This window comes from Mirounga leonina, unplaced genomic scaffold (genome assembly GCF_011800145.1).
Source record: "Mirounga leonina isolate KUSES-001 unplaced genomic scaffold, KU_Mleo_1.0 Mir_447, whole genome shotgun sequence".
Classification (NCBI taxonomy): domain Eukaryota; kingdom Metazoa; phylum Chordata; class Mammalia; order Carnivora; family Phocidae; genus Mirounga; species Mirounga leonina.
In genome coordinates, this window is record NW_023270757.1 from 5,050,370 (window position 1) to 5,108,847 (window position 58,478).

Here is a 58,478-nt window from a genome sequence, read left to right on the forward strand (position 1 = left end):
GTGTTGTCTCTCTCTCTGTCAGATAAATAAATAAAATCTTAAAAAAAAAAGAGCAAATATCAGAAGCAAGCTGCAAGAGCACTTAGAAGGAGCAGACATAGGTAGTTCTGCAAAAGGGTGGAGATTTGGGCAAAGTTTTAAGGTTCTTTACAGGCTCCAGAACAGCCAAACCTTTCTTTCACCTTCTACAGGTAGTTTATTTTGTCTCTGGTTTTATTTTATTTTTATTTTATCTTATTTTATTTTATTTGTCTCTGGTTTTAGAAATCATCCTAAGTTTGTACTTACTTCCATTTTTCAAAGCAGACTTACTGAGATTTATTTTACATGCCATCAAATTGGCCCATTGGAGGTACAATTCAATTGGCTTCTCTGTTTGTTTGTAAATTTATAGAGTTGGGCAACCAAAATCACAATCTGATCTGCTCCTTATTTCTGTAGATTTAACATTTATTGACATTTCACATAAATGGAATCATACCATATCCACTTTTAAAAGAAAAAGGATCTGTATTTGTTTTTACATAAATAATATATGCTTGTTCTTAAAACTTCAAAAAAGAAAAAGAAAAAAATATTTAAAAAAAACCCCTCTAACCCCACTACCAGGAGCTAATGACAGTTAACATATGGGTATACATAAAAAAGAGACAGTAAAGTTGAAACCTTTAATTGTGGCCTACAGGCCCTGCATGATCTGGAGTCTTTCAACATCAGCTAATGCCTTGTTCCCACCCATCTCTGTACACTCCAGCCAAACAGGTTTTATTTCAGTTTCAAGAATACACTAAGCTCTTTGCACATGCTATTTATCTTGCCTGGAACGCTTCCTTCACCCTTGGAATTGAGTAGCTCTTTCGCCTCCTTTGAGGAACTATTTAGACCTTATCTCTATAGAAAGGTCATCCCTGATTACCTTGCCTAAATTAGTCCCAAACTCAACTTCCTTTTCATATGTTCTCTTCATACCACCTGATTCGATCTGAAATTTATTCATTTGCCTGCTTTTATTTTTGTTTATTTATCTCCTCCATTTGATTGTAAATTTCATGAGGGCAGAATGGCCAATATCAAATATGTTTAGTGCTATATCCCGAACACCTCTCACCAAACAGATTAAATATTAGTGGAATGAATGAATTAAATAAAACCCATTATCCTCTCTGTGCCTCAGTTTCCTCATCAAAAATGGGAAAAAAAATTGTACATTCCTCATAGGATTTTTGTGAGCACATAGTAAGCACTCAGTAATTTTTAAAATTATTATTATCATCATCATTTTGAAATCTTTTGGGAAGATTTTTTTTTTAATGTTTTATTTATTTATTTGACAGAGAGAGAGACCACAAGCAGGGGGAGCTGCAGGCAGAGGGAGAGGGAGAAGCAGGCTCCCCGCTGAGCAGGGAGCCAGACGTGGGGCTCAATTCCAGGACCCTGAGATCATGACCTGAGCCGAAGGCAGACGCTTAACTGATTGAGCCACCCAGGTGTCCCTGGGAGGACTTTTTTGATTGCTTTATTCCCTCTGGAATTTTCGGTTTTTATTTTGGTTTTTCAGTTTTCTTCTCTTCAAATGTCCTATTTCTTTGGGTTGTTTAATCCTAACCTCTTTTTTGTAGCTGGTGTAGGAAGAAGGCCTTGAGTCTTATCCTCCCATCCTCTACACTGTCTAAAAGACCAAGGAGAATACAGAGTGGGGCCCAAGATAAAGAAGATAGGGAGGGTGTAGATGTCCGGAACTGTTGCTCTATGCCTTCAAGAGAAATGCTTGTTTTTCCTTATCACTCTTTTTCTTGGCTTTATCTTTCTGAGCCTATTCTCAACTGTAGAGAAAGGTTTTCATGGCCCTTAGGAATGGCCAAGTTTAGGCTGTTTGTAGTGAGGTTTGAGGCCATAGGGATTTAAAAAAATAATATAAGATCCCTTGAGATTCAACCCAGCACAATAAATCCAAGAGTTACACCTTAGAGAGTAAAGACATGATTCCTTAGCAAAGAACAATGTGCATTATCTGAGCTGTTCTCTATACGTATCTCTTCAAGACTTCCGAAAGTAGACCACTAACCAAGGTCACAATGCTACTGCTCACTCTCTCTTTCCATCAAGGACATGACTAACACATAGAGTTGTGATGTGTCTCTCTATCCCAATGACCCTACTCTCCTACAAGTAAATTAGGACAAGAAGTGTTTATATTAGGATCAGGAAAGTGTTCTGGAAATGGTGGTGATGGTTGCATCACAATGTAAATGTAAAAGTACTGAATGTCACTAAAGTGCACACTTAAAAATGGTTAAAATTGTAAATGTTATGTTATATTTTACCACAATAAAAAAAGTGTTCTTTTTAATGCAGCTACCCTAGTTTTCGTAAAGTATCTTGAAATAGAAAAAAAAAAAATCCTTTGAAAGATTTACAGTTCCATATCAAGAGTAAACTAGAACAGGATCTAAAGATAAAATTTCACTGTATCTTTTTCCTCCTTTTTGTTCTACCTTAACCAGGAGGCATGAAGTAGCAGTGGGTAAAAGATACTACATTGAATTTTAGAGGCTGGACCAAATCTAAGCTGGATTGATGAGATTAGACTGAATGAGAAGTTGAGTTTTCATCCTCCAGAACAAATTCTCTGTCTTAACGTTCCCCTTACCTAAAATGTTAGCAAAGAAAACACATGACAGTTTGTCAGCATTGCTCCTGCAGAACATTTATAACCATTTCCTCAGTCCTGCAGCTATTTGGACAATTGTACCTTATTATGTGTAAATCCACACCTGAACTTCATAATGAGCGGGGTCATATTTCCCTTACCTATTCATATACACTAATGTGAAATTATAAGTACAGTCTAGCTTATGGCATTTAATTTTTATACAAAGAAGAAATGTATAACTTCATTAAAAAAACAAAATTTTCTACATCTGCATTGTCTTCAAAAACCCTTTCTGGCATTCACTGGTGATGATGTTGCATGTGGATAAAATGTCCTAAAACCACTACCAGTGTTATTGTTTACTCATGCCATCAAGTGACAAATTTTATGATGTGAAAACTAAGCTTGAGTGAATGTATGCAACACTAAATAATTCTGAACCCCAGAAGTTTATGTCACCAAAACAGTGCAAAAAAGAAAAATAATTTCCAAATAGTCAGTGGAATAAAATTACAGCCTAGTTTTCCTAGTTCTGTATTTATATTTTCACAATCAGTGCTTCTTCAGTTTTTATGTGGTTTAAAATTATTATTACATCTTCCTTTACAAACCTTTGTACATAGCTTTTTTCAATACTGTTTTATTTGATATTGCTTAAATTCTGTGTATTTAATTTGATTCTACTATTTGTAGCTAACTTATAATAGAAATACTGCAATATTATGAGGATTTAGAAATTTTATAAGAAGTTCCTTGATTGGAAAAGGTAAATAAAGGGCCCATAGGCAGGCAGAATTCAATTCCCTTCTCTGAACTCTGAAAGCTATTTATTTGTTGCTTTATGTTGGTATATTTTACTCCTTCTCTTGTTTATATAGATATTTTTGTTCCTTGAACTCCTATGGAGGGTTAGATAGTATCTGAGATGTTCAATAAATATCTGCAGTTGAATATGTTTGTTAGTTAAAACAAAAATGGGAGAACTACATCACCCAAAGATAAATTACTACCTAGAAGAAACATGCTTAGGCAGGAGAGAAGAAGCTAAATATACTAGAGAACACAGAAGGATTGTAGCCAGAACAGAGGAACAGGAGAGGAAGCCGACAGAAATATAAGAACCAAAACAAAGTCAAAAGACAAGACTGCCTGGGCAGCATGTTATAGTCTAAATCAAAGAAGGGACTCTTTTTTCCTCGTAGGACATAGGTACCAGGGCAGCGGACAACCTAGCTTGTGCAGTAAGATCAATGAGGACAACACATGATTTAAGAATTGGCTAAGACAAAAGGGAAGAAATAGCCTAAGACATAGTCCTACCCCTCCAGGAATTTCAATCATTTTGAGTCCCTAAGTGATGAGATTCAACTTCCATTTGTATAGTTTACTTAGTGTGATGGTTTGTTCTGTGCCAACTTGAATAAGCTGGATCACATTTCCCAAAATCCTCTTCCCTGAAAGATTCCAAATTAGAGTTGGTCAGAAGAATTTCAGAGAGATTTGGAAGGTGGAACTGAAGTGGCAGCCATTACTCTGCAGGTCCTTGTGGTTAGATGCTGGAAGAGACAGATGTAGAGGACCAGCAGGTTTCAGCTTGTCTTCATCGTCCTCCAATCCATACCTGGCTCTTCTTCCCAACTTTTGACGCTGTTGACCAACAGTGGCCCCAGGCCCTCCAGCAGATGCTCGGCAGCTGATCCACAGGGGTGCTAGCTGAATGGAGGCACAACTTCCCAGAGATCTCCCCATAAACCTTCCCTAGTCAGTCCTATTTTGGCAGTTGGACATGTTTGGTTGCTTAGATTGACTCCTTAGTTCCTACCTCTCTCATCTTCTAATGTGTTTCTTGGACCTTCACTTCTCCGGTTCCTGCCACGATTGTGAAAGAAAAAGAAAAAAGAAACTCTCCTCCCATAACTCATAGCGGTTCTGCCTCCCTGACTAAAAAAGTTATTAATTTCAGAAGAAACTGAGCTGACTAAATAATTCTCAAATAATTGTTTTAGGTTTAAAGTCCCCATTTAAGAGTTTTCCTTGTTGTTTATAGTAGAAATACATGAAATTAGGGGGACCTTACATTCATCTAGTGTGAAGTATGAAATGACTAACTCTGACTGGATCTCTGATCTCAAAAATCTTCAAACTAATTAGGGAGTGATATTTACCTAAATGTATTATATAGATATATATGGATACATATGGCAGGTATCATTGTTTGGCTAACTAAATTCCTATTGACAACCCTTTCCTCACTTGCACTTTCCATCAAGGAGTGGCTATGCAACAGAATATTGTCCCACGAGATAAAACGAGAAGTCTGCTCAATGTGACTTTTGGAAGAATTTTTTGTTTCCTTTTTCTTTTTTTAAGATTTTATTTATTTATTTGAGAGAGAGTACAAGTGGGGCAGGGAGGTGCTGAGGGAGAGGGAGAAGCAGGCTCCCCCCTGAGCAGGGAGCCTGCCTCGGGCTTGATCCCAGGACCCTGGGACCATGACTGAGCTGAAGGCAAAAGCTTAACTTAACCAACTGAGCCACCCAGGTACCCCAGAACTTTTGTTTTCTAAATAAAAAGAGATGGACCTGCATAGTTTATCCTTTCATTCTATGCCCTTTTTTCCTACCTAAAGTTCAGATGTGGTTCCCAGAAGAGCAGTCATCTGCTTACAAATAGACAAGCCAGCATGAGGAAAAGGTCAAGTAAATTGAAGAGACACTGACCCCAAAGTAATCAAGCTGCAATGCCAGCATCTCTCTCTTAATTTCTTTTGCATAAGCCACTACAGCAGAGTTTTCTGTTAATTAGAGCTGAAAACATTTTCAATTGAGACAATATGTTAATTTAAAAAATGAGTACTACAGAAAGTAGTGTATATAGGATTTTAGAATAGGATGATGAGGCCAGGAAGAGACCTAAGAGGAGTAACTAGATCTGGACTTTAAAGAAAAGAAAAAAAATTAATAAGCAGAGAATGATTGAAGGGCATTTCTGAGGAAGATAATGGTATAAAGAAAGGCACAGGGAGAAAACATGAAACATAAACCAATATTTTAACTCATGCATGAGCTAACGAAGTTTCTATACTGGAGTGGTGCATTGAGAAAATAAAGAAGGAAAAGTTACTAGGATAATGTAGTGACAAGAAATATTTACTAAAGGCCTGCTTTGTATCAGGCACTGTATCCTTAGGACACAGTCATGAATAAAACCAAGCCCCTGCTCTCTTGGAGTTCGATTCCACTGGAGATGAAGGTTAAGTTGTGAGTGATGAAGTAGAGGCAAACTATTTTTAATAAACGATTTTCTACCCACGAACTTGGTAATAAAGGAAAAGAGAAAAATAGGTCCACTGGACATTGTAAATATAACAAACATAAGAAGTCTCTGGAGACATCTGGGTGGCTCAGTCGTTGGGTGTCTGTCTTTGGCTCAGGTTATCATCCCAGGGTCCTGGGATCGAGCCCCGCGTCAGGCTCCCTGCTCTGCGGGAAGCCTGCTTCTCGGTCTCCCACTCCCCCTGCTTGTGTTCCCTCTCTTGCTGTCTCTCTCTCTGTCAAATAAATAAGTAAGATCTTAAAAAAAAACAAAAACAAAAACAAGTCTCTGAAAGGTGAAAAGATTACAGACTGGCTAGAGACTTTGGGACCCAAGGAATGACACAATGGTGAATTGTCTGCTAGGTTTTCTTTTTGCCTCATACATCTTGAAATAGGTGCTGGAAAAGCCAGCAACTAGAAATTTCAACAGACACAAACAAAAGCCTGCTCTCTACAGCCAATGAACAAGGAAAGGGGCAGCCTAGCAAGACAGAAAAGCTTAGATAATTATTACCCTTCTCTAACCAAACACCAAGGACAAAACTGTGGTCCTACCTTCATGACAAAAGAGGGAAACTTGAAACATCAGGAAGGAAGAAAGAACAATGGAAAGAGTAAAACTATAGGTAAATACAACAGACTTTACTTCTCCTCTTGAAAATTTCTAAATTATGTTTGATGGTTGAAGCAAAGTTATACTTTCTGATGGAGTTCTTGGTGTGTGTAAGGGAAATATTTAAGACAACCATCTTATATATAGTGGAGAGTAAAAGGACTAAAAGAGAGTTAAGGTTTCTATACTTCACTTAAACTAGTAAAATGTCAACAAAAGCAGGCTATGGTAAATTATGTATGTATAATGTAATGCCTACAGCAACAACTGAAAAATTTATACAAAGAAATATACTAAAAAACACTATGGATAAATCAAAATGGAATTTTAACACAGGTTCAAATAACTACAGGAAGGTAGGAAAAAGGAAACAAAAAAATATGAGAATTAAGCTCTAACATATTGATGATTACATTAAATGTAAGTGGTCTAAATACACCAATTAAAAGACAGAGATTGGCACCATGGATTGTAAATATGACCCAAATGTGGCACCTGGCTGGCTCAGTTGGTAGAGCATATGACTCTTGATTTTGAGATCATGAGTTCAAGTTCTACATTGGGTGTAGAGATTACTTAAAAATAAGAAATTAAAAAAAATCTTAAAAAAACCCACCATTTTAATCTTTAAAAAATCTTTAATCTTAAAAAAAAAGAAAACCCAACTGGGGCACCTGGGTGGTTCATTCATTAAGCATCTGCCTTTGGCTCAGGTCATGATCCTAGGGTCCTGGGATAAAGCTCTGCACCCAGCTCCCTGCTCAGCAGGAGTCTGCTTCCTCTCCCACTCCCCCTGCTTGTTCTCTTGCTCTCTGTCTCTCTCTCTGTCAAATAAATAAATAAAATCTTAATAAACAAACAAACAAACAAATAAATAAATCAAACCCCACTATCTGCTGTCTGCAAGAAATCCACCTCAGATATAAAACATGTTAGTAAAAGACTAGAAAAAGTCATACTGTGAAAACATTTATCAGAATAAAAGTAGGAATAGCTATATTAATATTAGATAAAGTAGACTTCTGAGCAAAAAAAAATTACCAGAAATAAAGAGGAACAATAGATAATTATAAAAGTCGATAAAGAAGGGGTGCCTGGGTGGCTCAGTCTTTAAGCGTCTGCCTTTGGCTCAGGTCATGATCCCAGGGTCCTGGGATCGAGCCCCACATCAGGCTCCCTGCTCCGCGGGAAGCCTGCTTCTCCCTCTCCCACTCCCCTTACTTGTGTTCCCTCTCTTGCTGTGTCTCTCTCTGTCAAATAAATAAATAAAATCTTAAAAAAAAAAGTTGATAAAGAAAATACAGCAAAAACATAACAATTATCAAAGTATATATACCAAACAACAGAGCTATAAAATACATAAAGCAGAAATTGATATAACTGAAAGGAGAAATAGATAAATCTACAACTATAGTTGGAGACTTCAGTATCTTTCTGTCAACAATTGATAGGACAAATAAACAGAAAATAATGAAGAATATACAAGAACTCAATGACATCAACCAACAGGATAGGATATAAATTGACATTTATTGAATTCTACTCAACAAAGCAGAATAAAGGCACCTGGCCGGCTCAGTTGGTGGAGCATGTGACTCCTGATCTTGGGGTTGTAAATTCGAGCCCCACATGGGGTATAGAGATTATTTAAAAACAAGAAAATCTTGAAAAAAGAAATAGCAGAATACACAGTCATTACAAACATATGAATAGACCATATCCTGGGCCATAAAACAATCCTCAAAAAATTTAAAAGAACTATCGGGCACCTGCGTGGCTCAGTAGGTTAAGTGTCTGCCTTTGGCTCTGGTTATAATCTCGGGGTCCCGCATCTGGTTCCCTTTTCAGTGAGGAGTCTCCTTCTCCCTCTTCCTCTGCCTCTGTCCCCACTCATGCCCTCTCTCTCTCTCTCTCAAATAAATAAAAAAAATAAAATCTTTAAAAAAATTTTAAAGAACTAAAATTATATAAACTGTTTCTGTCCCCATTTGCAAATAACATGATTATGTAGAAAATCCCAAGAAATTACCAAAAAACCGAGAGACAAAAACAAAAACAAAATACCCTCCTAAAATTAATAAATTAGTTCAGCCAGGTTTCAAAATACAACTTAAACATACAAAAATCAATTCTATACAAAAAATTAAATACTTAGTTATAAATCTAACAAACCACATATGGGGCTTGTAGGCTAAAAACTACAAAATGCTAATGAAAGAAATTAAAGGTTATTTAAATTAGTGAACAGACAAATTGTGTTCATGGATTAGAAGACTCAAACTAGTAAAGATATCAATTCTCCTCAAACTGATATATAGGTTTAACATAATTCCTATCTGGGGTGCCTGGGTGGCTTAGTTGGTTAAGCATCCAGCTCTCGATTTTGGCTCAGGTCATGATCTCAGGGTTGTGAGATCAGGCTCCACATGGGCTCTGCACTGGGCATGGAGCCTGCTTAAGATTTCTTTCTCCCAGGGCGCCTGGGTGGCTCAGTTGGTTAAGTGTTTGCCTTTGGCTCAAGTCATGATCCCAGAGTCCTGGGATTGAGCCCCACATCTGATTCTCCCTCTCCCTCTGTCTGCTGCTTCCCCCTGCTTGTGCTCTCTCCCTCTCTTTCTCTGTCAAATAAATGAATAAAATCTTTTAAATAAATAAATAAATAATAAAATAACGAAGTTAAAAAAAATTCTCTCTCTCTCCCTCTGTCCCTCCCCCACCCTCTCTCTCTTTCTCTCTCTCTCAAAAAAATAATAATTCCTATTAAAATCTCAGGAAGATTTTTCTTTTAAGATTTTATTTATTTTTGACCGAGAGAGACACAGCGAGAGAGGGAACACAAGCAGGGGGAGTGGGAGAGGGAGAAGCAGGCTTCCCGCGGAGCAGGGAGCCTGATGCAGGGTTTGATCCCAGGACGCTGGGCCCATGACTCGACAGAAACACACAATGATCAATTGGACAAAATAGACAAGTAAGCTCACACAAGTATGTTAAAATGATTTTTGACAAAGGTAAAAAAGCAATTCAATGAAACAAGGATAGTTTTTCAATAAAAATGCTGAAGCATTTGGATATCCATAGACAAAAAATATGAACCTCCATCTAAACATCATCTTACCCAAAAATTAACTCAAAATTGATCATAGATTTAAATATGAGATATTAAACTGTAAAACTTTCAGAAGAAAACATAGGAGAAAAGTCTTCGTGACCCAGGGCTTGGTGAAGAGTTCTTAGACATGACAACAAAAACATAATGTATAAAAGAAGAAAGTTGCTAAATTGGATTTCATCAATATCAACAACTTTTAGTCTATGAAAGATCCTGTAAAGGAGATGAAAGGACAAGGTATAGACTGGGAGAAAATATTTGCAAATCACATCTGACAAAGAATTCTTACCTAAAATATAGAAAGAGTGCTCAAAACTCAGCGGTAAAAAACTAATCTAATTAGAAAATTGGCAAAGAACATGAAGAGACATTTCACCAAAGAGGATATACAGATGGTAAATAAGCACATGAAAAGATGTTTACTATCACGAATCATTAGGGAAATGAAAATTAAGACCATGCCTGTTAGAGCAGTAAAAAGAAAAACTAGTGACAATTCCAAATGGTGGTGGAGGTGTGGAAAAACTAGATGTCTCATACATTGTTGGTGGGAATGTAAAATGCACAGCCATTCTGGAAAATAGTTTCGCGATTTCTTAAAATCCTAAGTATGCAACTGCAATATGACCCAGTAATTGTACTCCTGGGCATGCATCCCAGAGGAATAAAAACTTTTATCTACCCAAAACATGTACAGGAATGTTTATAGCAGTTTCAATTGTAATAGCAAAAATCTGGAAACAAGCAAAATGTCCTTCAATAGGTAAATGGTTAAACAAACTATGTCAATCTATACCATGGAATCTACTCCGATATAAAAAGTAATGAACTTTTGATATACAGAAAAATTTAAATGGGGGCGCCTGGGTGGCTCAACCACTTCAGCGTCTGACTTTGGCTCAGTCATGATTTCAGGGTCCTGGGATTGAGCCCCATGTGGGAAGTGTGCTTCTCCCTCTCCCTCTGCCCCTCCCTCCGCTCATGATCACTCACTCTCTCAAATAAATGAGTAAAATATTAAAAAAAACTTAAATGGATTTTAAAAGCATTAAGGTGAATGGAAAAAGCCCATCTGCAAAGGTCATATACTACGTGATTCCATATATATATAATGAAACGAAATGACAAAATTATAGGGATAGAGAAAGATTAGTGATTGCCAACAGTTAGGAATTGCAAGCGGTTGGGATGACTCTCAAGTGCTCGTAGCAGTAGGGAGATATTCATGGTCATGCAGAAGTGAAAAAGAAAGCATTGTAGAGACATGGGTTATACACACATACACACACAGATGAGAAGACACTACAAATATTGTATTTCTATCCTTCTCCTGGCCCCATTCCTAACTTCCTAATACCTATAAACACAAGCAGAGTTTCCTTGCCTTAAACAAAAAACTTCTCTTGAACCTTTAGTATATATACCTGGCTTTTTTACTTTTATTTTGAAATAATTATAGATTCACAGGAAATTGCAAAAGTACTATAGAAAGGTCCTGTATAACCCTTCACCCATTTCCTCTCGTGGTTACATCTTAACCAACTATAATACAATGACAAAACCAGGAAACTGACACTGGTACAATGTCTAGTTCTATGCTATTTTTGTCACATGCATAGATTTCTGCAGCCACTACCACAATCAAGATACAGAACTCTTCCATCACCATGAATATTTCCCTAGTGTTACCACTTTAGAGTCATCCCGTCCTCTTCCTCTTACAATTCCTAACTTTTGGCAATCACCACTCATTTCTCCACCCCTAGAAGAACCAAAGGCACAAAGATAATAAAAGATATCACATTGGTAGGCCTATTGACCAGAACAAGTGATCATTCCACTTTCAAAGCTATACTTCTCAGTTACCCAAATCAGAAGGTGAGAGTGTGCAGGAAAATGAGGCAGAATGGATGAGAAAGAAGAGGATGAAAAAGGAAAAAAGGCACAAGACACAGGCAGAAAAATAAAGAGGAGCACGGTTCATGGACATGTGGGATGAGAGAAGCCTTAGCCAAGACTGGATGTGGCCTAGCACTCAGACTCATTAAGGCTTCTCTTAGCCCATGTGTCTGAGAATGACTCTCATCTACCCATTGTTAAACCAGCTCAGTGGTATCTCTAGCCGCTGTCTTACAAACCAGCACGTGTTGGTTTCTCCCATCTAAAGGGCCCAAATTCTAAATGCTTATTGAAGCTAAGGGAAGCCAAGGGAAGATGAGCCTAGGCCAGATTTATGGCATCTCTGACTGCGCAAGCTCTTTGATTAATGCCCTTCATCTTCCTCTTATTCTTGCTAACTTCCCCATCACGAGGCTTGAAGGATCACACATAAGAAAAGTTCAGGAATTGGGGTTCCTACTCAGGAGCTTAAGGTATGTTATAAATACTGCATATTGAGGTAGGGAATTATGTATATTCTATGTAAAAGATATGAAGGAAGGGATTATCATTACTTAATTTTGGGGATATGTACCAAATCTCATTTAGAAAGATTTCCATTAAAACTGTGGAATGTATTTTAGTCAATGAAAACATGTCAGTGCTTTTAAATGTTAACCTTTAAGTACATTAAGAATTCACAAAGTCAAAACAAAAACAAATGTCTTTTAAAGTGTCTTTTTATCTGTTTTCTCAGACTAAGGGACTAGGGAGTTTTCTACTTGCCCCTTCCTCTTATTCAACAAGTATTTATTGAGAAAAAAAAATTTATTTTTTTATTTTATTTTTTTTTTTTTAAAGATTTTATTTATTTATTTGAGACAGAGAGAATGAGAGAGAGAGAGCACATGAGAGGGAGGAGGGTCAGAGGGAGAAGCAGGCTCCCTGCCGAGCAGGGAGCCCGATGCGGGACTCGATCCTGGGACTCCAGGATCAGGACCTGAGCCGAAAGCAGTCGCTTAACCAACTGAGCCACCCAGGCGCCCGAGAAAAAAAAATTTATTTAGTGCCCGCTAAATGCTGGGCACTGATGACTAAGATTGTGCCTATTTCTTTCTTTCTTTCTTTTTTTAGTTTTATTTATTTATTTGAGAGAGAGGGAGAGAGAGCACACTAGCAGGGGGAGAGGCAGAGGGAGAGGGAGAAGCTGACTCCCCGCTGAGCCAGCCTTGGGGCTCCATCCCAGGACCTGGAGATCATGACCTGAGCCGAAGGCAGACGCTCAACCATCTGAGCCACCCAGGCGCCCACGGTGCCTATTTCTAAGCAGCTTAAATATTAGTCTGAGGGACCGTAAAGGAGAAATTATGCCACAGTAAGATGAGGTTGGAAACCTTTCCAGGGGTGATTTGGGGGTTGAGTCTCTTAAAACCGGGAGTTAAATAGAATGGGCTGATGGTAGGGACAGCTGGGGAACGGGGTGGGGTAGAGGAAGGTCGTTAGGAAATTTGAAGCTGGAAATACTTTCGAGTCGAAAGACAGAAGGTGGAAGAGGGAGTTCTGGCTGCTTTTCCTTCCAGCATCTTTTTCTAATTATGAGCTCCTTGGTCCCTGGCACTGCTGGCCCCCTGCTCCACCTAGAGGTGGTGTGGGACCACACCAAGGCACAAGAGAATTGAGAACTGACCGGCTGGCACCTTGTCTTGGCCGCTTGACTAGATGTGTGATTTGGGTCAGGTTGCTGAACTTCTGTGAGCTTGTTTTCTCATCTGTAAAATGGGGATAGGAGCACCCTGATAAAATGAGAGACTGTGAATCAAGTTCCTTCCTGAATTCATTTAGATCTCCTTCCCCGCCTCACCTCCCCGCTACCCCGCCCCCTTGCTTCAGTTGTTTTGGAAATTGTACTCTTTCTCCTTACAGCTTTCTCATTGCCCTTTAATCTCTATCTTGCTGTACTTTTCCTGGCATCACCTCCCTAAGAAGACAGAGTACGGGGGCCGGGTGCATCAAGCCCGCCTGGAGAGGGGAACAGGCTCTCCATAGTTCCGAAAAGCTCTCCAAGTGGCTCTGCTGAGTGCAACCCTCCCTCCTCCCTCACCACTCCCCCTTTTCCTCCCATTCCGAACTGCTGCTCCCAGGGATCCTGGGCTTTTGTTCTCTGGAGGCTTAAACTACCACCTGTTTTGCCCTGACTTACTGTTTTCAAGGGTTTTGCTTGTTGTCTATAGACTAACACAAATTGAAATTGCCAAACTTAAAGACACCAAGAGCTAAGTTTGTACTTTCTATTTTTGACATTAACACGGAAACATCAATGCTTTTCCATTTTCCCTCTATTTTCATCTTTTCTGAGGCCCACCCCCCACTCACAGTAATCCTTTTTTATTTGTTCTATCATTTAGCACTAATATAATGTTATCTTTTAATATTAATTATAATTTATCTATCGTATGTGTTTTCCCTACTTGGTTTAATGTTCCTGTAGCATCCTCCATAGCAAAAGTCTCTCAAAATTGAATATGCATAAGAATCACCTGGGGGTCTTGTTAAAATGCAGATTATGATTTAGCAAGTCTGGGGAGATACAGCCCATGCTGCTGGGCCCTGGACCATACTTGGAATTGCAAAGCCTTTAAAGGCTTAGAACAAAGGAGGTGTGCAAGAAATGGTAGCTGGATGATGCCTTGGTCTGTCCTACTCAGTGTCTTGGAATTTTCTTCAGTACATCGTTCTCCACTTTTCCTGTGCACGATTTATGGCTAACGCCTGGTCATCATGCTTTTGTGTTGTTCACTTTCTTGTCTTTTTCAGTCACCAGTCTCATCTAGAAATGGGTCACTTTGGGAGTACAACAGTAACCTCCAACCTCTTTCTACTGTCATCTACTTTGTAGCAAGCAAGAATAACTTTTTAAAGAATCATCTTTACTTTCTTGCTCAGCAACATTTAGTAGCTCCCTAGCATACATCATATCAAACTCATTTGGGATGAGAGGCTTCAGGACCTCTCTCTAACCTTTCCCTCTTCATTGCTAGTCAATTTCTCTTTTTGCAACACTTGGAACCCTCAGCCTGTTGCTGAGGTATGATTTAGTCTCTTGAAATTCCCTGCGGGACAATTTGCATTGGGGATGTCTTCATCCCTTTTAAGGAAGTATCTCTTTCAAAGTATTCTTCTCAATTTTTACCTACTTTAATAAAGCTTTCCCTGATTTATTCCCAGTTGTGAGTTCTTCATTTAAAGGAGTATGCACTACATACCATTCTTTATCTATTTTAATATTTTTAAGCTTTTTCATATTTTCATTCTGTTTTAGACAGGAAGTATTTATGCTTTTTGTTCATGGTTGTATCCCCAGCACTTAAAAATGTTTGACACACAGTAGGTACTTTTGGGGGGGGGTTCAGTGAAGCATGAAACAAAACTTAAGATTAATTTTTATTAATTTTCAAAATGCCTTTTTATTTACTACATGTATTGGGAACCTGGGTGAATGTTAATGGTTAAGTAAAATTAGATAATTCTAGTAACATAGTTCTGGTGCAGTAAAAATATTAAAGTATCAATTCATATTAGAAAGCTGGGCATGTTACTACCAACGTCTTAAAAAATGTATTAGCTGAAGGATCAAAAAATAAAATAATTTTAGAAATCCCTTGAAGAGTATTTTAAGAGACAAAACATGTGAGGTTTAGCAACACTTCTACACTTGACCACCACCCAGCTACAATTCTACCAAAGAAATACGATTTAGATGCAGCTAAAATTTAGTCTGGGCCCAAACCCACATCCTATCTGAAAGACTTACGCTTTCCTGTTACTGTTTTTTTCCCTTCACATTTTGCATTCGTTAGGATTGCAGTTTTAATAGTCCTTGGTACTTCAAATTTAAAAGAAAAGAAATAGGGCTTTCTCGTATTACAATGTCAAGGAAAAGGCCCATTCAGCGAGGTGTAAGAGGCCTACAAGCTGCACACCCTGCAACAGCCTCATGCTCCGATTGCATCTGTGGGTTTTTGTACAGTTCTTTTTTGGATGGATGGTGCAAACCGCGCAAGTGCAGCATTAAAGCCTCCCCACCCTGGGAAACGATGCAAGAACATGCAGCTCAGGCTGCCAGGTTCTCCCCAACACACAGCCAAGGGCTGGAGGCCCGGATACCCGCCCCCAAACCCGGTCCACAACAATCGTTTCCTCCCTCCCCGCCTTTTACATACAGTACACATACAAATACACACACGCAGAGTAGCCAGCAGGGGCGGGCCGGGCCCGACCACTCTGCAAACCGCAGGGGGGAGCCGCCGCAGGCCGGGCTGTTTTCGCCCACTCCTGTGTTCCTTCGCCCCAGTATCTCTCTGCACTTGGCTGCAACTGCTGGGCAAAAGCCAACTTGGAGATCTAGCGGCTTCTGAAGTTCCGCTTCCGAGCCACGCACCTCAGGCCGGTGCTGCGTTGCCCCCCCTCCCTCGGCCAGCAGTTGGTCCCGCCCCAGTGCTAGCGGGCGCCGAGCGGGAGCCGCGCGGGAGCAGCGCAGCGACGGCGGCGGCGGCGGCGGCGGCGGTTGCGATTCGGTGCCGTTGAGACGCCTCTGCGGCAGCTGGTGGCGCAGGTGGCTTGCGTGGACGCGGGCAGAGGCGGCCGGCCCGCCACCGCAGCCTCAGCGCCCGCGGCCCCGGCAGGTGAGCGGGCGGCGGGGACTCGCCCCGCCCCCCCCCCAGTGGCCTCGCTCCCGGCTGTAGCGGGGAAGTGGCCGCGGCCCGCCCGGGAGAGCCGAGGGGCGGCCCGGGGCTGCGACCGTCGGGAAGCAGGTTGGGGGAGATGTCGGGTGTGGGCGGGAGGGGGACGTTCCCCTTTCCTGTGCCATCTTTTTCCCCCTCCCCAGACCCCCTCCCTCTTGGGGCTTAAGCCCGGAGAAAACAGCCAGAGGAAGGATGGGGCGGGAGAAAGGGGAATTGGGGGCTGAGAAGCATCTCAGCCTCAGGTGGTGGCGTCTTTTCGGTCGTCGAGCGGTGGAGCTGCCGAAGCCTGGAGGGGTAGCTACCGGGCTGCGGAGGCCGCGCACTCGCGGGGGAGGAGCGGGAGGCGGCTCTCCCCTCACTCTCCCACCCCCTCCCCTCCCCTCCGCGGGCCTCCCCTCCCCCTCCCCCGGGCCTCCCCGTGCGGCCCCTCCCTTCGGGTTTCTGAGCATTAACCGCCCTCGGTGCTGTCCCTCGCAGGCGCGTCGGGACGCCCGGAGGCATCTTCCCCCTCCCGCCGCCCCGGGAGCCTCGGCCCCCGTCCGCCCCCCGGCATCCCCTCGCCGTGCGCACCGCCGCGCCTCCTCCCTGGGCTTCAGACCCCCGGCCTCGCCCCCGAAACATGACTCGCGATTTCAAACCCGGAGACCTCATCTTCGCCAAGATGAAAGGTTACCCTCATTGGCCAGCTCGAGTAAGTGATTGTAGCCTTCGCACTTAGCGGTGCTACCTTCCTCAGGGGCCTACTTCTTACCCTTTCTCTTAATTCTGTTCTCGAGTCCTTGTCCCCCCTTGCTTTCCTTTGGTCGCATTTGTAACCTTTCGTTTTAGCTTTTTGCCCAGGAATCTCCCGTGGAATTGTAAAGATCCAGGTGTTTTCTACTTAAGCGTTTCCCTGTGGGTTTGTTTTTGACAGACTTGGGCAGGTTTTCTTAATAGGAAATATTTAAACGTGATGCCAGTTAATAATGTTCCATTGTAGGTGAAAATAATCAAGGTTGGATTTTATGTTTACCGTTTAATGGAACATTGACTTCTTAAAAATTTTAAGTAAAAGGCAGAGTATCAGTGGAGTTTATGCAGGCTCTTGGGTGTCAAAGATGTGATTAAATTGGTTTCATAGGGATTTTTTATGTTTTGTAGTTGATGAGGCCTTGTGGATTTGCTTGTTTAATACAGAGATTCAGGACTGGATATTTTTGAAAATTTTACAATAAGTTTTTTGTAAATTTATTTTCACGTTTGTATTCGTGAAGTTTGCCTTATGACCTTGAAGAAGTTGTTTTACCTCTTTGTTTCCCATAGGCAAAAGAGCAGTAGACCCAGATTCCTAGGTTCACATCTAGTGGTACAGAGAGGTAATTAAAGCCCAGGATTTTTGTGACATTTAACAGTTGAGACTAATACCTAAATGCCATTTTCAGAAGAAGAGGTCTTTTTGTTAGCTTATGGTAGGACTCGGGTTCTAGGATCATGATAGAACCAAAAAACTGTTGAGATCCATTAGATTAGAATGCTCAAGATCTTTTTTAAATACAAATTCTAAAGTTGTAATTTCCACCAATTTATTCTCCTTTGAGGAGTGTGTTTCTTAAAGACAATTAAATACTGTATTTTTAATTATGTCAGCTGGGAGAAAACATAGCCATTGGTTACAGAGACTCATGTAGTGTGTTTGCTGACTGCTGTGCAAGTATAAAATGTTTACTGTTCTCTTGATTTTTCCCATCCAGTTCTTGCTTACAGGTTTCCTTCCTAAACCTGGAAAGAATTTTACTCCCCAGTCTATTAAGTCTACCTTTTTACTGAAGTCTTATCTTGAACAATCTTTACTCCTAATTCTTATCTATATATTTGACACTCTAATCTATTTCCTTTGTGGTAACATTTTAACTCTTAGGTTCATGCTTTGATTTCCAAATAGATTATAAGGGTTTTTTGTTTTTTTAGATTGTAAGCTTCTTGAGGGCAATAGACATAAACTGAATTTCTTCATGTCCCCCACAGTCCTTAGTATGTAATCATGTACATACAACACGATTTCTTTTTTTTTTTTAAGATTTTATTTATTTATTTATTTGAGAGAGAGAGAAAGAGAGAGAGCAGGAGAGGGAGGAGGGTCAGAGGGAGAAGCAGACTCCCTGCCGAGCAGGGAGCCCAATGTGGGACTCGATCCCGGGACTCCAGGATCATGACCTGAGCCGAAGGCAGTCGCTCAACCAACTGAGCCACCCAGGCGCCCCACAACACGATTTCTTGTTTGAATAGAGGAGAGGGAAACTGGGCAGGTTTAAGGCTTCTCCAGGATACTTTTTTTCATGGTTTTAACATCCTTATTTATTTTGAGTTGTTACAAAATCTGAGGTTATAGGGTATATCTGTATTCACATTTTGGTGCTACACTACAGTTGAAAGCCAAATGAAAACGTTTAAAAAGTTATCTGCTTTTCTTACAAATTGTCCTCTTCACATGCTTCATTGTGTTAGATGATTAAGAGTTGATACTGCAAGCAGAATAAGTAGCCTTAGGAGGGCCAGAGTATTTTCCTTCTCTAATAAGTTCTGTGTTCAACAAGTTCACTTGGAATGGGAAATTTTTGTCTCTTCTTTTTTTTCTTTAGAAGCAGCTGAATTTGGTTTGATATTCTGTGTCCCGAGAATTACATTCCTTTTTCTATCTTCTCTAATTTTAACAAGTTATGTCTTTGCTTTAGAGAGATTAGGGTATTTATTATCATCTGTGAAGATGACAGTTGTCCGTATTTTGATTTTAATGTTTTGTCTCTATATTTCAAACTTCCTTAATTTTAAGTTTTGCATGTTCTTGTAGTCCTCTCTCCATAATAATTGTTTTTACAGTCAACTTTTTAAAAATTGCCTAACATTTATTAAACTCCGTAGGTGCTCCACATTTAAAACTGTTTGCTAGCAGAAAGAAGCAAATGAACTGGGTTGACAGAAAATATCCCTTAAGGGCCCTAAGGATTTTCACAGTTCTTGGGGCCTTCTCATGGTTGAAATGACCAGTATAATGATGGTATGGGTGAGGAAATTAAAGTCCCTAAGAGTGTTAGGCAATAATGATTCTGTTGATGTCTGAAACCTTCAGACTGAGAAACAGTCAAATCACTTTCACTGTCTTTTCTTCAACATGGTAATGCATACAGAGCCTAGTAGGTCCTCAGATGGTCTGCTCCCTTCTTAACAAAGCTAATTGATTTTTTAAAATATCTTTGAAATTAGGAAGGTTATGACACAAATGTTATTATGAAGTTAAGTAATGAAAAAATGGAAATGTTAAATTCTGGCTTGATATTACTGCCTGATGGCTTTACCTTTTTGTCTGCTTTTCCTTTATTGTTAAGAGAAAGTAACAAGTATTACAGATATGTTAGACATGAATGAAAAAGGAATAGAACTTCATCTGATTCTGCCATGTAGGTACAAGATCTTTCTAGAACATGTGTTCCAAACTTTGAGAAATACTGCTTGAAACTTTCATTAATGTCTGCTTTTACATTTCTCTGGCATTTGTGTAGCCTCCCTGCAGAAATATCATTTAGGATTTTTGAACGGGTTCGGGCTCCCTTATCTGAAATGCTCGGGATTAGATATGTTTAAAAAATCAAAATTCGAGGTAACCATGGTACATACAGTATATATTTTGCTCCCTCTAGGCTTCTAGAATGGCACATGGTAATCTAACAGAGTATTTTTGCAGAGAAGCATCAGTAGAAACATTGGTGGATAAAAGAAATGACAAAATAGCTTTAGTGTCAGTCCAGGTTTTGTCATCAAATGAATTTTGAGAAATATTTTGGGTTTCAGAACTTCTTGGGTTTCAGAACTAGGATAGGGATTAGGACCTATAGAACTGGTCTACTTTTATAAGACCCTTTTTGGATGTCTTGTTCTCACTTTATTCTGGTGTGTTGAGGTGTGTGTGATTTAAAAGATTTTAATTTTTCTGATCTTTCTTTTAGGTAGATGAAGTTCCTGATGGAGCTGTAAAACCACCCACAAACAAACTACCCATTTTCTTTTTTGGAACTCATGAGACGTAAGTCCTTTTTAGCTCTAAAGGCAAGTCAGAGTTAATTTCATAGGGTCATTGAGCATAAAATGAAAAGTAGAGACTACTTCAAAGAGAAAATAGTAGAGTAATAATAGGAAACTTTTAAGATCATCTCTGAATTTTGGAAAAAGTCTTCCAAGTTTCCCTTTTAAAATTTATTTTTAGGGCAGAAAAATTAGACGCTGCAGGTTTAACTTTCATTGGAATAGATGTTTCCTTAATTATAAAAGGGGGATGTATATGGATCCCCTCAGCTACCCGAAGAATGACTCATAGATAAAAGTGTGTAACGAAAGTTCTTAACAGGGCATTTGGTATTGATATTTAGTATAATAAATGCTTTTCATAAGGACAGCCTAGCACCTTGTTTTCGGCTTTGGCGATATTAGCCACACAAATGGTATATTATGGGAAGAGTGAGAAGAAGTCTGGATGGTTCTCTCTCGTGTGTATTTATGTGGTCCTGAGAGCCACTGGGACTACCCTGCTGCCCCTGGTGGATATGTGGGCAGAGGACCAATTTGGTGTAGAGCAAATTAATCTTTCAAAAATTGCAACCCAATATTGTTGAACTGGTACTTCTAGGTGCATAGGACTACTCCAAGGCCTATTTCATTGATTTGGTGTATGACATCCTACATACCTATAATTTAATAGTCTTAGAAGTACTGTTTATATAATTTTGCTGATTTTGGACTTGAAGTTTAAAATTTGCAATAATTTTGGTAGAGTGGGCTTGTTTACCTTGGGCCAGGAGAAACAAAGTTGTTGATATAGCTAATTAGAATTATGTGTTCCTAACCATGTCTACAAAGGCAACAGTTGGTTTGATGTTAGATAACGTATGAACTTTTACATAATTTCTTTGGACAGCTTTATTGAGATGAAGTTTACATCATAAAGTTTTACTTGTTTAAAGTATGTAATTCAGTGGGTTTTAGTACATTTATTTTCATATCCATTAGCAGTTATTCTCCATTCCCTCCTCCCAAGAATTGGACAACCGCTCTGTAGATTTGCCAATTCTGGATGTGTCATATTAATGGTATTATACAATGTTGCATAATTATTATTTTTTTGAATGCAGTTTTGAGTCTAGAATTGGATCGGCCTTCATAATTACTTTGAGTCGGGTTTAGGTATATCCTGAACGTCAAAACTTAAGTTTTGTAAGAAATGATGCATTTCTGACTCAGTAGGGTAATCTACCATGTAAAAAATTCCCATAAAATTAATAGGAAAAGCTATCTTTTGATGAAAAATTTGTGTACTCGCTATTTGAGTAGCGGTTTACAAAGTGTGGTCCTAGGTCAAGCTGCACCAGCATCACATGGGAATTTTAGACATGCAAAGTCTTGGACTCCACCTCACAACTACTGAATCAGAAACTGGGGTGTGGGGCCCAGCGATCTGTTTTAACAAGGCTTCCAGATGATTCTGATGCATGTGAAGTTTGGAAACACTGTAGTAATGTGAGTAGATGTTCCTTAGATTTTTTTCAGTTTTGTAAGTTTAGGATTCTTTAAATGTGATTTTTCTGAAATGGGACAGATTTTCTATACTTTCATATGTGGCCTTATAGCTTCATAGAACACATAGTTTATGTTATGTTTAGAGGAATGACTATACCTCCCCTAGCATTTGAAAATGAAGATTTTTATGTTGTAAATATCTGTAAATTTTAAAACAACAAATAACCAAACTTTCATTAAGCGTTGTTTGGTTAATAACAAAATAACAAAATACTGAATGATTAGGGAAGACAATGAATTAATATTTAAGAAATTGGAATATGTTCAAGGATTTAGAATGTAAAATTAAACTGATATTAAATTTTCATTTCAACGTCTGATGGTTTGTGCTTTAGTGTTGTCATAAGTCTACCATTTATCTTCAGAAAGGCAGCGCTGCTGTGTCTCCACTGGTCTGGTGACTTGATTTTTTTTGTATTTAAGGTTAATTTTTAGAAACTAGGTCTCTGATGATTTGCCTTGGTACCCCCTTCCCCCCACCAAATTGGGATGCTGTTTATTGGGAGCCTTTCAGTGTGGATTTTGCATATATGAGAGTTTATTCTAACAGCCTATAGTTAGGGATATGGGAAAGGAAGAACATGGGAGAAGAAATGGCCATTTGGAAAACTATACTTATTCATAACTGATTTATAGAGTAAGTTTTTTTTAAAGATATTTTTTAAATGTGAATTTAGTGCAGAACCTTTTTGGAGCTTCATTCATTCTTGCTCTGACCTGGAAACTTTGGTTTTTCTTAGCATTTTAACAACATTCACAGTAAATTCATCTAGCAGTCAAATTTTGAATATTAGACAACAATGAGCCCTTACGTATACCAACTGTGACCATCTGCTAGGTATCCTAACACTAACATTCAAGACAGATTCTTAGTAAAGGAGACTGACAAGGACCCAGTGCTTTGCTGGAGCCAATTTGTGGTGTTATCTTTGATTACATATTATAGTCTTTTCCCTTCCTCCCCACTAGCAGTCAGCCAGCAAGTTTTATTCTTTTCTTTTAGAGTACGTTATGATCTGTCCACCCTTCTCTGTCTCCTCTACTACAGCTTCAGCCCATAGAGTGTCCTAACCTGGGCGCCTGGGTGGCTCAGTTGGTTAAGCGTCTGCCTTCATCTCAGGTCGTGATCCCAGAGTCCTAGGATGAGTCCCCCCTCCTCGTGCCCTGCTCTCTAACAAATAAATAAATAAATAAAATCTTTTTTAAAAAAGTGTCCTAACCCTATCTTGGTTTCAGTTTGCACTCTTCATATATAGTCAAAGTGATCTTCATATCCTAGTCAGATCATGTCATTTCCCTGTCCAGAAATCTTCAGTGGCTTCCTAATTAACATTACCAACAAACAGGACCCCCAAAATTTATCTATAAATGCTGTTTATTAAGAACTGTATGAATTAGCCTATGCTTACCTCTCCAACCTCATCACATTTTTTTCACTGTTACGTAAATCTACTTTTCTTGTCTTACGTCCTTATTTTTTTCTTTGTTGGGAAACGCCCTCAGATTTTCAGTCATTTAGATCTTAGCTCACGTCCTCTTTTTCATACTTAATTTCTTCATTGCTATGATGAGTGAAATTGTTTTTTTCCTTCACCCCCAAGTGAAGAGCTTGGAGAGCAGGGACCTTTATCTATCTTGTTTGTCATCATTTACATAAGTGCCTGGTGCATAGTAGCTGTTAAATAAATATTTGGTGATAGACTGAAAGTGTACGCTCTAGATAAAATCATTTGTTGATTATGAATTTGCTGTCCATTAACCAGCATTTATATAGTGTTTTAAGACAACTAGATCAGAAGACCGTTTATGAATTCTGACTGCCATTTACCTGCTACATGACCTTGGGTAGGTTACTTAGCCTTGTGTCCTTATTTGTAAAATGGGAATAATTTACCTCAGAATTTTGGGGTATAAACAACATACTACATGAAAAATGCTTAGAACAGTGCTTCGCATGTATTAATAAATGTCAGCTACTAAAGATAACATTAGCATATTTTTTTCAAAGACAAATTAATACTTAGAAGTGTTAAATTGTTTGAAATGCAGTTTGAGTTTTGCTGATTGCTATTGCTTACTTAAGAAATACTCTCACAGGTTTGTCTCTAAAGTCTAGAAAATTTAAATGAAGATGTTACTTTGTTGAATTTATCTCCTTACTGATTTTTGTCTTAATACAAAGAGGTTGGAGGCTCAGTTCTAGGAACTTCAAAAATATCCATCACAGGCTGTTTTAAAACCAGCCTGATACATAGTTTTAGGAGTGAGGATGAATGGGGAGGTGGCAGTTTTTTGTGTAACCTGTCCACAAGAAAGGAATAAAGAAATGAAATCATAGGCTGGGATTTTACCATCTTCGCTTGTTCTTCTATACAACTTCTGTACTCTAGCCATAATTAACTGCAGGTGTTGGTGTGGAACTTTATACAGTATAGTTTCTCATAAGCCTTATACTGTTTATTCATCTCTATACCAGCGGGCTCATGGCACATAGTAGATATATAGTGAGTTGTCTCTTGAATCGTTTGCTGTTACAAAGAATGCATGCTGGGACGGTTGGGTGGCTCAGTCAGTTGAGCGTCTGCCTTCAGCTCAGGTCATGATCCCGGGGTCCTGGGATCGAGCCCTGCATCAGGCTCCCTGCTTCTCCTGCCTGCTCTGCTTGCTCTGCCTACCGCTCCCCCTGCTTGTGCTTGCTCTCTCTCTCTTTCTGACAAATAATAAAATCTTAAAAAAAAAAAAAAGAATGCATGCTGTTACAAAACCTAGTTATAGGGGCGCCTGGATGGCTCAGTGGGTAAGCGTCTGCCTTTTGCTCACGTCATGGTCCCAGGACCTTGGGACCGAACCCAGTGTCAGGCTCCCTGCTCAGTGGGGAGCCTGCTTCTGCCTGCCGCTCTGCCTGCTTGTGCTCACTTGGCGTGCTCGCTCTCTGCCAAATAGATAAAATCTTAAAAAAAAAAATAAAATAAAACCTAGTTATGAAACAGTATATTTCATATTTTGTGATTTAATAATAATGGAGAAATGAAGCAGCAAGTAAGAATCAGTGTTTTCGGAAATAGGGCTGTTTAGTAGTACTACTTGGCAGCGGTTAAGTAAGTTTTGAGCTTTGTATCTTCAGCTCTGATAAGCTTTCCCACTTTTTACATATGACTTCTGCTTTGCTTTAAAGGGAGAGAGCCCCAGGTGTGTGATAATTGAGCTTTGGTGAGGGATACATCTGGTGACCCTTGAACAACATGGGTTTGAACTGCGCAAGTCTGCTTATGCAGACTTTTTACAGTACTGTAAATACATTTTTTCTTCTTTATGATTTTTTAAATAATGTTTCATTTTTCCTAACTTTATTGTACACATAACATATAAAATGTGTGTTTCTGGTCTACAGTAGGCTATTAGTAGTTAAGTTTAGGGGGAGACGAAGTTAGGGATTTTTGACCGTATGGGGGGTCAGCATCCCAAACCCCCACCTTGTTCAAGGGCCAACTGTTAATGATTTGCTATTTTTTTTTAAAGATTTTATTTATTTATTTGACAGAGAGACACAGCGAGTGAGGGAACACAAGCAGGGAGAGTGGGAGAGGGAGAAGCAGGCCTCCCGCTGAGCAGGGAGCCCGATGTGGGGCTCGATCCCAGGACCCTGGGATCATGACCTGAGCTGAAGGCAGACGCTTAACAACTGAGCCACCCAGGCGCCCCGATTTGCTATTTTCTTAGGACATTTTACATTAGCCTTGATTCTTAAGGGCGAGGACATTGGTATTTAAAGTCAGAGTTGATATATACAGGGATATGGTATCAGTATTTTAGTAGGTGTTTCAGAGACTGTATTACAGTGAATAAAGGAAACCCTGAAACCCTCTTAACGAATACTGTACAAAGTTGAGGCTCTGCTGTTTAATAGTTAGATGACCTTGCTTCAATGAGTTAATCCTTCTGGTCTTCAGTTTTCTAATCTTTGAAATGAGGATTTTGGTGATACCTAAGTTCCTTTTCACCTCTGGAATTTGATGGGTAACTCTGAATTAACGTGTATCTTTTCATTGTTAAAATTAAAAAGTTTTCTATAAAGGAAACAAGTCATTTTTATTTCTGTTTTTAAGAAATGACCCCAAAACCTGTTAAGGTTTTGATGTATTTTCTTTGAGATTTGTAGGTCATTTTATTTATTTTTTAAATCTTAATTTTAAAACTTTTTATTAATTTATTTTTGGTATGTCATTTTAAAATGGGCTGCTTTGAAGAATGAGTCAGAGCCATAGCCACATCAGGTTGTGCCCTTGGGGACTAGTGATGGCTGTCTAAACAATAATCAAGACCCTCTTCATTAAACCTGTGGGATTGCATCCCCAGGGAGGATTCTCTGTATGTGTGTGTGGGCACGTGGAAATGTGCTTGTAGTTTTTCTTTTTTTTTTTTTTAATGTAGTAGGCATATATACTATTGTATAAGTTTGGGGCACCTGGGTGGCTCAGTTGGTTGAGTGTCTGACTCTTGATTTTGGCTCAGATCATCAGGGTCCTGAGATAGAGCTGCATGTTAGGCTCTGGAGCTCAGCACGGAGTTTGCTTGTCCCTCTCCCTCTGCTGCTCCCCCCCCCCCCACTAGCACCTGCTCTCTCCCTCTCTGTCTCTCTCAATAAATAAATAACAATCTTTAAAAAATGTAGAAGGTTTAAGGTGTATTGATTATATATTGCAATACGATTACCACTATAGCAATAGCGGTAATGTTCCATAGTTATCATTTCTTTTTTACAATGAGAATGTGGGAGGAATCTTCTTTCTTCCTCCGTAGTTTGAGTCTCATTAAGGGGTTCCTTAGTCTTGAGCATACTGCTTGACCCAGCAATTCTACTGAGAATATGTTATGAAGATAGGTGCAAAGACTGAGCAATATTATATTTATTATGGCTGCATTATTTGTAATGGAAAATATGTTACAGAAGGTAGTCCAACAATAGGCAAGTCAGTTTTGAGATAGCCATTCAGTGAAATAATATGTAGCTGTTAGTAATTATTGCCATGAAGAGATGTTCATTTTAATTTGAAAAAGGATGGCTGAATATGTAGCATATACATCTAAATTACGTATTAATATGTATACATACAGCTAAAAAGTGGGCTGAAACCGTGGCTATCTATAGTTGGTAAAATTATGGATTGTTTTTGTTGGTAGGATGTGTACTTACTAAATATTTTCAACAGCTTTATTGAGATATAATGCATATCTTATGCAATTCATCCATTTAAAGTGTACAATTCAATACATAGTATATACAAGAGAGGAGTGCAGCCATTAGCACAGTTTTAAAACATTTTCATCATGCCAAGAAGAAACCCGGTGCCCTTTAGCAGATACTTCCCATTTCTCCCCAATTCTGTCTCCTGTCTTACCATAGCAGTCACTAATCTATTTCCTTGTTCTGAGTGTTTCATATAAATGGAACTGTATAACATGTGGTCGGTCTTTAATGATTGGCTTTTTTCATTTATCATGTTTTCAAGGTTAATCTGTATTGTATCATGTGATAGTTCTTCATTACTTTTTCTTGCCAAATACTCCATTGTATTAATCTAGCATATTTTATTTATCCATTCATCAATGTATAGACATTTGGATTGTTTTTACTTTTGGCTATTATGAATACAAGTTTTGTGTGTACCAGTTTTTGCATGGACGTGTTTTTACTTCTGTAGGAGTGGAATTCCTGGGTCAAATGATAACTTTATGTTTAATCCTTTCGGGAATTGCCAGACCGTTGTCAAATCAGCCATGCATCATTTTAACATTCCTACGAGCAATGTATGAGGATTTTAATTTATCAGTATCTTTGCCAAGACTTGTTATTATCTGTCTTTTTTATTATAGCTATCCTAGTTGGTGTGAAGGTAGTATCTTGTGGTTTTGATTTGCATTTTACTGATGACTAATGATATTGAGCATCTTTTCATGTGTGAATATTTTTTAACCTTCTGTACATAATGTGAACTATTTAGAGTTATAAAGGTTTTCTCACTTGGAAAAGCATTGTTATTTACATTTTGGTATGTTGATAAAGATGCAGATTTAAGTAGGACTCACGCAGTTGACCCTTGAACAGTGTGGGTGTTAGAGGCGCTGACCCTCCATGCAGTTGAAAATCTGCAAATACCTTTGACACCCCAAAAACTTAACTACTAGCCTACTGTTGACTGGAAGCCTTATCGATAATATAATTAGCACATATTTTGTATGGTACGTGTATTATATGCTGTATTCTTATAATAAAGTAAGCCCGAGAAAATACATTCACAATGCCAAAAAAGAAAAAAAATCCCCTTCATACGTGGACCTGCACCGTTCAAACCTGTTTTGTTCAAGAGTCAGCTAAACTGTGAACATAATAGTAAAAATAAAAGAAAGTAGAGCTTGAAATCTGAATCTAGGGAAGGATCAGGGGAGAATTTTTTTAAAAACCTATTCAGCAAAAGTAAGAATAACAGTTATCCAAGTATAATCAAAAGGTATATGTAAAACAAGGTGGTGTGAATGAGACCAAATATAAATGATTACATTGTATGAATAGAATTCTGTTAAGACTTTCAGATTGGAAAAAATCTTTCAGATGGGAATAATCTAGCTGTGTCTTACTTTGTGAGACAAAGCTCAAATAAGACATGACCAAGTAACGATATAATATAGTCACAAAGAAAGCAAGAGTGGCAGTATTACTATCTAATAAAAATAGAATTTTGAAGTCAAAGCATGAAGAGGACAGAAGGGTACAGGCCCAGTATGCATGAATTTTGTTACCAAGTTTTAGTTAAATAACACCAGTCCCCCAGTAACATGATTCAAATTTCACATACCCTGGAATATTAACTGTAATAGCATAAACCACAAAATTTGCTGCTAGCTCTTCAGTCCACAAGTCCGAATATAAATAACAGATGCATAGCATGTCACTTTTTTCAAAGGCTCTTAGTGATTGGTCAGTGTGCATCTGTTTTTCTATTCATGCATAGATGACAGCATGTAGTGGTGGTGGTGCATTTTTATCTCAGTGATATACCCAGTCAGGTTACTTTTAAAAAACAATATAGGGAATTGGCCAACAAAGATGAAAGTGCAGCAAAGAAACAAATTAATAACACTAGAAGTGAAATTTGAACTGAATGTAAGTGGAGTTACAGAAGAAATAGCTAATCTTCAAATGTAGACATGCTGCATTTGGAGAGACTGCATATGCAGCCAGAGGAACTTGGTGAAGGCAAGCTTAGCAACATAAATGAGGAAAGTGGTTGTAATACAAAGGATGAAGCTGTCTCAGGCAGTGATGCCAACAAAAAGCATTACAGATATTTCACAACATTCAAAGTGCAGAGGATAAAATGTTGGAAGCTGATCAGACTTAGAAAGGAATATGACAATTTGCCAAGGCATAGAAAATATGCTCACTCCATACATGAGTTATATGATCAGAAAAAGTAAGCACTGTTCAAACTATTCTTCCTGAGTTACATTTTTTTTTTACAAAGAAAAACTTCAATCTCAATTTTTCTAATGTTTTACATTACAGTGTACTAAATAAATATTTTTTCATGTCTTTGTCAATAATAGAGTTTAATGTTTTGACAGTTTCAAATTATGGAACGACCGTAATTTTTCCCCTTGTTAATTTAGATTGCCTTGCTATGTCTTTTTTTCTTTAAGATTTATTTATCTGTGTGTGTGAATGGGGGGGGCGGAGCAAAGGGAGAGAACCTTCAAGCAGAAGCCCTGCTGAGTGTGGAGCCTGACAAGAGGGCTCAATCTCAGGACCCTAAGATCTTGACCTATCATGACCTTAGCTGAAACCAGACGCCTAACCAACTGAGCCATCCAGGGCCCTTTTGCCTGGTCATTTTTATAGTCTCATGCTGTCATGCAAAGTAAGGACTATCTGTTTTAAGAAAAGAAAAATAACCCACGTAAAATGAACTGTCAAACCTTTATACACTAAATAACATCGTGGTAGAATCAGTCTTCTCTTTTGAATAGCTTATAGGTTTAGAGTCATATCTAAAAATGCCCATGTTTGAAGTTTCAAAATACTTTGGTATAATTTTATTAAGTATTGAAGATCCCTTGCACTTTTGGAAGTTCTTGATGCCACAGATTTGGAGCCCGTTGGGCATTTTGAACTGTAGGATGGTGCTGTGTCTGTACATTGCTGCTTAGTATCCAGCCTTTCTTCAGTTTTCTTCCCAGCTTCTGGGTCTCTGCTGGTACTGTGTTTCTATGAGTTGTTTTTGTGCGGTTTTGCAAGAATTTGTATTGAATTGGTTTGTTCTCACTAGAAGTATATTTGTTTTTGATGGATATTTAACTCAAGTTATTTACTTGGAATTTGAAACATTATGTAGGAAGAATTGTTTTACTATTTTAACTAAATGTGTTAGTTTTTCTCATTTGAGATGATGGGTAGGAATGAATGATTCAGAAATTCAGCCTTTTACTAGGAATCAAATGAGATAATGATGATTTAAATGTGCTTTAATCAATGTGCAGCCAAAAGTACATGTATACAGTGAGAATTCCTAAATTACAGAATTTAAATTATGAAGCTGACTTTGATATGCACTGGTAATATTTAAATAGAGCTCTAAGTCTCTTTTTAATTAAAATTTTATCCTAAAGCCTTCTAAAATACTCTAACTGGAGTATTAACTGTAGTCATTAGGTCCTAATTCTTAAAGAATTTTACCAGGAAAGGAATTTGTGATATATACCTAATTAATAATTTATAATCTTAAATCATAGCACATTTTAGAGGAGGAGTAATCTGCTTTTCCTTTTCCTTTTCCTTTGGAGAATACATGTATATCAAGCAGCATAACCAAAAAACTCACAGGTACAGTGCATGAATTCTTTTATAGAATTGACGGACATCTGCAGGACCAACTGATGTAAGAGATATAAAGTGTCTGTTCTGGAAAATATCTCCAGTTACACACACCGTTTAGTCTCATCATTCACAGATTCCGTATTTGTGAATTCGCCTGCTCACTAAAAATATACCCAAATCAGTACTCACCGTGCCTTCATGTGCAAGCAGAATGGCAAAAATTTTGAGTGATCTGATGCACACATTCCTAGCTGAGGCTTACCAGGGCAGTACTTTGCCTTCTCGTTTTTGCTCTTATACTATAAACTATCCTTTTTGCAGTCCTAGGTAGTGCTATAGTTTTTTCATTTTTGTCCTTTTTTTTCCCTTGGTCCTTTTGCACTTTGTTATAGCCCCCAAATACGGTGCTGAAGTGCTATTTAGCGTTCCTAAGTGCCAGAAGGCAGTTCTGTGCTATGTATGGAGAAAGTATGTGTTATAGTAAGTTGCTGACTGTGAGTTCAATGTGAATGAGTCCCTAACATATGTTGATGTGTCTTTAAACAGAAACACACAAAAAAACAAGATTATGTATTGATTGGTTGACGAAAATGTGACCGACCAGAGGCTCACAGGAACCCTACCCTGTTTTTTCCCTGGGGCAGTGGTGTGTTATTCACTAATCCAGTGTTTGTGGTGACTTTATATTATAGGACGTAACTACCACAAATACAAGACTGACTTTAATGAATATAGGAATGAACAAACGAACCAGTTATAACCTCTCATTCCTTCATTGAATAAAGTAAAATTCGTAACACATTTTATTCCAAAAACCTATGTATATATACATATAGTAATATACCTTATTAATAGTATTTTATGAGTTGTGTATTATACCAGATTACTTTGAAATAAAATTATATTTGGAGTGCATTTTAAGTGGATTGATTAATGTAGTTGTGTCACAGTTCTTTTCATTTGGGGGCATTTTTTAATTATATACATAAAATTTATTTTAACCATTTTTAAGTGTACAATTCAGTGGCATTAAGTACATTCACATTGTGCAACTTGAGTGTTTTTTTAATACAGGACTGGATTCTAGGAGCTTGTGACTGAATTTAATAAAAGCATTTGAACTTAAATCTAATGAGTTATTTGTGTCTACCCTTTAAGATTTTTTAAATAAATTTTGGGTTAAGAATTGTTTATAATTGCATCATAGCATAATGCTATTTAATGACACATATTCGAAATTGCTTTGCACTCACATTTTTCTCCTTCTCCTTTTTTAGTGCTTTTTTAGGCCCAAAGGATATATTTCCTTACTCAGAAAATAAGGAAAAGTACGGCAAACCAAATAAACGAAAAGGCTTTAATGAAGGTTTATGGGAGATAGATAATAATCCGAAAGTGAAATTTTCAAGTCAACAGGTGCGTTACATTACATAAAATTTAGTATTATTCAGTCTTGGGGGATAATCACTATGCTAGCTGTAGGAAAGTAAATATTAAGAGCCTTGTGAATTTCACATTAAATTGTGTTTACTTGTGAGGTTGAAACTTGATCTTTCACAGCTAGATGAAATGATGAAAATATTCCCTGCCTGGTTAAACAGGTATCAGAAAACTGGGAAATAGTTATTTAAGTCCTGATTGATAGTTTGATGTATCATTACATCGTATGTACTGTTCTCTTAAATTCAGGTACTCGAAGGATGTATGTTTTTTTCTTACCTTAATTTCTAAATCCATAAAATTGTATTAAAATACAAACCTCACATGGGTTAAATTAAATATGTGACAGAAGTAGTTACAGCACAATGCAATTTATACTTAATGTTTTTGGTGTCTAGAAGAGTACCCTTAACCTTCCTTTTTATTTTTCACATGTTCAGAGTTTTGTTCATTTAAATTAGACTGAGGTGTAGGGGTACCTGACTGGTAGTCAGTAGAGCATGTGACTTTTGATCTTCAGGTTGTGAGTTCAAGCCCCACATTGGGTGTAGAGCTTGTTTAAAAAAATAAATTTAAATAAATAAATTAGACTGAGGTAGTAAAAACTAAAGGAGTTAGCAGCAGACCAAAAATTCTACAACTTTCTACTTTGAAGTCTGTCGTTTTTTGTTTTTGTTTTTTTGGTTTTTTTTTTTTTGCATGTGCCATGCTTTTTCTCACCTTCAAGAACTTTTCAGGTGCTATTCTTCCTGGAAGATTTAAATCTTATATTGATCCTCCCTGGCTGCATTAGATGATCCTAAATACCTTCATTACCCCCCAGAACTTACTTGTTGATCATACCATATCATATTTGCTTCTGTACTTAACTGCCACAGTTTATTAGCTCCATGAATGAAGAAGTTGTGTGTTGTATGTGCCTGTTACTGCTATATGTGTGGCAAGAATAGGTATTCACTAAATATTGTTGCATGAATGTAAGGCTAGATGGTTTCCCATCGTTGCCTCAGTTGTATAATGGGAATCCAGAGAGACTGAATTCATTATTTCCTGAAGCCAACAATTTGTAACTTCACTTGGATCATGTGTCCTGGGATTGTACCTTCAAGGACTTTTTTATCCTCCAGACAGCCCAGCATGGTCAACCTATCCTGTGTTCCTATGTACCTACTTAATCTCCAGGTAGTTTTTACCATATATACTTGGTATTTTCCATTTCACAATGAAATTTTTGGTAGGTTGCGTGCATGAAACCTAGCAATTTTCTGTCCTTAACAAAAGTATGAATGATTGTGCTGGTGTGATGTACTTTGTGTTCCGGCCCAAACGTCCCCAGTGGCACATTCCTAGGACTTGGAGAAAACAGTGAACCCTGAACATGGGAAACAAAAAAATTGGCCATCATGATTTACAAAAATTTAAGTAATTTTGGGGGCATTTTTATATTTTTCTGTTGTGACTTCATAATTTTATGGGTTTTTACCAAAGAAGAAATGGGTTTACAGTTTAGACTTGAAATCATAAGGGGCACAGTTTGGACTGCAATGCTGTCATCTTGTAGACCTGTGCTTACCTCCTCCCAATATGTACTGTGTTACCTCTGTTACTCATCTTTTTGGGCCCCTAGTAGATCATCTGTGTATCTTATCATCTGGGGGGGTACTTTTAAAATTTAATGATGATTGGTTCTCACCCCTACCCTGAACCCAGAGGAATGAATCACTGCCTGATTGAATTACCATCCACGAATACGGGGCGGGGGGGTAATGATGATTTACTGGACTCCCACTCAGTGCCTTTTAAATAAACTAAGTATGAGATATAAATCAAAGTCTTTAAATAAAGCTGTTATATATGTCCTTTGCTAAAAGGCTCTGTGTCTTGGAGTAAGTTTCTCTTTAGAATGTCAATAGTTGAATAAACAATGCTATTCTAAATCAAGTTACATTATATCTTGTTGGATATTTATTGGTCAGAACATCAGAATGGTATTCTTTGTAATTATACTTCCATTTCTGCCTTACAGTTTTATCCTTTACACTCTGTATACCTTCAATTACAGGAATACAATCCCTTTAAGACTTTTAAAAAAAATAGAATTTAAAACTTGTTTTTAAATTGTGTATGTTAAAAAACATCTTATGGACCACAAATGAGGGTACTTTTGTAACTTGCAGACAGGCTTTTGAATTTTTTCATGGGTAGAAAATTTTTAAATTGGGGTAAATTGTGATTAATAGACCTGGTTGTTTATAGGCATCAACTAAACAATCAAATGCATCATCTGATGTTGAAGTTGAAGAAAAAGAAACAAGTGTTTCAAAGGAAGATACTGACCATGAAGAAAAAGCCAGCAATGAGGTGTGTTTAATTTCTCTTGCATTCTAAACCCATTTTGTTTCAAGGAAGAAATTGTAAGATGGGTTCATCCTTTGATTGCTAAGTAGAAAGTAATCTTTAAAGTAGTTGAGTAATGAATGAGAAAATATTTAAGGCTTATTTCCTGGTGTGAATATGAAATACTATATTGTAAAATAATTTTTGCATTTTTAAGATGCATGATATTGGGGCACATGGCTGGCTCAGTTGGTAGAGCATGTGACTCTTGATGTTGAGGTCATGAGTTCGAGCCCCATATTGGGAATAGAGATTACTTAATAAAAATTTTTTAAAAAGCATGGATGTTTTTATTTGAAGTTATTCTGCTCTGCAATATATGAGGTCCACATATAGGAGAGTGGGTTACTATTTGTTAGGAATCTTTTTAAAGCAAGGTATTGTGGGATGGAGGTACCGGAAAGGACAGTGAACTGAATTTTTCTAGATTTACTTCCATCTGTGAATTTGATTATCTCACTGAGCCTTTTCAGGCCTCATGGAATAGTTGTTAGATGATCTCCAAAGTCTCAGCCACTTCTTAAAATTTACAACCCTAAAATTCAGGATTCTACTGTAGAAAAAAAGTGGTTTTACAAATTTAAAAAGACAGACTTCCTTGTGTACTAGCAGGCATGAATTTTGTATTTCATCTGACAGAGGAAATAATTTTTTTTTGTAGACAAAGATACTTAGGTATTCCTTTCACTTTACAATGATAAGACTTCTAATGTTGATAATTTCAAACTGCAGAGAATTAAAACAAGTTTCCCTAGTGTCTTTAGTGAAATATGCCCTTATTTTTAAAGAAATTTTAAGTCTTGACATAATTTATTCAGTTTCGTGTGTGTGTATATATATTTTTTTCAATTTTAGGATGTGACTAAAGCAATTGACATAGCCACTCCAAAAGCTGCCAGAAGAGGGAGAAAGAGAAAGGTAATGTTGCTGCTTAACCACAGGGATTGTAAAATAATTTTTGTTTTGGTCAGATTGAAGAAGACTAGAGATGATGAAACCTTATTAAATTTAAAGTTGGCCCTTTACTCCCAAGTCCTTAACTTTTTTTTTTTAAGATTTTATTTATGTATTTGACAGAGACACCGCGAGAGAGGGAACACAAGCAGGGGGAGTGGGAGAGGGAGAAGCAGGCTTCCCACTGAGCAGGGAGCCTGATGTGGGGCTCGATCCCAGGACCCCGGGATCAGGACCTGAGCTGAAGGCAGGCGCTTAATGACTGAGCCACCCAGGCGCCCCCAAGTCCTTAACTTTTTTAAAGGATAGATGATGTTTATTTAGGAAAACTGTGTTTCTTTTCTAGTGATACAGCACCCTTAAGATACGTTGACTGGTAAAGGAAAGGAAATGCATCAGCTTTCATTCCTTTTAATGCCACTTCTTCAAATTTTCTTTGTAAAATGGATAATAATATATACTCATAAGGTTGTTGAGAGGATTAAATGAGTTACCACATTAAATATCCATAGTAAATCCTGGTACACAGTAATTGCTGTCAGTATTGTCCATTCTAATGTTATTATTGGCATCATTGATGCATTAAATGAGAATATGTGACATTTTAGGAGGAGGTACACCCTCTGCTTTTAATTAATGTTTCTTCCCTATATGCTTTGTTCATCACCTTTTTCTGACCTGTTTATGTCTCAGACTGTAATATGCCAAAGATTCAAGGAAAACTAAGGCTTCGGTATCTCATGAGGAAGTAAAATATGAAAACAAATAATTATAGTGGCTTTTTTTTTCCTGTGGGTTGTGTATGGAAGGGGCTTTGATAACTTTAACAAGATTTTAACGTAGGTGGTCTTGTCAGGCAGATGAAGGAGGGAGGGGAAGAACATGTGAGGCAATTTGAATAGTATATACATAGGTGTAGAGAAAATTTTGTTTCAAGCATTGTGTCTCAGTATTAAAGTTTGAGGGAAAACGGCACAACACCTTAAACTTAACCTTGAACTTAGAGAATTGATGGGAAGCCATTGAATCATTTTAAATTTCACATGCATCCTTTTTTAAAGCAGTGTGAATGATGGAGACTGGATTGGGGTGGTGAGACAAGTTCACAGATTAATTCATTCAGAATTTTAGTACTAACAGGACTGGTGCAGGCACCGCATGGAGCAGTGAATAACGAAGTAAGGTCTCTGTTGTTGTTGAACTTCTATTTTTGTGGGACAGACAATAAATACAGAAGTTAAAATGGGGCATTATGATAGTGACTTGGTAACTAAGTCATGAAAGGCTTATCTGAGGAGTTAGCATGAGATTGGAAGGAAGGGACCTTCTAGCAGGCTTTTTAGTAGTGTGGAATCAGAGAGGATTTAAGAGCACTTCAAGGGTAAAGCTGATGGTTGATTGGAAGTGGGTGTGAAGGGAGGGAGGAATGTAGGGTGACTCCAAGGTTGGTTTGGTTTGGGACCAGAGACATGGGGAGGAGAAAGTAAAACATCTAGGGGAATTAGACTGCAGGTATATTGTTTTAACATCAAAAGGGGAAAAGGTAAAAGTTAAAGATCTAGTCACTGATATAAAGATAGGACAGTAGGTGAGGTAGTCAAGGGAGAAAGTTTACTGGGAAGAATGCAGAAACCAGAATCCTGAGGGAACTTAACGGAGATGAGAGGTTACTTTGTAAAGTTAAGGCTGACAGTGAACTATCAGGAGCAAAGAGAGGATGTCGGGAGAATTTTTTTTAAATGGCCAGTAGTGTCCTGATACGGAGAAGATCCTGGAAGGTATTTGACAGTTGGGCTCCCCCAGGATACTTTAAAGTCAGACAGTAAGGGCTAATGAAGGGGGTTGCAGAATAAAATGTTTAATGTTAAAGTTACACTGTTCTGCAATCTTTGAAGGGAAGGAGAGAGAATGCAGCAATAGGGATTTGCATGGTTAAATGGTTAAAGGAGAGGGTTTAAAGTGAAAAAATATGATGGCTTTAACTGTTTCTTTGCAAAACTGGGAAAGATTGAAGATGTGGAAAATATGGATAATTTTAAGAAGATGCTGGATGAGAGAAGGGAGGGGGGCACATTTGAAGGAAGAGACTTAACAGGAAGAAGGAGGTGGACATTTCATACACTAAAGAGAAGGATGGAGGAGGTTATTTAGAAGTTCTAGGGAGAATTGGGAATTAAGGGAATTCCTTCCTGCTGGCCTCAGTCTCTTTTCTCCACCACCCAGTTCAAAGGAGGACTGTGTATATGATCTAAGGCAGGAAGAAAGGATTGAAAGTTTATGCTGGTGAGGGGAGAAAAGGCACGCAGAACAGGGTAAAGATATTAATGGATGGCTTTTGAGTTCCCAACTGAGATCGCCGTAAAATGAATGTAGTAGTATCATTTTTACCCCCCTCAGGTCTCAGCAGCAGGGAATAATAGAGCAGAGAAGATAAGAGTTTTATAGTAATTCTCTGCTGGAGATTTGTGGGAAGGGTGCAGCAAAACAAGAATGCAGAGGACTTGAGGATATGCATATGAATAGTGTAGTCCCGTGAGGTTTGGGGAGGGGTGCTTTAGGTAAGATCATGAAGGGAGTAGTGCTAGAAAGTGGGGTAATAAACGGGGAGTAGAGGTATCAAAGGCTGAGAGGCCTCAGGGAGATCAAGTAAAATATAGAAGAAATTTGTAGACTATTTGCATTTAAGATTTAAATATATGTATATTCGAAATAATTGTCTTTTCTCTGGATGAAATACTTATTTTCATGAGGAATGCTTTTGACTTGTCTGATTTTTCTAACAGTCAAGAATACATATCCATGGGGAGGGCTGGTTTTTTGATGCAGTATTCTATTTTTGTTTATGATACTAATTATTGGTGAATTTGTTACCTCTTACTGGTATCTCCTCCAAAACATCCATTCTACCTTTAATTCTTATGTAATGTTTTCATTTACTTCCAAAAGTAGAAAATGTAAATGAAGAGATGTATGGGGGTTTTTTTGTTTTGTTGGTTTTTGCACTGAAGAGCTCATCAGTTTGAACTGAATCTTTTTTTTAAGATTTTATTTATTTGACAGAGACACAGCAAGAGAGGGAACACAAGCAGGGGGAGTGGGAGAGGGAGAAGCAGGCTTCCTGCTGAGTAGGGATCCTGATGTGGGACTCGATCCCAGGACCCTGGGACCATGACCTGAGCCGAAGGCAGATGTTTAACGACTGAGCCACCCAGGCACCCCAGTTTGAACTGAATCTTAGAGAACTTTGCCCTCATAAACACCTCAGTATGAAAAGAGCTGTCATACAGTCTTGGGTTCTCAACCTTTGGTACCTGGGGAACTTGGAAAAAACACTCTCCACCAGGGGAGCTATTGAATCAAGATTTGTGCAGGAGTGGGGGTGCTATGGAAGTTCTTAAAATTCTAGAAATACAAACTTAATGTTTAGCAGAGCAATTTTTGTAATGTTCCTTGCAAACAATTCAGGGGTGAATTTAGCTGAGTTTATTGACTTTTAATAATGCTTTGAATATGCATTATTATTTTCCAACTATAAAAGCAAAAATCTTTAAAGATTAAAAATGGATACATTCTTAGACGTGGGATTGCTAAATCAAAAATTTGCATATTTTTAATTGCTGATATTCATAAAGATCTTTCAGAAAGGTGTTGCCAGTTTACTGATTATTGGTAATAATATGATTCTTCTTTTCCTTACCAGTACTGGGCATTATCTCTTAAATGTTTGCAAATCAGATTGTTGATTAAAAGATTTGTTAAGTTTTTAGGGCACCTGGGTGGCTCAGTTAAGTGTCTGCCATGGGCTAAGGTCATAATCTTGGGGTCCTGGGATCGAGCCCAGTGTGTGGCTCCTTGCTCAGTGGGGAGTCTGCTTCTCCCTCTGCCCCTTCCCCCCCACTCATGCTCTCTTTCTCTCAGATAAATAAAATCTTTTAAAAAAAGATTTTTAAGTCTTTTATCAATAAGATTGGATTATGCATGTTTTTACATGCTTTATTGCCTTTATTTTTGTTGATCTAGTTAGTGCTGAATTGAAATAATTGGTCATAGGGAAGCAGCTTATAGTGGTACTCCCATCCTTCTCTTTCTTCACTGTTTCTTTCCTCCCATTGCAATTATGATGAGTTGTTTGCATTTCCTTTCTAATTGGTGGTTTTAACCTTTGTTCTACTCTACTGCTTTAATCAATTAAACTGACACTCATTTGGGGCTCTTGTCTCTTCAGGGGTCATTTTAGTCTGCAAAGGGTCACTGGAATTTATTACTTTACTATAGTAAGTCACTTTTTATGGAAAATAAGAATAACTCCTAGAGAAGAACAGCAGATGTCAGTCTTAGTTCAAACTTAAAACATGTATATATTAACAAAGTAAAAGAATAAGAAATATCCTTAACTTAGTTTCTTGCCTTTACTAATATTAGAATATTAATTTAGGTTCTCATAAGTACAGAGTGTGAAGTGTTATTCGCATTTTGAGATACTTGGTGAAAGTACATTTATAAGCAATGTGTGGGTTAAGTGTAATTATACTTGGGTCACCATTTTGCATCAAGCATGTTAGCTCTGTTTTTACAAATGATTTTTTTAGGCCCAGGATAGCTAAGAAGTGGTTTTTTTTGTTTGTTAGAATTATTTGCTAGAGGGGCGCCTAGGTGGCTCAGTTAAGTGGCTGCTCTTGATTTCAGCTCAGGTCAGGATCTCAGGGTCGTGGGATTGAGCCCGGCCCGCATCAGGCTCCACTCTTAGTGGGGAGCCTGCTTAGGATTCTCTCCTCCCTTTCTCTCTGCCCCTTCTCCTGCGCACTCTCGCTCTCAAATAAATTAAAAAAAAAAAAATTGTTCACTCTTATAAATTGTTATAAGCTGTGTTTGGGGATGTTACTCTGACGAGTTCACTATTGAGAAAGAATAACAATATGTACAAATTATGCTTATATGCAAACTCTTTAGGGTGGCATATCTTAGTTGTTGAATTAAATTTGGAATGCTTACTATTTATTTGCTTAAGTAAGTTAATTAAGTTTTTGTGATTCAGGCAGAAAAACAAGTAGAAACCGAGGAGGCAGGAGTAGTGACAACAGCAACAGCATCTGTTAATCTAAAAGTGAGTCCTAAAAGAGGACGACCCGCAGGTATGATTATTATTGTTTAAATCTCCGAGTTGTGAAGAATACTCCCATTACAGTGTTGTGCCTCAGATACTTTGGAATAGGTGGATAGGCAATTGATTATGTATTTTATATATATATAACAAATTTCAGAGGAGATAAACATGATGGTTTCTGCTTTATGTGAGAAAGTATTTTAGATTTAAAGTAATTGGGACATTTTTTTTATCTTCTGTTTTCTCTCTCCTATTTTTCCCTAGTAGCGGCACATTGAGGCTGTGGTGAGGTTAAATTCCATGAATGATGGATTTACCTTACCTCTCACTGTAGAAAGCATAAGTTTTCCAAATGGAAATTATTGCATTCTTTGCCTATGACCTTTGCTGTGTGCAGCTATCTTCAGCATTGCTTATAGAAAGTATTGTGCTAATTTGGGAAATTGGAAATAGTTTGGAAGGATATGCCTCTAATACAAAGTAAACCAAAGACAATTAACCAAAATAGAGCCAATGTTTTTCTGCCTCATAATATTCTTTGAAAAGGAGGGGAAGATGAATAATACCCAGAAAAGAAAAATCCTGAGATTTGTTTCCATAATTACTTGGAATTTAATTTTTAATGGATCAGTTAATGGTGTTAGGAAATTCAGTGAATTCTGTACAGATTTTCAAAGATGTGAATGTACAATATATACTTAAGGAGCGTTCTTTTAAGCCCTCTCAGTCATACTAAGGAGGGAATGAAAATTACTCAGTTGATCTACCACTTTTAAATATTCTGTTTTGCTCATTTGAATCATTGGAGGATATTATCTTTAAAACTTAAAAAATAAAGATAATGTCTGTAATAAACCACTAATATTCTTAGTATATATCATTTGTAATCTTTATATGTGAGAATTGCATCTTGAAAGATGATAGTTACTAATTTTTTCCCTCTGAATGTTAGCTACAGAAGTGAAGATTCCGAAACCAAGAGGCAGACCCAAAATGGTAAAACAGCCTTGTCCTTCAGAGAGTGACATGTGAGTTTATTTTTAATGTATAGTTAGTTATACACTGAATGAGGTATTTGACTTTAAATAAGTATAAATGTCTTTGTATTTATATCAGTTTTATAGGATATTTGCTGTTACTATTTTGTATTTCTAAAAATTATGGGGAAAAACTATTGAAAAGTTTTTTGTTGTACAGAAAATAAAAATTGATGGGGAATCAAAAATATGAGGGGCACCTGGATGGCTCAAGTCAATTAAATGTCTGCCTCTTAATTTCAGCTCAGATCTTGATCTCAGGGTCCTGAATTCAGGCTCCCCATTGAGCTCCATGCTGGGCCTGGTACCTACTTTACAAAAAATCTGATGTGATCATCATTTTGTTAATCTAAGACGTCTTCTTGGTATATCAGGATATAAAGATACTTAGATAATACAGGGTAAAATGTGCAATAGAGAAATTGGGCAGGGTATATGTTTAAGGAAGGTTTAGACAAAGTATTTTTGAAGCAATTTCCACAAATCTTTTCTAGATCCTTCAAAATAACTTAAAAAAAAAATACTACTAAGGGGGAGGGGCTCCTGGGTGGTGCAGTCCCTTAAGCATCTGACTTTTGGTTCCCGCTTAGGTCGTGATCTTGGGGTTGTGAGATCAGATCGAGTCTACCGTCTGGCTCTGCTATGAGCAAGGAGTCAGCTTAAGACTCTCTCTCTCTCCCCCCACCGCTACTCCCTGCCCCCCCCCCAGGCATGCTCTTTCAAATAAATCTTTAAAAAAAAAAAAATACTAAGGGGCACCTGGCTGACTCAGTTGGTAGAGCGTGTGACTCTTGATCTCAGGGTTGTGAGTTCAAGCCCCACGTTGGACGTAGAGATTACTTAAAAATAAAAAATCACTAAATTATTTTTGTAATGTGAATTTAAAATTTTAAAGTTTGGTATAGCTACTTAATCAAAATAATGTGGGTTTTTTTGCCACCTTTTCCACAGATGGATATTGTGGGTTTTATTTTATTTATTAACATATAATGTATTATTTGTTTCAGGGGTACAGGTCCATGGTTCATTAGTCTTTTTTTTTTTTTTTTAAGATTTTTTTTTTTTTTTTTTAATTTATTTGACAGAGCGCACAAGTAGGCAGAGCGGCAGGCAGAGGGAGAGGGAGAAGCAGGCTTCCCCCGGAGCAGGGAGCCCAATGTGGGGCTCCATCTCAGGACCCCGGGATCACAACCTGAGCCGAAGGCAGACACTTAACGACTGAGCCACCCAGGCGCCCCTGTGATTCATCAGTCTTACACAATTCACAGCGCTCACCGTAGCACATACCCTCCCCAGTGTCCATCATCCAGCCACCCATCCCTCCCACCCCCCCACCACTCCAGCAACCCTCAGTTTGTTTCCTGAGATTAAGAGTCTCTTATGGTTTGTCTCCCTCTCTTGTTTCATCTTGTTTCATTTTTCCCTCTCTTCCCCTATGATCCTCTGTCTTGTTTCTCAGAATCCTCATATCAGTGAGATCATATGATACTTGTCTTTCTCTGACTTATTTTGCTTAGCATAATACTCTCTAGTTCTATCCACATCATTGCAACACAGATGGGTATTGTTTATGTGGCTTTTCTGGGTAGAAACTTCACCAGGAAGGAGAGAATGTATATTTAGACAAAGGGCAAAACTCTTTTTAGCTATTGTGTTTAAAGATTTTATAGAGAAGGCTCAAGCAAGTAGGTCATTTAAGAGGGGATTTACAGTGTTTTGAATGAAACATTTTTATAGGAGATTTTTTTTTTTTTTAAGATTTTATTTATTTATTCATGAGAGACAGAGAGAGAGAAGCAGAGGGAGAAGCAGGCTCCCAAGGAGCAGGGAGCCCGATGCGGGACTCGATCCCAGGACCCTGGGATCATGACCTGAGCCGAAGGCAGACGCCTAACCATCTGAGCCACCCAGGCGCCCCATTTTTATAGGAGATTTTAGTTACAGAACACTGAAGCATTGGTACTTTTCAACTTTAAGAGTTTTACTTTACTGCCAAGCTAGCTTTTAAAGTATTCTCAAATATAGTGGCACAGAATTACAACATGGTTTTAACTACTGTAGTGAAATTAAGAAATTAGGTACATGCAGGTGAGGGTGTTTTGTTTTGTTTTGTTTTTTGACATACCAAATAGGGGTGCCTGGGTGGCTCAGTTGCTTAAGCCTCTGCCTTTGGCTTAGATCATCCCAGGATCTAGTCCCACATCGTGCTCCCTACTCAGCAGGGAGTCTGTTTCTCCCTCTCCCTCTGCTCCTCCCCCCCTGCCCCCCCCCCCCCCCCCCCTGCATTCTCGTGTGCGTGCTCTCTCTCTCCTTCTCTCTCAAATAAATAAAAATTTTTAAAAGGATTTTTAAAAAACTAAAAAAAAAAAAAAAAAAAAAACCACCACAAATAGCTCTCACTCATTCCCTGCCTAATCTAATCGTGGCATCAGGCATAAAGTCTAGGATTTAATGATTGCTATAAGGCCCTGGTTGGAGACTTAGGAACTGAAAACACCAGTTATCTGCTCCCCTCCTCTCCCCTTTATCACACACCTAGGTCTAGGATAGGGATCCAGAAGAACTAAATGCTCCTATTTGGAAAGGGGAATATTAAAAGCCATACAGCAGTCATTGTTCCCTAAGAAATCTAGAATTCTGGAAAATATTGTGAGATCTCCCTATTTCATGTATAAGGAAGTTTCCCTTGATTAGGCCCAGTTTGTCTTGCTCTAAACCATTTCTCTTCATGGCTTTTAGCCAATCTTGTGACAGTTGTCTACTTTTCAGTATTCTCCTTAGTTGTATCTGAAAAGGTCAGTGGAAAATATCCTCATCAGCTGGGTGGTATTGTGTCTGGTTTCAGGCTATAGGGTGTTGGGGACCCAGGGTTCCTTTTTTAATCTCCATTAATTTCTCCTGATGGAGGCTGTTACTTTCGGTAATAATACCTTATGGCCTGTGGGTTTTAGTCAACTTCATGCCCAGTGGTCTTTTCATAGGATTTTCTCAGACTTGCTTTTTTAAATTTATTTTTCCCCCACCGCCACCCCCAGACATGCTTATCTTATTATATACTTAATTTACACTCCCTTTAGTTTACAGGTTTTCCTGAGAACGCTTTGGTCCTCTTCCCTAGAAACTGTTCATCTGAAGGACCAAGGTAGCCCAATTTGACTTACTAAAGAAAGGCTGGCAGTTTACACCTTTGATGGATCTTTGACCCCAGTCTTTTTCTGAATTTGAAAATTTTTTACAAGGTGGAGGGGACTTTCAACACTGAAATGCATGGAATTTTTAGGTTCTCCTTTTGTCATTTTGCTCTTTTTTAAACTTGTTTCTTTCTTGAAGTGCCCTATTTATCCTGCTAACAACCTACTCAAGATGCTAGCATTCTATCTTGAAGCCTTTTCACCCAAAGCCACTGAATTTTCTTTCACATTATCGCAGGTGACCGTGTTACCCATTGTATAAAAATATATTAGGATTTTCCATTTCTCAGCCCCAAAGTCAGTGTCACATGTTTAAAGTTTTTACATAAATGTCTGTATCCATGTTATATATAGGTTCGGCACCAGCCATGGCTATCCTCAGCCATGTACCTGAGCACAAACTCTGGAGTACAGAGCTAAACTATAGAAGCCCTTCTGAAAGTTCTGTTCTCCACCTTGAGAACAGGATGTGTTAGTGATAGCTTTTTTGCAGTGAGTCCTGAAATGACAAGATAGTGGAATAGAGCCCAGAAAAGCTGAAACCATCTCATAATCTGCATGTAAAACAAGAAATATTTGATACAAGCCACTGAGATATTTGGAGTTGTATTTGCATTAGTTGTTGCTTATGTTAACATATTTTTAACTGTTTACTAATAGTTTCCTACCGTGCCTTCACCTGTTAAAAAGGGAAATTGTCACTATGGAGAAGTCTGTTTTTCATGAAGGACCACTGGGAAAATACTTGTTTGTAGCAAGCCATGATAGTTAAGGCTGTGGCAGTCTGCTTTGGTATTGTTCAAAAGCCTTTGAAATACTAATCCCATCTCTTATGACCTTATGGTACACTTCTTAATCTATGTTTAATAATTTTTAAAAAGCTGCATGGTATTCCACTGTATGTACAATTCTTAACATCTGTCTCAGGTATGGATACATCCTTTTAAAAACACTGTCATCTATTCTGTACATGTGCAGATATACTGGTTAGAATACATTGCTGGAAGCAAATTTGCTAGTTCAGGGGTATTTGGATTTTTAATATCTGCTTCCATTGAGGGGATATTTTGGGCGAGGAATTGGTCAGTATCTCTTAAGAGCCATGGAAATGCTTTCTGTATTTGACTTGGTATTCTCATATCCATGAAATTATCAAAATACTCACATTTGTGAAAATATTGAAGAAAGTTAAAATGATTTTACATGCATGCCTTTTCTATCGATTAGAAATTAACGAGGAAACCCATGTGACATTTGAAAATAAGCATAGCCAATGATGGTTATGTGACAAGGAAATTTCTAAAGAGATTAAAGAATCAATTTTTTTCTCTTCCAATTTAATAATCTCTTAAAGGTTCAAGGAAGCAGTTGTCTGGTAGGTGGTCACTGGATTTGGAACCGTGATACTGGGCTAATTATTTGACCTTTCACACCATCATTTTCTCCTTCGTCGAATGGAATGGGTTGGACTAATGATCTGAAGTCTCTTCCACCTCTCAGATCCATTGATATAATTGTATAGTCTTCGAAAATCTCAGTGAAATTACTAGATTAGTAAAAAGATTAATTTTTTAAACAGCTTGTCCAAGCTTCAAGTTGTATTTTTTTTATGGGATGGCTTTAGTTGAATGTATATACCATGAAAGTAATTATATGGTCAGCAATGGCATCATTTGGTTCTCCTAGAGCCTGTCATCGTACCATAAATACTTGTATTTATTTCTGCTGTACTAGTTCCCATAAAGATCATCCAGTAGTAACATTAGGCTTACTGAGCAATTTTGGTAGTTTTGACTTAGTGATGTCTGTAATTCCATTGGTGATGGGAATGCTTAGTGCTAGTGAATTCAGCACTGTTACGTATTATGCTTAATTACCATATATTTTATCATTATATGCATAAGTTTGGGAGCCTTTTACCTTGCAAAGTATTTCTTTGAATTCTAAAGTGATCCTATTTGATCATAAGCAGTTCACTTCTGCAATTGTATTTTTCCCAATCTGTGTACTTTTTAAACATGTTATTCTTACAATTATGTAGAATATAAGATCCAGGTGTCTCACCCATCTTCTGTATTGCTGTATCCCCACAGTGAAGAATTACCTTGGGACGTAAGATCATATTAGGTAATTTTTTCAGCAAATACAGAACATTACAAAAAGCTAGGAAAACAAAGGGAAAAAATCACTTTTTTATTACCTTAATGCCACTGTAATTTTTGTATTTTCTAATTTATATGAAAAGGATGTTCTTTTTTCCTTTTATGATTGGATGGTAAAGACATTTCGTTATATTTTACTAGAAGATACATTAAATTTGTCTTTAAGTAAAAATTTATTGCTTCCTGTTATCTGGTTAGGAGAGTATGGTTAAAAGACAGCTAATAATGATTCCCAAAAAAACTACTTTACATTGCTGTATTCTCTAAAATAGGGTAACTGAAGAAGACAAAAGTAAGAAAAAGGGGCAAGAAGAAAAACAACCTAAAAAGCAGCTTAAAAAGGATGAAGACGGCCAGAAGGAAGAAGATAAACCAAGAAAAGAGCCAGACAAAAAGGAAGGGAAGAAAGAAGTTGAATCCAAAAGAAAAAATTTAGTTAAAACAGGGGTCACATCAACCTCTGATTCTGAAGAGGAAGGAGATGATCAAGAAAGTGAAAAGGTACAGTGTTTATCAAGTAAAATATTTGTTCTATTTTTAGTTGCCTATGTAGTTCTTATTTTTTACCTAGTAAGCTTTCAGTATCTCATAGTATGAGTGTGATTAAAAGTAAAACTGAATTTCTCTACCTTTGTAAGCTTGAACTAGCTGTTTTTTTATTGGACATTCTAAATCTGTCACCTTTTCACAATTATAATGTGGAAATCAAATGTTATATAATAAACTTCCAATAACCCACTTATCTAGAAAAGTAGAAATTAAGCCAAATGGACTGTGACCAGTGAAAACAGATATAAAAGAGATGCATTTATACATTTTTATTATTTACTACAATGAAATTCTTAGCATTCTTCAGGCCTATTTTAGTGTACATTTATCAGTGGTATTTTATTTGAATGCCACAGTTGTTTAGGAATTTGATTAAAGCTATACATCTTTTTATATAGAGAAACACAAGTATAGTGTATAGCCTTGGAGATCTACAGACCCAGGTCATGTATCTTTGTTTTTCTTATTTCTTAATACTTTCTTTAGAAGCCAAAATTTTTAATTGGATAGCTTGAGCAATGTACTTGTCAGTAACAGGTACTCGTCAGTAAACAAACAGGTCAGAACCATAATATAGAGAACCACAGTACAGCTGGCAAATAGCCTGACATACTTTTTTTTTTTTTTTTTTTAAGATTTTATTTATTTGCGAGAGAGAGAATGAGAGACAGAGAGCATGAGAGGGAGGAGGGTCAGAGGGAGAAGCAGACTCCCCGCCAAGCAGGGAGCCCGATGCGGGACTCGATCCCGGGACTCCAGGATCATGACCTGAGCCGAAGGCAGTCGCTTAACCGACTGAGCCACCCAGGCGCCCAGCCTGACATACTTTTATTCCCCGAGTCATCGAGGGCAAGTTCAGACAGCAACATGTATAATTCTGAGATTTTTTAAGTATTAGTTGCTTTTTTTCCTCCCAAGATTGTAATCCTAGAAGCACTTGTCCCTGACTTGATAGTTAACTAAATTCATCCTAATTCTCAAAACAGAAGAGAAAAGGTGGAAGGAACTTTCAAAATCCTCATAGAAGGAATATGCTGAAAGGCCAGCATGAGAAAGAAGCAGCAGATAGAAAACGCAAGCAAGAGGAACAGATGGAAACTGAGCAGTAAGTATTTTTTTATTCTAAATTTTGATTTCCTTTTTAAACTAGCATGAAATTTTTAAATGACAGAATCTCATTTTCCGGACCATATGAAGCCTTTTAGAGAAGTGACTTTTCCCAGGTGTTAGAAAAAAAATCTTCATTATATGATGATAATCATGTTTTAGGCTTCATTCTTTGCTGAGTAAGAGGATGAAATTCACTGAGGTAATCACTCTGAATTATTTTTAATTTAAACTGAAAGTGCAGATAGGATTTAACTGTTAGTGGCTTTGCTGAAAATGTCCTCATCCTCTACTATTCACTTGTTAAGTATTAAATACAGAAGAGTGGTGATAATATGTTGGTGGAGAATTAAATATCCTTATTTGTCACATACCACCAGCAGGCCACTCCCAAAAGACCAGCAAAAATAATAGCAGCACAGTTGTAACCCCAAGAAGGCCAGTAAATCTAAAGGCTGATGGGGTTTGCATTAAGTGTGTGTAATATAAATCAAGTTCAAAGTTGATTTAAGTTTTGATACCTGGAGACAGTATATACAGACCATGGGGAATTTCTTTCCCCTTCAGTTTTATTCTATAAAGTAGTTTTATTAGAAGGAAAACGCACTGGCGATAATTACACTTCATGTGCTTATTACATTTGTTTTCCTAGTTATCTCGAGACTGTCACTTCCGAATTCTTTCTTTGAAAAGTGTTTTGTGAAGCATCTTGCATTATTCTGACTAAACTTGGTGGTGGTGTTTTTTTTTTTGTTAATGGAGGTGATTTTAAACACATGCTGTAGGTCACTAAGACAAACTTAATGATAAGTAGTGAATTCGTTAAGTAATTTTGTACTTTTTCTTTATAAAATACATTTGTAAGCCAAAAGTCTCTCTACAAGTATAGCATTTGACTATTCTGCTTTCTTAGTTGTTTGGAGGAGGATTATATAAGCAGTTTCATCTGCTTGAGGGGAGTAATTTAAAAATTGATCTAAAGCTCAAAAATGTTACTCCCTCTATTCTGTTAGACTTTTGACCATTTCTGTAAATTAAAGTTATTTTTTGTTACCTATCCTTTCCTATCCTTTCACTGAAAAGTTGTTGGACTGTTTGTTGCTTTTAACTTTATTGTGCTCCCCAAATTAGGATATAAAATTAGTCATTGCTTAGTAAATCTAGCCCCAACCCTTCTTCAGTATCTCAAAGTTACCTTTGTGTTTCAGTTTCTTTTTGAATGTCCTCCGAATGTAACTTTCTCAAATTCTAATATTTGTGTTTTCTTTCCTTCTCCTGTTATTACAAAACTTTGTACTTGGACAGTTTTGCTCTGTAAAGCATTTCAGATGCAGCTTGTGTGAAATGCATTATGCAAAATAAAGTTTATTGTATTGTATTCCCAGCCAAACAACATGTAATCTACAGTAATAAAAAATATATCTCATTTTGGGCTCAAAGCATTAATCCAGTTACTGAAAAGAGAATACAAGTGGAGCAAACAAGAGATGAAGATCTTGAGACAGACTCATTGGACTGAATTTCCCCCTCCCCCCCCTTGATGGAAGAATGTTGCAGATTCTAAATTGAGGACTTCATTAATGGCATTATTACTGTGTTATGATTGTTAAAAAAAAAAAAAAATTCCTGTAAGGTACACACTACATACCAAGGTCGGCCATCATTCCTGTTAAAGTTTTTTTTTACCAAGCTTAAGATGAAGCTTTGTGTTTGAAAGTTAGAAGATGGTGGTTGTACATTATTTCATTTAGAAAATATAAAAATTCATTTTGTTTTGAAGCTAGGTGTTAAACTGGAATAGCTCTTATACCCCAGAGAATGGGGCAGTTGTGCCCTTCCCTTGACATTCCTTTGTTGTTTAATTCTTTAGACTCTTAATAATTGTTTTTTTTAATCTTGAGAGATTAAACAGTAGACTTGTTAAGAAAACAAAAATGAAACTGTAACCAAAATTTTAAAATAAAGTTTTTTTAAAAAAAAAAAACCTGATTTTTAGATATTGTTTTGTTCTTGTCTATTTCAATTGGTTTATAATAGGGCCCGAACTCAAAGCCAAGGTACTAGAAATTAAGAACTCATTTTTAAATGGTTATTTTTGTGATTTGCAGTAAAATGCTACCTTTTCTTTTGTGAAATGGTATGTAAATGTCAGTGAATGTCATTTAAGTTTGATATATTAGCCAAAAAAAGCCATTTTAATACAATAGTATCATCTTTGAACAGTCTGTTTAACCTAGAAACTTAACCCCTCCAATTATCTACCCTTTTGGAGATGTGGGAAAAATTAGTGTTTTTGACACGCTACTTCTAAAAATAATTGTGATGTAGAACTCATGAAATGTTTATAGGCATTCTCTTTCCCACTGTGGTCTGCTTGTCCACTGACCCTGAAATTGGGTCTTTAACACTTTGTACTGTTGGAAAAAAATTTCACCATGACAAGTGTTAAAATTATTTGTGATGCCACTGAAAAGTTAGATTTTAGCATGTTAATTTTTACATGTGTTTTAGTAATTAATACTAATGCTGTGGCATCCCAGAGTTCTATGAATTATAGTCAATTCCTTATGACCTAGGCTATTGATTTTCTATCTTAAAAAAATTTTTAGCTTTTACCTAAGGGATTGTGGGCATTTGGTAATCAGTCACAAAGTTCCAATGTTTTGAAATATTTGTGTTAACATTTGATAGGCAGAATAAAGATGAAGGAAAGAAGCCAGAAGTTAAGAAAGTGGAGAAGAAGCGAGGTTAGTTATTTCACTTTCTAAGATGTTTAAATTAATAGGAAATTATATCCTTAATTTTTCATGTATAGGTTTTAAAATCAGTCATTTTATGTTCTTAAATCCTACAAAAGTGCTTTTTCAAATCCCTGATGAATTCTGTATACATTATATTTTGATTAGGTGCATTTGCTAAGGACTCAGGCTAGTTTTATTGCTCATTATCTAATGGTCACATTTTTGTAACATTGCCAAAAGCTAGATATTTTCCCATTTTTGACAAATCTCATGGTTTCAGATAAGAGTTTCTATTTCTGGTCACATGTGTAAGTAAGGTAAAACAGCTGTTTAAGGATTGGAATAGAGGGGTTTATTAACTGGATACAGACTGCTTATTTTAGAAACTTATGTAGCTAGATGGTGATTTTTTTCTTCAAATGATGAATGTTGTTTTCCTAAATACTTAAAATGGCAAATAACTTCTTGGTGAACTAGGCAGATTATGAAGAACATTTTTAAAAATTCAAATCTTGTCATTGTGCTTTGCCTATTAGATTTATATAGAAATACTGGTTTTGGAAAAATTATTTACTGTGTTTTAAATTTTAATTTATAGAAACATCAATGGATTCTCGACTTCAAAGGATACATGCTGAAATTAAAAATTCACTCAAAATTGATAATCTTGTAAGTCTTTATAAATACCTCATTTAAAAATATAGTACTCCTTTTATAGCTTCATATTTTTTCTCATGTTTTATAAGTATGTGTAAATTTAAGAAAAATGCGACTACTACTGGTTCTTTTGTACTGCCTTGTTTTGAGATTTTAAAAGTAAACTTTAGGACTAGATCATATAGGGTGTGGTGATTAACAGCTATGAAATTACTGTCTTGTCATGAAGGATGTGAACAGATGTATTGAGGCCTTGGATGAACTTGCTTCACTTCAGGTCACAATGCAGCAAGCTCAGAAGCACACAGAAATGATTACAACACTGAAAAAAGTAAGTGATCCAGAGTCGTGCAGAGTGTGAAAATTTCCTCATCAACAGTTCATTGAGAAGTACCATTTTACAAATCAGTGAAGAAAACAATTGTGAGTGTCTATTTTGTTTTCTCAGATACGGCGATTCAAAGTTAGCCAGGTTATCATGGAAAAGTCTACAATGCTGTATAACAAGTTTAAGAATATGTTTTTGGTTGGTGAAGGAGATTCTGTGATCACACAAGTGCTGAATAAATCTCTTGCCGAACAAAGACAGCATGAGGAAGCAAATAAAACCAAAGATCAAGGGAAGAAAGGGCCAAACAAAAAGCTAGAAAAGGAACAAACAGGTATGTGATGATAAGTTGTTTGCTGGGACTGCTTTTAAAAAATGGCTTTGATGTATAATTTCATTAATACCTTATCTAAGGTTTCATAAAGCACTTAGAAAAACAGAAGCTAAGGTTGAGCATTTCTGTTTAAATCAGTTATAATCAAGCTTAAATTAGCAGTTGCTGTTCTCTTTTCACTTAAAGTAGGAATAATTTCTGACAATAGTAGACAAGAAAGGAACTTCCCGTGTTCCCATCACTCAGCTCCTGCATTTATCAGTAAATGATCGTTGCTCTTTTTTACCCTTACCAGGTTTCTCTGTGAAGCAAATTCCAGATACGCTATTTCAACCACAAATATGTTAGGATGTATCTGTGATGGATTCTTAAATAGAACATAGTGTCATTCATTATCGGCTCCCCCAATTCCAATTTATCAGATGTCTTTAGGAGTTGGAGATTTTATTTATTAGGGAATGATGATCTAGGTCTCCTTAGAGATTTCTTAGAAATAGGATTTACAGGGATGCCCTCCTTATTTACTTAGGTAGGACACAAAATCGTGTTAAGAATCGTACTTTTGACACCTCGTTGTAAAATACCAAGGAAAGATATAAAAATGTGCATCATAGTAAAATTTTATAAGAAAGGGAATGACCAGATTAAAAGGGCCCCCCCACCCCCGCTTTTGGCGCCTGGGTGGCTTGGTTGAATGTCCAACTGTTGATTTCGGCTCAGGTCATGATCTCAAGATTGTGAGATGGAGCATGGTGTCTACTTGAGATCCTCTCTTCTCCTTTGGCCCCCCCCCCCCGCTTGTACACACATACTGTCTAAAATAAATGAAATCTTTAAAAAGCCCCCCTTTCTTGTACCCATATATAGTAACCCTGCTATTTAGTGTGCCTCAGCTACCCAAAAGATTACAGTGTAATTTCAAATAAGGTGTATTAAGTATTAGAAACTTTAGGGCCAGGTTTTATTTTTTATTTTGGCTCTTTAGAGGACATCTTAAAGTACTAGAAGCTCTAACAGTTTTTCCATTGGAACCTTTTTAAAGGTTCAAAGACTCTAAATGGAGGCTCCGATGCTCAAGACAGTAATCAACCACAACATAATGGAGACAGCAGTGAAGAAAGCAAAGACAACCACGAGGCCAGCAGTAAGAAAAAGTGAGGACGTGTTTTAATGGGTCATGTATATTTTTAATTTTTAAGTCACATTGCTGTTCCAAGGTTATTTATATAGGATTGTATTTTGATCACTCAATTCCTGAACTCAGGAAGCAAGATACAAATCAAAACGGCAAAAAGCAAAAAACTTTATAATTTACATTTAACTTGCCTGTACTCAAAGGGAATAGAGCTAGATAGTAGGAATCCAGTTTAAAGTAACTATTCATCTTTGGACTTCTTTCACTGATAACAGCTTTAATAGTGATATCATTCATACTTTCTTGCATTGTGACTGGGTAATACAAAAATAAGATCTAGAATCACAGGCTGTTTTGTATATAGCCTCTAAATAACTAGTTATTGGACTGTAGTTATCCTAGTCTTGGTTTGTTCTGCACGTTTGAAGGACTTGGAATCAAGCATCCCTTCTAATTCTGAAATTCAGGGAAATCTTATCTGTGTCTATGTCATCGACCCTCTCCTTATTAAGGTTTGTAATATGTTGGTATCACAGATATAACCTTTTCATGTTTTTTATTTAAAGCTGGAAATGATGGAAAGGGCCTGAGCCATGATGCTTCCCTGAGTTAATTTGCTTGATCTGAATATTACTTTAGGAAGAAGATACAACACGGAAAATTAAATTTTGAACAAAAAGTCAAGATTTTTTAAAATAACTTGATGATCATCAAATTATTTTAAAAATAAAAACAATGCACGGATTTAATGTGTTCTCTGACCCCCATGAAGGAGAAAAGCCCCTAATCCCACTTGACACACCTTTCTTTCCTTCCTTTAGGCCATCCAGTGAAGAGAGAGAGCCTGAAATATCTCTGAAGGATTCTACACTAGATAATTAGGTTGACATACCTGGAATATAAAGAACATTTGAAGAGTTTGTAATGGTTTTCATTTGAAATATTTAGACTGCTGAAAGTTTTAAATTTTTATAAGCATAGGTTTTGATGTTGAAAACTTGTTTTGAGGGAGAAAAATCCCTTTATATTTGTTTAAAAGTAATTAAACATTATTGCTAATTGTACTTGTGCAGTATTAACAGCTACACTATTCAGTAAATGTGAGGGAAAACCCATTTAGGAAATGTTAAACTGCTTTTCCAGACATTTGGTTGTAGCATAATTTCAATTAGTGTGTGTATGTTAATGTGTAATAGTAGAAAAAAGTTACATTTTTAAAACTGCTACTTGTATAAACCTTTCCTCTTTTCCCAAATACTGTGGGTTTTGTGCATAGTTTTTACAAACCTTGGATTTACCAGACTGTCTTTTCACTGTTTGTGGGTTTTGTAGAAGTTACGCATTTTTATGGTAGATAAAATGTTACTTCTATACAAGTACTCACTCCTTTTATCAAAAGTTAATTTTAATTTCACAGTCTACATTGTGCTACATCATCCTGCTGCTTTGTAACAAACAATTTGTGGTCTGTTTGCCTTTTGTATGACAACTAGAGATATCCAACTGACAATTCTACAAGGTACAAAACTCATGCTAACTTTTGAAGGTAACTTAGTTTTATGGCTGGGAAGTCAGTGAGGTCACGTGACTTCTACAGCAAGGAGAAGGGGGTATGTTTAGGAATGAATCTGGCTTTAGGGTTCAGCCATCTGAGATCCTTTACAGGCACTAATAGCTGAAACTAAAAAATGATAAAAGTTTATTTTTGAGAACTGTCTCACGTTTCTGAATTTTTAAAAAGTCACACTCATTAAGGAAGTCACTAAGTATTTTTTTAATTGGGAAAAAAAATTCCATGATTCTTATGCAGTAAATAGTAGAAGTAAATGCTATATAAGAAAAACTAACCTATTTGAAAACATGGCTCTATCAGAAGGGGATTCTTAGAGATCCTCCATGTGACAGAATTGTAAGTAGAAAATATATGTTGCTCCGAGGCAGTTAAAGTAAAGGAGTACTTTGGTAGTCTGTATATTCATATATATGGACTAAATCAGGGTAAACCAAGGTTAACAAAATTTAAGGGTAACTTAACAGATAGCATTTTTAAGATATTTTGATTATTAGGTCAGTTGGTGGTTTCAGTAGCTAAAAGACTTCTCATGTTTTGAAAATATGAATACGGAGAAGAGGCTTAATACCAGTGTTTGCATGTGACATGCATTGTATGTTCTGACCTCTCAGATAATGGTTTTCATCTATAAATGAATAGTTTGAATTATTTCAGTAATTGGAGTTTTGCTTTTTGAGAGGTCTTACAATGGAACTGGGACCTACTGTTTTGAGGGAACTATTGATACTACATTTTATCTGGTCCTTAATACAATTTAAATTTGGACAGACTTAATCTAGTTAAGCCATAAGTGTCAACATTGTAAACTTGTTTTGATTAAAGGATTTTTCTATCAAACTCTACTAGTAAATTAATTATTTGCTATTTACAAAAGTGGTTTTGGAATTCTGGATTTGCTTCCAAGGGAGTAATTTCTTGGTTAGCTTGGTATAGAGATTGTGTTGTCTGGGGAGATAGATAGGGTAACTAAATATAGTAAGCTAAAAATGCTTGTTATTTTATTCTATAACCCAGCAACACAGCAATATAGTTTACTAGGAAACCACAGAATATTCAACTTCAGGAGATACATATAGCAGCATTCTGATAATTTATGTATGTTTTTTTGGGGCTGGCCTTGCTCAAAACAGTTGATTAATACAGTGTGAAAATATAACTGCCCTTCCATTTTCTGTTGGGTCATAAGCTGATTCACAGGTAACTACCACTCTCCGAACTCTTAAGTCATAAATACTAAACTTTCAGGAGCATTTGCTCCATTTTAATTGCGTATTTGATCAAAACTCCACTGCTGAACAAGTCACTAAGATAATTTAAACGAAATAGCAAAAGAGAAGATATTTTCTTCTCTTTGCGGGGGGCATGTATAAACCACCTATTTTGTGCTATTTAAACCTACTGGCCAACATTTAAGAGTAAGCTATGGACGGCCCTGCAGAATGAATTGCTGGAAGCTTTCTCAGCTGCTCTGGAGATTGCAGAGGTGTCATCTGAACTGGAGAAACTGTATCAACAACTTGATGATCTTAATTAAACCTTCTATTACATGCTGCAGTTTCAAATAGGATGATCTTTTTTACCCAGTTTTTGCTGATACACTGTATGTACTGACACACACTTACCTGATTGAAGATGTCCGGTCAGGAGGAGGTCTGCCCACTAATCCTATATAAAAGCAAAGGCTTACAAGGCTCTGTGAGGGCTTCACTAACAAACACCTTATTTTGTCCCATTGGTCAGAGAAAGGATGATCTATTGGAAATAGCAAACCCATAATTACAAACCTTAAGAAATGAAGTTGCTATATAGGTAGAAATGTTTTCGTATTTGTGCTATGGAATTCTCTAACCTTAGAGATAATAAAGACATTATGATTTGATTAGGAGAAGGTAAAATTATCCTTACCAGGATACCAAAGGCTGAAAAAGATATCTAAAGAAACAGGTATTGCTTTTCTAAATAGTGCTTTTTGTGCATGTTCATCCATTATTATATCAAAATCTCATTTCTAACTACAGAGGATGCTGATTTATAAGTTCATTACCATATTTGCTTTTCTTCATTAGTAAAATGACATATATAATTTAGGTCATGTTTAATATCAAAATTTATAGCTATAAAATACTTAATTCAAGACCTCTTTTAGGCCTGTTTTAAACTTGGAAGGTCTTTTGACCTGAATTTGGTGGGACACCTGTATAACTGATAAACATGGGCAAAATTTCTGGGAGTGGCTAGGTTGGTCAGTCTTCCTCTAGATTTCACAAGAGGAACTGATAACACAAAGGCTCAAATGTCTTTGTGTTAACTTTGCTGGAAAAGTTACCCTCAAGAACCAGAAGGATGAGATTCTTAATAAATGATAAAATAAGGGACGCCTGGGTGGCTCAGTCGGTTAAGCGTCTGCCTTTGGCTTAGATCATGATCCCAGGGCCCTGAGATCAAGTCCCGCATCGGGCTCCTTGCTCAGCGGGCTCCTCGCTCAGCGGGGAGCTTGTGCTTCTCCCTGTTCCTGCCGTTCCCCCTGCTTGTGCGTGCTGACAAATCAAATCTTTAAATTAAAAAAAAAAAAATTTCACTAGCAGTAATGTTTTAATTGACAGTCTTCTTTGTCCACTAAAATGAATTGATCACATGTGGACTAATGCTTTTGTTAGGACAGTACAGTGCATGTTTTGGAATTTGCTGTTTTGAGAATATGAAATGAAAATGAATCAAAGTACACACCTAAACATATTACACTATATATTAACTAAGTAGAATTTAAGTAATTTGGAGAGAAAAAAAGAACAGACCCTTGCATACTAATGCAAGACCTACAAGGAATACAGTTTAAAAATAAAGGAAGCGGGGTGCCTGGGTGGCTCCGTCAGTTGAGTGTCCAACTCTTGATTTGGGCTCAGGTCATGATCTCAGGGTCATGGGATTGCATTCTGTGTTGGAATCAGAGTCTGCTTGGGATTCTCTCCCTCTGCCCCTCT

General features: G+C 37.3%; 1 protein-coding gene across 5 annotated transcripts; it reads left to right on the forward strand.

The window, feature by feature from the left end:
- The first annotated feature begins 16,097 nt into the window (after positions 1–16,097).
- PSIP1 (PC4 and SFRS1 interacting protein 1) lies at positions 16,098–56,334 on the forward strand. Of its 5 annotated transcripts, XM_034987956.1 has the most exons (16): positions 16,107–16,252; positions 16,790–17,003; positions 20,293–20,369; positions 32,066–32,204; positions 34,485–34,589; positions 35,481–35,543; positions 40,615–40,711; positions 41,636–41,711; positions 47,346–47,574; positions 48,609–48,727; positions 51,421–51,476; positions 52,069–52,139; positions 52,357–52,458; positions 52,576–52,789; positions 53,832–53,943; positions 54,746–56,334. In XM_034987956.1, exons 2-16 carry the CDS (start codon positions 16,932–16,934, stop codon positions 54,804–54,806), a joined length of 1,593 nt encoding a protein of 530 aa, XP_034843847.1. In that variant the 5' UTR covers positions 16,107–16,252; positions 16,790–16,931; the 3' UTR covers positions 54,807–56,334. The 5 variants fall into 5 exon arrangements, with proteins under 5 accessions (XP_034843850.1, XP_034843849.1, XP_034843851.1 ...); XM_034987957.1 differs by lacking the exon at positions 35,481–35,543 and having other exon boundaries at positions 16,106–16,252; XM_034987959.1 differs by lacking the exons at positions 52,069–52,139; positions 52,357–52,458; positions 52,576–52,789; positions 53,832–53,943; positions 54,746–56,334 and having other exon boundaries at positions 16,098–16,252; positions 50,115–51,470.
- Positions 56,335–58,478: the final 2,144 nt, after the last annotated feature.

Bases quoted from the DNA above. Each gene is read 5' to 3' on its own strand.
- PSIP1 (XM_034987956.1), top strand. From the start codon at position 16,932: ATGACTCGCGATTTCAAACCCGGAGACCTCATCTTCGCCAAGATGAAA. The intron at 40,712-41,635 runs GTATGATTATTA...TCTGAATGTTAG, and splicing joins TAAAAGAGGACGACCCGCAG to CTACAGAAGTGAAGATTCCG. The intron at 52,790-53,831 runs GTATGTGATGAT...ACCTTTTTAAAG, and splicing joins GCTAGAAAAGGAACAAACAG to GTTCAAAGACTCTAAATGGA.